Consider the following 72,089-nt stretch of genomic DNA (forward strand, 5'->3'; position numbering starts at 1 on the left):
TTAGTTCCCTGCAATTATTATTATTACTCACATTTCACAGTTCTCTGAAACGCAATATCCGACCACCACCTGTCACGTGTTTGCTGATGTTAAAAATTCATTAAGAAGCACAACGTAATCCATCAGATATTGTCATACAACTAACGATTTTTTTGTGTCATTCATTCACCCGAGGGAAATATGTTTGCACGCGGGATGAAACAGCATCCTGCAGTCAAAAACAATAAAAAAAATTGGTGTGATGAATTTTGCTCCCCTATAACTCGCGGTGTATTTTCACAGGTGGCAAGAAGCAACAGGAGTGAAAAAATATAACATCATTGGACGGTCGGTGCGAGAAAAAACAGACCAGAAGCGCAACATAATGGAATACGTTGTGATGAATTGCCTCACAGCGCGTTTCTATCTGCACTAAAACTTTATCGCAGGTTCCTGGTAGCCTAATCCGGATGATGTTATACTGACAATGCAGATACTACGAGCTTAAAAGCTCAAAATAGATAGTTATTAAGGTGTAGATCATATAACTGGAAACATTGAGGAATAGGACGCTACCTCCGATAGTGTTTTGTTCTCTGAACTTCTTTATCATTTTTTTTTTAAATTTGGTATCCACTCTCTCTATTCTCTATTTCAATAATTTCTATTCAAATCCGCTAAAATACGCATTAAAAAAAGGCTATTTTCGGATGGCGATGAAAAAAAAAATACAAAAAATGATTCAATGGAACAAATTTTCCTCAAATTTTACGTTTTAAGTCTCCTACAAAAATGTTTCGACATCCATTTGCTGTAGCTATGACGAAAACAGTCAAGCAGTTTCGCTATCAATGCTTTCCCAGCAAACATTAAATCGCATAACAAGCGTATATATATACATATATATAACATCATATGCCCTAAAATTTGGTTGGCATAGAATGCGCCTAACTGGCATATGCATGCAAAAGTGGAGGCTATATACATACATGGCAAATGCTTACCGAATTTGTTTGGATGAATATGCAACTTTGACCGGCTATAATAGCGATTATGTTGAATTGAATTGCGATCTAATGTGAATATATTCATGATTTGTCAAATCACCAAATACGACTTTTGTCATACTCATATACGATTTATTACAGACATAGAAAAAAAACAAATGGCGCAAGATATTTTCGTGAAATGTTTATTATAGGCCTCACGAATCGCCATTTTTATATATGAGTATTTATGTTTGTAGAAATAATAATTGTTTGATTGACTTGTGTTGGGAGTGGAATATGAATGTTTAAATGGCACAGATTTATGTTTGGTGAAAAATGCTGCGATGTGGGTTCAAACTCCGGTCGTTTGGATTATCATCCACCAGCTATCTCGCGCGGCTTTCTGAAATTTAATTCAACAGCAGTTAAAACTTTCGAGTGCATCAGCATTTCATTGACATTTCAATATGATGTAATATGTTCTTTATTAGGATCTAATATGATTTACTGTTTCATGATTTTCTTCAGCATGCATCACGATTTACTACAGTACTGAATCGATTTAAATTATACGCTTATACGACAGACAAACTGCATCAGTGTAATATACGCATATGATGCGGATTAAATATATTTTACGACAATGTACATCATAAAATTGATGTTTATTATACCGAATTGCGACTTAATTTGATAATGGTATATAAAATCGAGTTTTTACATTTTATGCGATTTCAAATATACACGATACATACTTTGATTGATATTTTATGCGATTATGATTTATTCGGATTTCTTGTAAGACTTGACACGTGCAAAATTATACGATTTAATGTTTGCTGGGTTGTTACTACTGAGAATTCCATCACGGAGCGAAACAGCTGGACATTGTGAGACACCTCGGGACTGCTGAATATAGCCGATCCAGTTGAAACAGCACCCTCTTCTCTCTGGTGCTTATGGTTGTGGCTAGAATTCGGTCGCCAATAAGTTCGTCATTTTATTGAAACACGTAGTCGAATGATCTCAAATGCGCAAAGTGTTCGTTTTATTTTGAATCTACAGGGACTTTCAGATTAAACGCTCACGCAACAAATTTTAATAACTTCTACAAAAGTAAACCGAGTTTTGTTTTTAAAAAACGAAAATAAAGCTTATTTTAGGACATTTTCTATGCAAGCCTCAGCAAACGTCATAAACCGACTTGCATTAAATTGTTGCATACGTTTTGTTTTCAATTTACATCGGTTCGCAAGCGTGACTCATTTACAGCACTTTTTAATAGGTTTAAAATTAGATAAAAATTTTCCGGGGGCGCTGGCCCTTCGGGGCGCCAAAATCCAGGAATTTTGAATAGCATTTTTTCCTACAATTATATTTCTCAATTATAATATTTCATCTTTTAATTTAGGAAAAAACATCCATCATGAGTAATTGCTTCTGTTCGTATATAAACAAAACCAATAACCACTCTCTGATTCTCACAAAAATTGAAACACCTAACACCACATTACATCAATACCCTTTGCACCACTTTTCCAAGAAGATAACATGCATTTGAATTGTATTTTTGATGGTTCTGTCACATTTCTTCAATTTGCCTTTGATATTGTCCAATATCTCTCGAAAATCCGTACAATTTGCTGTATTGATAGTTTTTTCAATGAAGTCGATTTTGTTTTCCTTATACCACTTGATGCCATCCCGGCTGAAATGGCAGCTTGTCAAGTCAGGCCAGTACTTAACTGGACCATTGTATGGTAGAATGAATGGCAAAATCCTGTTCTGAAGACACTCCTCCTTGTAATTGCTGCCCCAGTGATGACAACCATTGTCGTCGTTCCACAACTACAGATTCCTTGCCAAATCATCAACTTACGGGCAAATTTATCTGCGTAAACAAATTTGAACCTACCCTACGCTTGACAAGGTAAAATTTGTTACCGACTTTTTGTCTAAAACTCCATTTTTACGTACCCTATGATCAGAAAGTACCGGGATTTTTTAAATAAAACAAAATAGAGTTAAATTTCAGGCAATTTTTTTCAAAATACGATTCATCTGAAGCAACACACACGTGTCAACGCTTGACCCAGTCTTCCATGCATCTCTGGTAGGCCAACGAAAGGATGATTTTTAGTTCCCTCGTAACATTCTCTTTGATCTCATCGATTGACTGAAATCATTTTCCACGAAGTGGCAACTTCAGCTAGGAAAAACAAAAAAAAGTCGCACGGGCCATCATGCTTACTCGGTGGTTTTTACTTGATGTTTGGTCAAATAATTCAGTACAATTCTGGCTCGTTGTGATGGCGCGTTATCATCATGCAAAATCCAAGAATTGTCGGCCCACATTTCTGGTCGTTGGCGACGAACAGCATCTTTTAAACGCTTCAAAACGGATAAATAATATTCTTTGTTGACTGTCTAGCCCGGTGGAAGGTGCACTACGCGTTGACAATCGAAGAAAACAGTCAGCATCACCTTCACTTTTGAGTGATTTGACGCGGTTTTTCTTCTTCTTCGATGCGCTACTCGGATGATTCTTGCTTCGTTTCTATGTCAAATTCATAGACCCATGTCTCGTCCCCCGTGTTACCATTGACGGAGCGAAAAAAAAAATATAAGGAGCTATTCAATATTTTGCGTGAGCGTTTAATATGAAAGACCCTGTATAACACTCCGAATCTACACAGACATTTTGAACAGAAATATAACCGAAGTTAACGATTAATGCGCAAAAAATGGTATCGCAATCAATCAGAGGAAATGTAAACATGCCATTCCATGTCAAACAGATATAGTGGTTCTCAGATTTTCATAGAAATAGGTAGTTTTGTTCCTTATCTGAACAACATCCTGTGATACCATAGAGACCACGTATGCGAAACAAAAACATGTCAAAAACGCCACCAAATGAAGTATATTTTTGAGAATTTTCACAGAACTTTATTTTAGTGCTCAATCTTTTGAAATGAAAATAATAATGAGAAGAAATCAGGATCGTTATAGAAAATTGCCAATGTGAAAATAGCAATACGTAGCGGAAAAGCGGAAAAGTTTTTGACGTAGGACTACGTCTAACCGGAAGATATAGGGGGTGAAATGAAAATCTAGGCACTGAACAAGTAGGAAAAAATGCAAGATTTGGAACGCTTATAACTCGAGCATTTCTCAATAGATCGCAAAGGTGTTTGCATCAATTGATAGGAAATATATCTACGCATCTATCATAACGAATAACATTTAATTTTTCTTGAGATAAACAATTGAATAATTGTGAAATATCAAGCATTGTCCAAATTCACTATGTGCCCATTTTTGATTGGTCCATTTTGTGCTCCTCAAATCGTCCCGACCAAAACGGACAACCAGAGCAGCAGCGAAATCCAATGAACCACGATTGGAAAGGAAAAAGAAAAAAATGAACGAAACATTGGTCGCAGTCTCACACATGCGTAATTCACGAGCGAGCCAGACGATCATTCTCATCCAAACCGTACACCACATCGTTTCGCATCACATCACATCAACAAACCAACCCAAGCACCCATGTCTGGACATGGTAAAGGAGGAAAAGTGAAGGGAAAGGCAAAATCCCGCTCGAACCGTGTTGATATGGAGTTCCCCGCAAGGGTAGCTAGGCCGAGCGCGTTAGTACCAGTGCACCAGTCCACCTAGCCGGCGTTATATAGTTTCGGCCGCCGAAGTGATCAAGTTAGCTGGCAAAGCTGCTCGCGACGATAAGAAAACCCGCATTCGGAACAGAATACATTCGGTTCGGTGGACATTAAGACAACAGGCAGTTGCAGCGAGTGGCGAGTGGCGAGTGGCAAACGCAATCGCAAAACGGCAGCTGGTAGCAGAAGAAAAAAGTTTGTTCTTTATACAAACTGCTTTGGTGACAAATCCAGAACAAGGCGGCATCGAGGGCGTTCGAAATGTTTTTTTTTCAAAACCACGAGTACTAAGTTTTCTAAATTGGAACCATCCCATGAAACACGGCGCTTATCAGGGCCATTAAACCTGTCAAAAAAGAGTTTACGAAATACAGTTCAATGCTTTCTAAAACAATATCCAAAAATAATAATAAAACACAAATTGATTTTTTCATAATTTGTTTGCCAGGATCTGATGAGTATGTGAATTTGGCAGTTGTTCTGAGCTTATTGATAGTTGGGGATTTTCCTGACTATTCAATTTTCACCAATTCTTAAATTGTTTCCAGATTGGAAGTACAGTAATTTACAATTAGTTCGTTCGACATTTAGCTAATTGGACGGTCATGTAATGCGACCTATTTAGTTGGACATTTTTGTAAACATAGAGTGCAGGTTCCAAATTATGACCCACATTGAGAGTCGACACTGTACCACTGTCATCGCAAATGTTCAATTACAGGTTAAAATTGCCTCCAATCCGACACTGAGTGGTGGTGATAAATGTAATTTACTGTACAACATGTCACAAGCTGGATGGGAAGAAATTTTCCAACTGTGAAAGCTGTGGCGAGTGGTTAACGCAATCGCTAAACAGGAAGGTTTAGCCGAACAAGATGGGGATATCGAGTGATAACAAAACATTAAACTCATTACATTAAACATTAAACATTAAACCTAATAGTGGTTATAGAATTTCGGCCGCCGGAGTGCTCAAGTTGGCTTGCAAAGCTGCTCACGACAATAAGAAAACCCACCTACAGAACAGAGCACATTCGGTTCGGTGGCAACAACTAGTTTCAGCGAGTGGCAAACGCAATCTCAAAACGGCAGCAGGTAGAAGAAGGAAAAAGTTTGTTTATACAGACTGCTTTGGTGGCAAAACCAGCCACCGTGAAACACGGCGCTTTTCAGGGCCATTAAACCTTTCAAAGAAGATTTATGAAAAGTTTTTCACAATACCAATTCATTCTAAAGTGACATAATATGACATATAATATAAACTGATTTATTTTGTTTATGCTTGTTCTTGAACTTATTGGTGGTTGGGGTCTTTTAAATTGATCATTCAGTTTTTACAAACCCATGCATGGTTTCCGAATTAAAAGTGGCTTCAAATTACAACACATTGTATAGTCCTACGTCACTCCGGTTATGTCCCCGACATTACCCACCCGTCTTTTTTTTGGTCTAGACGACATAACGATGTTTTATGGAATCAAGAATTTATCTAAGATGATCACGCTAAAAAACCAAGTTATTCAAAAAATCATGTTTCAGCCAATTGTTCAAAAACTTCTGATTTGAGCTTCTACGTAGATACTGAATCTTATGACGGAATCAAACACAATTGGTATTTGAATTCATCCTTTTTCAACACTAGAAGCAACCCGTATGATTTGTTATGTGGAATTTTGAAAACAAAGGCCTGGTATAGTGCATCGGTGCGATTATTCATTTTTCCATGGCACTTCCACGCTATAGCGTATTCTCACTGGATTTCAACTTACGAGCTTGGTTATACAGAGATCTATATCCTCCAAGACTCGAAAACAAAGTTTTGCTCCGAAATAAAAAGTCAAGATATCTTCGATGTATGAAAATAAAGACTTGGGTATTTCTGAGCAGGGGTAAATCAAAACTGAGTAATGTGTGAATTGGATTTTCAACTTTGCACGGAAGGTTTCCCCAGACTCCGTTCATGCACAAAACGTCGTACGCGACATTCCACTTCAAAGCGATTATGAGAATTTTTCGATGGTGAAATTCTCAATTGCCCTTCTCTCATGTAACAATTCAGCTCCGGGGTCGGACAAGATTAAATTCAACTTGTTGAAGAATCTTCCCGACTTGGCAAAACAGCGTTTGCTGAACTTGTTCAACAAGTTTCTGGAGCTGAATATGAGAGTGATAGCCATACACAAACCCAACAAGCCGGCTTGCGATCACAATTCGTATAGGCCGATTGCAATGTTATCCTGTATTCGTAAATTGTTAGAGAAAAAGATTCTACTTCCTTTGGACAAGTGGGTCGAAACGAACAATTTGCTGTCAAATACGCAGTTTGGCTTCCGCCGGGGTAAAGGGACGAATGATTGTCTCGCGCTGCTATCTTCTGAAATCTAAATCGCATTTCTAGAGACGAATGAACTGCAAAAGTTTAAAGTCTCTATAATTCAAGACCTTCCTAAATCGCATTTGCTCGCAAACAACAAATGGCTTCCGTTTTTCTCGATATCAAAGGGGCATTTGATTCAGTTCCCATGGAAATTCTCTCAGAGAAGCTTCATAATCGTGGACTTTCACCAATTCTCAATAATTTCCTGTACAATTTTATGTCAGAAAAGCACATGATTTTCTCTCATGACAGCTCGAAATCTTCTCGTTACAGTTTTATGGGCCTATCGCAAGGCTCCTGCCTAAGCCCCCTCTTGTACAGTTTCTACGTCAATGATATGGATGATATGGATGATTGTCACCTATCCGGTAAAACGATCATGCACTCTAAGTTTTTCAAATACCTCGGTGTATACTTTGATTCTAAATGTACCTGGGGAAGACACATTGCGTATCTGAAACAGAAATGTCAGCAAAGAATCAATTTTCTCCAAACAATTACCGGAACATGGTGGGGTGCCCATCCAGGAGACCTCATTAAGTTGTACAAAACAACGATATTATCAGTGTTGGAATATGGCAGTTTTTGTTTCCGATCAGCTGCCAGGATTCATATTCTCAAGCTGGAGAGGATACAATATCGTTGCTTGCGTACAGCCATGGGGTGTTTGCATTCGACACATACGATGAGTCTCGAAGTCTTGGCAGGAGTACCCCCGCTTACTCTTCGGTTCACAGAATTATCCTACAGATTTCTCATCCGTTGCAAGATCATGAATCCATTGGTGATTGATAACTTCAAAAATCTACTCCAACTGACTCCTCAGTCAAGTTTTATGTCTTTATACCATGAGTATCTTACTCACGACGTGCACCCTTCACCAGGCATCTCCAACCAAGTTTGCTTCCCATACTTTTGCAATTCTTCTGTCATTTTTGATCTGTCCATGCGACAAAAAATCCATGGAATCCCAGATCACTCACGCTCCGATTCTATTCCGCCGATATTTTCGGCAGAATATGGGAAAGTTAGATCTGGTAAAATGTTCTTTACTGACGATTCATACATAAACCACTGGCTTCGGCATCTTCAATGAAAATTCCAGTGCCTCTTTCAAACTCAAAGATCCGTGTTCCGTTATGTCGCTGAACTGGGTGCGATATACTACGCACTAGGGATCATTGAAACATTGCCCATCGACCATTATTTTATTTTTTCAGACAGTCTCAGCTCAATAGAGGCAATCCGCTCAATGGAAGTTGATAAACGCTCATCTTATTTCCTAACAAAAATAAGACATCTATTGAGTGTTTTGATCGAAAAATTATTCAAGATTACCTTAGCATGGGTTCCCTCTCATTGCTCGATACCTGGGAATGAGAAAGCGGACTCGCTAGCTAAGGTGGGTGCTTCAGAAGGCACACTTTTTGAAAGGCAAATTACTTACAATGATTTTTCCACATTCGTCGTCAGCACACGCTCGTAAGTTGGCAGCGCATGTGGAGTAAAGATGAGTTCGGTCGTTGGTTACACACGATTATCCCTAAGGTCTCGACGAGTGCATGGTTCAAGGGATTGAATGTAGGTCGTGATTTCATTCGCGTGATATCTCGGCTTATGTCCAATCACTACAACCTAAACGCGTATCTTTATCGCATTGGGCTCGCAGAAAGCAATCTATGTGATTGTGGCGATGGCTACCACGACATTGAGCATGTTGTCTGGTCGTGTATCCGGTTCCATGTTGCCCGCTCTCAGCTCTCCAGAGCATTGAGGGCGCAAGGCAGACAATCGGATATCCCCGTCCGGGATATCTTAGGTAGCCGTGATCCTGATCTTCTGCTCCATCTATACCTGTTCCTCAGAAACGCCGATGTCAACGTTTAATGATGTTTCCTTCGTTGTGTCCCTGTTTCATATCCCTCCTATCCGATCTATAAACTTTTACTTAGTCGCGGCAATACATACACACACTCTTTACAGATACACGGGCCAAAGGTTGTACAGTCCACTGATGATTCAACAAGAGTCAAAGGTTGTACCGCTCATGACAACTCTACACGAGCTGATAATTGCGCCGGCTAGTGACCATTCTATCCTGGATTCCTCGAGTCGAGAAGACGCACCACGCTAGATATGGGGTACAGACTAGGGGGCGTTGCTGATTAATGGTCAGCTGCATCCCAATAGGAAGTATCCCATGTCGGGTACACGTACAGAGCACTGAAGACTGCAACATCCCAATTACGAGAACACTTGTAATACTAACCTCGAGCCAACCGCGAGTAATCGGTTACATATTACTAACATAGTTGTAAGCAAACATTGTCAAAATATTGAACTCCCGGCCCCGTTAGGCTGACGCCATATGAGCCTTAATAAAAATATATATTTTGGATAAAAAAAAATGTGAATAATTAGGTGATTCATAGCAACTGCATATTCTTGTTTTGCTGAAACGTAAGTTTTTTCGATGTTTATTCGCGATATTCGCGCAAAAGAAAAATTAAAATTTCTCGAGCTTTTGTTCTGATAATATTCGTCTCCGAAAATTCCATAAAATTCTCTACAAGTTTATTGTTTACGTTTAGTCACTAAGAGTTACCGAGACGAAAGAATTTTTATTTTCACTATACACATTCAATAGAAAGTAAAATATTATTTATTTTATGTAATACAAGTTATACAGTGTCAAAACATTAAGTAGAACAAAATTTTGAAATACATATCATGCGCTGTATAAATTTCATTTGTTACAATTTGTGCACTTGTTCCTATCAGAACACTATCCTAGAAAATCCTATCGAAGCCAGAAGAGAGCCAAACGATACTTTTTTGCACCGCGGTAACAAACAGCATTGGGATTCGATGGCTACAGTATTCAACTGAAATGGTCTCTTGAGACTTTTTTCTATCTGTTGAAAGTAGGCGTCTCAAATTGTTTTTAAAATGAAAAAAAGATCATTATTCTGTAACGAAGTTTTCCATACAAACAGGTTTCAACCTATGGAAATACATAACAAAATGATTATTGTTTTGGATTCAGAGTTAATTATTCCCATTGCATTTCGGAGTACCAGCGTGACTTCATATCCAAGCGTTCGACGACTACCAGTTTAGTAAAGTTCTTCGGCTCCGGTCAAATACACTTGGAATTGTTGGACCCTGTTGGTCCCTCACTAACCAATTACGGATGTAACGAGCCTATGTGACAAATGCGCCGAATCTTCAAAGATGCTATGATGTGTTTGACTTCAATGTTTCTCGTTATATAAATATATGTAGTTTTCGTAGAGTGTAGATATGTGTAGGGCTAGTTGATTTCTTTTTGCCATTAGGGTGAATATTTAACCTGTTGACCAAACATGAATGAATGTAGGAGTGCTTCCAAAATGGCTACAAACTATAGGACTGTAAATTTTCTTACAGATTTCCTCCCATTGTCAATTGAATAGCGAGTAGCTGAAATTGAACTTAAAAAGACTCAAAATTTTAAAATTATTATCGAATCCGCGAGTGTTGGATATGATAACACTATATGATACCCACTTTGCTGGAAACAGTTTGCAATTTGTCATAAACACCGATCCACTTATTTTAAGCGAAAACCCGGATTTATGATAAAAAATCACCCGATGGATGACGAACCGCTATAAAATACATCGTTAGGTAAACATTTTGTTTAGTTATACTCATCGCCAGCGTTGCTCTATTTTAAAATTTAAATAAAATGAACACGGCTTCCTGCTGCATGGTTCCACTGCCTGTCATAAATTTAGTTGGCACTTCCGGAAGCATGAAACCCGTAAGGGCACACGAGGCATAGTTTATTTGCTCGCTCCTCAATTCCTATTTCCATTATCAATTTCCATTATCAAACCACAGTTGTGGAATTTGTGTCCAAAGGCATGACTGGGATGAAGGAATGCAGCGGGATTGGTTGCAACCCGTTTCAAATGCTGAGTGTCTGTACACAAACTGGTTGATGAAATTTCTATGCCGATACTAATGGTTTCCGGGCATCAATTTCGCCAGGACTTCAGGTTGAGAAATTATATCGTGAAATTGCTTTCGGTAGTGACACAGTTAGATCAATAAAACAGGCATGTTGGAAAATACGTTTTTTTTTCCAACATATAAATTTTTATCAAGGCTTTATATGGCGTTAGCCTGATGGGGCCGGAGTTCAATATTTTGACAGTTTTTCTTATTATCTATGTTAGTAATATGTAACCGATTACTCGCGGTCGGCTCGAGGTTAGTATTACAAGTGTTCTCGTAATTGGGATGTTGCTGTCTCCAATGCTCTGTACGTGTACCCGACACGAGATACTTCCTATTGGGATGCAGCTGACCATTAATCAGCAACGCCCCCCTAGTCTGTACCCCATATCTAGCGTGGTGTGGATGCGATCTGGCGTAGTGGTAACATCCATGCCTCTCACGCTAAAGGTCACGAGTTCTCACGAGTTCTCTCAATTCTCACTCCCGACATTCTTCCAAAAATGGAAGTAAAAAGTGACGAACCAGCCAAATGAGTTGAAAATCACTATAATACAGATAAAAAAAAAAAAAATCTAGCGTGGTGCGTCTTTCTCGACTCGAGGAATCCAGGATAGAATGGTCACTAGCCGGCGCAATCATCAGCTCGTGTCATGAGCGGTACAACCTTTGGCTCTTGTTGAATCATCAGTGGACTGCACAACCTTTGGCCCGTGTATCTGTAAAGAGTGTGTGTATGTATTGCCGCGACTAAGTAAAAGTTTATCATTGGATAAGAGGGATATGAAACGGGGACACAACGAAGGAAACATCATTATACGTTGACATCGGCGTTTCTGAGGAACAGGTATAGATGAAGCAGAAGATCAGGATCACGGCTACCTAAGATATCCCGGACGGGGATATCCGATTGTCTGCCTTTTGCTCTCAGTGCTCTAGAGAGCTGAGAGCGAGCAGCATGGAACCGGATACACGACCAGACAACATGCTCGATGTCGTGGTAGCCATCGCCACAATCACAAAGATTGTTTGCTGCGAGCCCAATGCGATAGAGATGCGCGTTTAGGTTGTAGTGATTGGACATGAGCCGAGATATCACGCGAATGAAATCACGACCTACATTCAATCCCTTAAACCAAGCTTTCGTCGAAACCTTAGGGATAATCGTGTGTAACCAACGACCGAACTCATCTTCACTCCACATGCGCTGCCAATTAACGAGTGTGTCCTGACGAGGAATATGAAAAAATTCATTATAGGCAATTTGCCTTTCAAAAAGTGTGCCTTCTGATGCGCCCACCTTAGCTAGCGAGTCCGCTTTCTCATTCCCCGGAATCGAGCAATGAGAGGGAACCCATGCTAAGGTAATCTTGAATAATTTTTCGACCAAAACACTCAATAGATGTCTTATTCTTGTAAGGAAATAAGATGAGCGTTTATCAACTTTCATTGAGCGGATTGCCTCTATTGAGCTGAGACTGTCTGAAAAAATAAAATAATGGTCGATGGGCAGTGTTTCAATGATCCCTAGAGCATAGTATATGGCACCCATTTCTGCGACATACACGGAACAAGGATCTTTGAGTTTGAAAGAGGCACTGGAATTTTCATTAAAGATGCCGAAGCCAGTGGACCCGTTTATGTATGAACCGTCAGTAAAGAACATTTTATCAGATCCAACTTTCCCATATTTTTCCGAAAATATCGACGGAATAACATTGGAGCGTAGGTGATCTGGTATTCCATGGATTTTTTGTCGCATGGACTTGGAAAATACTAAATGTAAATTAATTTTCCCATGAAAGCTGCTGTAAAATTTAAAAACAATAACTGAAAAATACTGTGCTGATTTTAATTTCAGATGACGTGAATGGGAATAAGTTAACACGAAGAAAGTTACTATTAGTAATACCTTGACAAATATTGCGAATATTTTTGAAAGCTGTGAGCAGTTTAATAGGACACATATTTTCCCTACTTCCAATGCATAATACTTAACTGTAGTACAAATAGTTATTATTTAATAATTCTTAAAAGTTTGATGTATAGATAGCCATTGAATAACACCCCAGAAAAATCTCATGCCCAGCATTCTACAGAACTACTATAATGTTAAATATACTGGAGTCGCTTTTTACGCGGGGGATATGTTCCGCATAAACAATAAACCGCGTAAATTCGGAAATACGCGTAAAAAAACGTGTAAATTCCGAAATCCGCGTAAAAAAACCGCGTAGTTTCAAATGCAATCCATACGAGGGTCACTATTTATATTTCGGGAATTTGCAACACTGATGTCATGTGAGTCCATCTGACGGTTCCATCGTAAAGTTTGACATTTTTAAAGATATACGTACTCAGAACATTTTGTCATACGGACGCTATTTGTTTATTTTATATTTAGTTGAAAGTTTGGTCTCGGCTAAAAAATGGAACTGAATCGTGAACATTTTCGTGCGATGATTTTTTACGACTTTCGACGTGGATTATCACAACAAGAGTGCGTCAATCAACTTAATTTGGCTTTTGGCGATGAAGCTCCATCAAAGACCACTGTGTATCGCTGGTATAGTGAATTCAATCGTGGTCGTAGTTCGCTGTCCGACGAGTTTCGTGAAGGTCGTCCAAAATCGACTGTAGTGCCAGAAAACATCGATGCTGTGCACGAAATGATTAAGCAAGATCGTCATGTAACCTATTGTGAGATTGAGGCATCCCTAAGCATTAGTTCCACCAGCATATATGCGATTTTACATGAACACTTAGTTGTGTGAAAATTATGTTCACGTTGGATCCCACATAATTTGACAATCGCTCAAAAAAAAGGTTCGTGTCGATTGGAATAAATGCTTTGAAAATTGGTTTAAGCGCAAAAGTGTATCGATCATCGTGGCGAGTACTTTGAAAAACAATAAAAATATTTTCGCAGCTTAACTATTTGTTTTTGTTCCTATTCCCGAAACATAAATAGTGACCCTCGTATTCTAACAATGGATTTACTGATATTTTTTGCATGCTACAATCATTTTTTTTCTCTCTGTTATAGTGACTTTCAACACATTTCGACTGGTTCGTCACTTTTACTTCTATTTTTGGAAGAAGAGGTATGGATGTTACCACTACGCCAGATTGCCTCTTGCTACAATCATGATATCTGTATCTCCTTTTATTTCTCAGCTACTAATCAGTGATACAATACAAACTTATTTGATGAAAAGTCACATCAATTGGCATATTGATTTTTTTCGCGGTTGATACGTGCCGCGTAAATTCCGAAATCCGCGTAAACAAAAGCCGCATAAATTTCGAGATCCGCGTAAAAATAAACCGCGTAAGAACAGCGATGTAAAATAAAACTATAAACTAAAATGAAATTATTACACTGTGGCCACGCGTATTCTAGAGCTTGCCACTCTAGAGCACATTCAAGGCGTGTTATTCGACATAGAAATCTCTACCATGTACTTCTAATAATAATGACGCTAGTAGTAATGCTATGTTGAGAAGGCAAAAGTTCCACTGGAACGTTAGTGCCATCCAAGAAGAAGAAGGGGGTGAGAATGGGTCAAGCACAAAATTGCACATATACAACTAAGTTGCAATGTACATGAAAAAATACACCAACACACTCACAATTAGTAGTAATTGTCCAAAATCAACACTTGACTTTTTTCGGACCTATGAAGGACCAAAATTTCAAATTCGCAAATTCTTCGCACGTATAAGGAGAAAAACATTTCCTTAGCGATAACTTTGCAGAAGCCAGCAATCCATAAGGATTGCTGAAGCCGCTAATTGAAAGCCTTTAGAACAATCAAAAGAGCATTTATCGGATTACTGTTAAGTCACTACTAAAAAGCATCTCACATGTTCCAAGTTCACAAAAAAATAAGGACATTTTTGAGGAATTCCTCAATTAGAAAAGAGAGATAGTTAATGAGAGCGATACACTGAAATGACTATTTATTTATTTTGGCTCAATGTTTTTACAACATGGCCTGACTCACAATGTCTTGTGTATCATACATTGCTTGGTGTTTTTTTGCGGTGCGGCTTGCAAGGCTTGCGACCAACCGCAATATCTCGTAGGAGGACCATCGTGATACTGTGATACCTGATACGTCCCGAGTATCACCTGAACTGGGCAAAGACGCTTATAGCGACATCAATTCGCTGTTTACGGGTTTTTGTAGCTTATCTTGGAGACCGGCAATGGTCATTTGCTCTTCCCATCACACCCTAGACAGTGTTCACCGACCTTTGTCGAAAGAATGTCTGAGCCGAAACGGGAATCGAACCCGAAGCCCCGGCTTCAGATCACGACAGAAGACATCGTCGACGGCAGATTTAAGAAAAATCTTCATACAGTGACTCAAATCCGTAATCGTACTCCACAATGCAGATGTCTTATCCCTTCTTTTGAAAGTCGAAAACATTCTTTCGGAACATTCTATTTAGATATTTAATGTTATAGTGTCAAATGAGAGTAAAAAGGTTTGCTATCTGTTTTCAGAATAATGGTTTTTATATCTCGGAAAATGGCGAATGTATGTGCCAATGTATGAACATTGACTCAAATTCATAATCGTACGCTGGTTGAAATCTCTACTTGATTTCGAAGGCGTTGCAAAGGCAAAATGTGATGGAATCGAGGATTCAAGTTTTGCTAAGACAATGACCCAGAGCTAAAGACATATAAAGTTTGCACATGCTTACATTACAATTACTCAAAAGTTATTGATATCCCTCCATAACCTTCTGACATCAATCCCAGTATAGAACTGAAGAAGTTATATGTGCAGGATATTTAGAAACCATGAAATTTCTTAAAATAACGATAAAAACCACTTGATGAAAAAACTGATAAATATTTCTTTCGAATACACCAAAAAACTCGTAGATAAGGCCAAAGACAGCTAAAGATAGTTGCAATGAACAAGAGATACCATACTAATGATGGAATTCAGAAATTGGCCAACGCCTTCGAAATCGAGTAGAGATTTCAACCAGCGTACGATTATGAGTTTGAGTCAATTTTCATACATTAGCACATACATTCGCCATTTTCAGAGATATAAAAACCATTATTCTGAAAACAGATAGCAAACTTTTTAACTCTCATATGACAGTATAACTTTATCTAAATATAATGTTCCGAAAGCTTGTTTTCAACTTTCAAAAAAAGGGAAAAGAGTTCTGCATGGTGGAATACGATTACGGATTTGACTCACTGTATATAAACATTTCCATCGCATTTCTACACTATTTTTGTAACTTGAATAATCATTGAAGACACTTACATGTTGTCAAATTATCTTGAAATTATTGAGAAGTTGATTTCTAAACATAAATCCTAATGGAAAGTAATATCCACTACCTTGACCCATTGCCACCTCTTATAAGGGGTGAGATTGGGTCAACTTTTATTTAATTGCAGTTCAGTGAAAAATTGTTATTATTCAACAATTCCCTGAACACTCGTAAGTTGATCATTAGAGAACATATCTACGTAATAGAAATTGCGTTTTATTCTAATTTACGAAAGTTATTCTACAATAAGTACCTTTTTAGACCCATTCTTACCCATCGACGGTATATATAGTTAAACGAATTTATTAGCTATTCTTAGTTAATAGGTATATGTGAATATAGCGTGCTAAGCATCTCAAGATCTACGCACATTTTTTTATTATCTTATATGTCATAGAGGAACTGGTACAAATTCGGTACCCCATTTTGTTTTTTTGGACATAGCTCTTGACCAATGCTCGGAATTTCTTCATATTACGTCAGCTTATGAAGGGATCTATTGCGGACATTTACCCGCAAATAGATTTAAAAAATCTTGATCTGGCTCGGAGCTATGAGTATAGAAGTGAAACAACTCTAATTCGAGTACCCGAGATACCTGGGTATAAATTTGGCACCCCATTTTTCTCCTTTTTTTCAAATTAAAAGAATCGTCCTGAAATCACTGAAAAATGTATTTTTTGACATTTTCATACAAAATAGAAGTGAAGTACACTATCTTACGTAAATTAACTCAACTTTGACGAAAAGGCATGCAATTTTACAAAACAAAGAGGAACAAAAAAACGATTTTTTCTAGAAAAAGTGAACAAATTTCATCTCGATTTATTTCTAACTAGAAAAGTCACAGGAGGGTTGTGTCCGAGACACGACCGCATAGTTGACGTAGGATTCCGTTAGGCTATCTGTTGATTTTGGATATGTTTGAAGAATTACATTGTTGAACTCTTTGATAATGATTTGGTGGCTATGAGAAGGGCCGTATTGTTTGGTTGTTGAGTATTGTTTGTTCACTACACCAGTGTTGACCGAGTGATGATGACAGAAGGATGGTAATCAGTCGTTGGATGGTGCGTATCAGATAAAAGATACCGAAGTGGAACGAAATATGATGAAAACCACCTCCTAGACGAGATGCCTCCTGTGTTATGTATGGACGAACAAAAGGAACAAAAAAAACTCACCAATGTATTATAAGAATATTATCAATACCGAACACAATTATCAATTTTTCTCATCAGTAAAAACATGTTACTTTAATATAGAGAAAACATATTTGAAATGGAAAAGGTAATTTACTTTTATAGTTTTTACTTTCTGAGTATTTATTCAACCCAATGCGAATTTTAATTGGACTAACAACAACTATTACTATATGTAGAGCATATGGAAAATCACTTTTTCTAATATTTCTTCACTTTTCCAATTTTTCTCGCCGTATAAACTTTCCTTGAGTGAAAATGAACACAACGAAACAGACATCTTAAATCAAACGACCCGTTCTCGAGCGGGAACACACCTTGGTTTTTATTTATGAAAATTGAAAAAAAAATCGTTTCATATATCAAGTCATTTTTAACACAACTGCTACCATATACAATTTTACACTTACACTTGTGCTAATTTTTTCACAATACACGATCGGTAATTGATATGAAATTTCACGAAGCAATCAACATTGAAGTTCCAAATTTAAATTTTATTTGCTAGAATTAATCATATCACTCACCTTACTTGCAAAATAAAAATGCCCCCGACTTGCATATATTTGCAATGCCGATTTCCCCTAGGCACCTTGGTTTGATGTCTCTGTTAGGGAACACATTTCGATAGGAACAAAAGTTCCCCCTACTTTCATATATTGACGTAGGACTACGTCTAACCGGAAGATATAGGGGGTGAAATGGAAATCTAGGCACTGAACAAGTAGGAAAAAATGCAAGATTTGGAACGCTTATAACTCGAGCATTTCTCAATAGATCGCAAAGGTTTTTGCATCAATTGATAGAAATATATCTACGCATCTATCATAATGAATAACATTTCATTTTTCTTGAGATAAATAATTGAATAATTGTGAAATATCAAGCATTCTCAAAATTCACTATGTGCCCATTTTGTGCTCCTCAAATCGTACCGACCAAAACGGGCAACCAGAGCAGCAGCGAAATAGAATGAAGCACGATTGGAAAGGAAAAAGAAAAAAATGAACGAAACATTGGTCGCAGTCTCACACATGCGTAATTCTCGAGCCAGCCAGTCAGCTTAAAAATCCCCGCTCCGCTGCCGTAACGATCATTCTCATTCAAACCGTACACCACATCGGTTCGCATCACAACACATCAACAAACCAACCCAAGCACCCATGTCTGGACATGGTAAAGGAGGAAAAGTGAAGGGAAAGGCAAAATCCCGCTCGAACCGTGTTGATATGGAGTTCCCCGCAAGGGTAGCTAGGCCGAGCGCGTTAGTACCAGTGCACCAGTCCACCTAGCTGCCGTTATATAGTTTCGGCCGCCGAAGTGATCGAGTTGGCTGGTAAAGCTGCTCGCGACGATAAGAAAAACCGCATTCAGAACAGAACACATTCGGTTCGGTGGACATCAAGACAACAGGCAGTTGCAGCGAGTGGCGAGTGGCAAACGCAATCGCAAAACGGCAGCAGGTAGCAGAAGAAAAAAGTTTGTTCTTTTTACAATCTGCTTTGGTGGCAAATCCAGAACAAGGCGGCATCGAGGGCGTTCGAAATGGTTTTTTTTTCAAAACCACGAGTACTAAGTTTTCTAAATTGGAACCATTCCATAAAACAAGGCGCTTTTCAGGGCCATTAGACCTTCCAAAAAAAGAGTTTAGGAAATAAAGTTCAATGCGTTCTAAAACATTATCCAAAATAATAATAAAACACAAATTGATGTTTTCATAATTTGTTTGCCAGGATCTGATGAGTATGTGAATTTGGCAGTAGTTCTGAGCTTATTGATAGTTGGGGACTTTCAAGATTATTCAATTTTCACCAACTCTTAAATTGTTTCCAGATTGAAAGTACAGTAATTTACAATTAGTTCGACATTTAGCTAATTGGACGGACATGTAATGCGACCTATTTAGTTGGACATTTTTATAAACATAGAGATCCAAATTATGACCGCACATTGAAAGTCGACACTGTACCACTGTCATCGCAAATGTTCAATTACAGGTTAAAATCGCCTCCTATGCGACACTGAGTGGCGCTTCGGTACGTTGCATTGAATGTAATTTACTGTAAAATATGTCACAAGCTGGATGGGAAGAAATTTTCCAACTGTTAAAGCTGAGGCGAGTGGCAAATGCAATCGCTAAACAGAAAGGTTTAGCCGAACAAGATGGGGATATCGAGTGACAACAAAACAATAAACTCTTTAGATTGAAGATAATTTTGTGATCCTTAAAAGGACCCTTTTTAGCCTGCATGTGAATCCAACGAGCGAACAAATCGTAATGAATGTATTTTTTTGCCATCGCTCCCTTTTAACGCTCATTCGTTCGTCTCGTTGGACTCGCCCCTCTGGCTGAGTCTGCCGATTTGTCTCTATCCTGTGAGTGTGTACCGCTAGAGTATAAAACACGTGGACCCCAAAAAAATATCTTATTTTCTTTCAAACCGTAAACCCGTGTGGTTGTACGGCATCGGCATCGTGGACGTAACAAAGGAGGACAAGTTAAGGGAAAGGTAAAGTCTCACTCGAACCGTGCAGGTCTCCAGTTCTCTGTTGGTCGCATTCACTGATTGCTCCGCAAGGGTAACTAGGCCGAACGGATTGGTGCCGGAGCACCAGTATACCTAACAGCGATTATAGAGTTTCGGTCGTCGGAGTGCTCGAGTTGGCTTGCAAAGCTACTCACGACAATCAGAAAACCCGCCTCAAGAACAGAGCAGCTTCGGTTCGGTGAGTGGCAAAGTGCTTCTCCGGCACGTCGCATTAAATGTAATTTACTGAACAATATGTCACAAGCTGGATACGAAGAAATTTTCCAACTGTGAAAGCTGTGGCGAGTGGCAAACGCAATAGCTAAACAGGAAGGTTTAACCGAACAAGATGGGAATATCGAGTGATAACAAAAACACAACACCAAAGGTTCTTTTCAACCCTCTACATATTCATAAAGAGTAAACAGTAAACTAATCCATTTTTCAGGTAGATAGGTAGGTATTCACGTAGGAGAAGAAAATAAAACAATATATTTAAAATATATATTTAACAAAAGCTGTCCCCTCCTACGTCACTCCGGTTATGTCCCCGACATTACCCACCCGTCTTTTTGTAATGCCGATTTCCCCTAGGCAGCTTAGTTTTGATGTCTTTGTTAAGGAACACATTCCGGTAGGAACAAAAGATTCCCCTTCTTTCATGTATTTGCAATGCCTATTTACCCCAGGCAGCTTGGTTATGATGTCTCTGTTAGGGAACCGCCGCATATGTCGTCAATTTCGACCAATCAGAAGTGGGTATTTCTGTTAGGATAGGGGTTAAGATTTTTCAATTGTTCGATAGTTAGTTTCATGACATATATTATTTTCTTCAATATAAAAAATTGTTATGGAGTACCGGAATCGATTGACGCAAAAATTTCATCAATCCATTATGAAATGGCTGAGCAATAAGCGTTTGAAATTGGACAATTTTCACGATGTGCTCGATTTTCGATTTTCAATTTGTACCCCAATATGTTCTCGAATAAAACGAATCAAAAGCCTTTACAATAGTCGCAAGCGTAATAATCAGTCTCGCAGTCGGTGCGATGGAATAGCATAGTGTATCATCAACACTATGTTTACATTGCACAATGGTCCAGGAGATGCATTTAAGTGGAAATTAGCATTTAAAGTTCGACGGTTACTCTCTAGACAAAAACTGTCTTCGACAAAGTTGTTACGTATGATAAAGCGCTCATTTTTATGTTATCAAAAATAGGGTGATCAAAATTGTCGATGAAATAAAAAATATAACTTTCTTATCTTTATAGATAGAGGTAAACATAGCTGAACAATGTTGTAGTCCTAGATATTTAAGACATCTTTGTAGAACAATGTTTTTTGCTATCTCTTGAAATAACCAATATAGCGCCTTTTCTCTAAGTTGGGTTTGGGTCCCCATGAAGAAAACAGTTTTTTTACTCTAACTATATTTCAAATTCTACATACAAACTGTGTTAGATTTTTAGAACATACTAGTACAAAAATTTTTTGATGCAGAACTTGTCTATATCTCAACTTTACTCAAAGTTATTGATATTTCTTCCCAAAAAAATACGCTCTCTTCAATTGCTTGCCATTCTTTCTGGGGCAAACACAAACATTGTTTGTTGACGGAAATTAAAAGAATAAAATTCACTCTATATACTATAATATGTGATTTTCGAAGATATGTTATGTTTGTTATTACTAGACGAAACTGGAAGAACCCCTCGCATCGTTGTATCGTTTTCCTGTAGGAGTCTACTGTGTACTAAATAAACAACAGCAGGCAGACAATCAAACATGGGCGAAATGGGTGAAACAGATAGAGGGGAAGAATAGATGTGATATATGATAGTGGTATTATTGCGAAGGCTTTTTTGGTAGATCAGATTTTTCATATATCCCGACCACCGAAGGCAAGAGGTTGCCATTATCTATGTATTGAGTCCAAAAAATTAAGTGTAGTCAAATATTGTATTTAGTTTAATAAATGTGAAATTGTAGTGTTCTTTGTTAATATAAAGTGATGTTTTCAAATAGTGTGTGTTTTTTAATGAAGTTGATGGAAAACCTTGGTTGCCAACTAAACTCACCAAACTAAATTCGGAGCCAGTTCCCCATCATATATTTTGGTCCTTCGAACCGGATCATAAGGATAGGAAGAAAACATTATCATTGATAAGGATTATTGCAACCAAGGGAACACATCTCATCGCCTTCAACTTGGAATTTCAAAGAGCAGGTCGCCATTGGAAGAATCATCGCTCATTTACTCCACTACAATACCAACAATCGTGAAAACACGAAGGCCTATTCACCTTTCCATCGCGAAGATTCATAATCGGGCGATCTGCCCTGGTTTGTCCAGGTAAAACCACAGATATATGTCCAGCCGTTGTTGGGCTATCTGTTTCCTACACCCACTATTTACTTTTGCATGTTGGAACACATAATTTGGAAGTAAAAAAGACCACATCATCACTACTACAACGACATTGCTGAGGATCAACATTAGACATAGACATCATCCATATACGGACAAACTGGTTTATGAGCACTGAGAATATCTGAGCACACACACCACCAACCCTCAACATTAAACATCCCGTTTCAACACAATCCAGGCAAGGTTTCCTGGTTAGTCCAGGTAAATTACACAATAGTCTATGTCCAGCCGTTGCTGGGAAAATACACATATCTACACATTTTCTATTGTTATTCATAATCCTACCATAACGAACCTCGAGCTGAGCTGCCGGCGCATCATAGCAGACGTAAACAAAACATACCCAACGTCACTATCCCTGGAACCAAAATAAACGATCCGATAAACACACTGCAACTTATCACCTTCTTTCGTCATATCATTATTGATTACCGGAATTGTTCACTGAGCCACAACAAGAATTCATCAGCACCGTTAATATTTCTCCAGGTAAAATATTATAAACAGTATATGTCCAGTCGAAGCTGGAGTTTGTTTGGTTCTACACATTTCACCTTTTCCTCATCGAACGCTTGTATTGGTGCAACACGCAACATTTGTTTTCATTTTGTGGTACATTGTAATACGAGGGGCCCACATATCTCGTTATTACAAACACCACTATTAAGTAGCAACAGCTTGTGAACACGAGAATTAACCGGCACACTGTTATTGGCAATTCAGTAGCATCAATTTTTTGTCAGGTCAGTTTGAACAGTATATGTCCAGCCGGAGCTGGATTCTACTTTTGGTACTACATAAGCTGTTTCATTTATATACATAACTACAAACGAGTATTCAAAATGCCACCAACAACAAGGAGTAATTCTCTGAAGGCGCTGCAAACGAGGTTGAAGTCCCTGCAAGAGATGTTCAACGATATCTGCCGTTTTTTGGACACTCTGGATGAGGAAACGATTGCGACTCGAGTTACAGTGCGGCTGGAAAAACTTGAGGAATTGTGGGAAAAGGTTAATGAGGCCATAATAGACATCGAAATGCACGACGACTATACCGCAGAAGATGATACCTATTCTAGACAACGTTCCGATTTTAGTAATAGATATTATGAGGCGAAATCCATGTTGCTAGAGAAGGTTAAGGACTTAGAGTGTGGGTCTGGTATGAATGCGACTACCCAAGGGCTGGACGTGACACAACAATCGACTATTGAACATGTTCGTCTCCCACAAATCAAACTGCAAACGCTTGACGGCAATATTGATGAGTGGTTAAGTTTCAGAGACCTATATCTGTTGTTAATACACCACAAGACCGATTTACTAGAAGTTGAGAAATTCAACTACTTGAAAGGTTGTTTAGCAGGAGAGGCAAAGGCTCTTGTAGATCCGCTCGCAATCACTAGGGGGAACTATCAGGTAGCATGGGAAACACTGATGAAAAGATACAACGATAGCAAACTGTTGATACGGAGACAAATTCAGGCATTGTTTAGAATGCCAACTCTAGTGGAAGAATCTGGCGCAGAATTACAAGCATTACTGGAACATTTTGAGCGTGCTATTCATACCTTAGATCAACTTGTAGAACCAGCAGAGTATAAAGATTTGTTGCTGTTGGATATATTAGGTTCCAGATTGGACCCAGCTACAAGAAGAGGCTGGGAGGAATATTCTGCATCCAAAGACCAAGATACCATCAAGGACATGGTTGATTTCTTGCAGCGACGGATTCGGGTACTTGACTCATTACCACCAAAGGGAACAGGAGCCCGGGTTGAGGTAGCACAACCGCCGAGAAGAAGACAACCACTTGCGCTAACGAATTATAATGCAGTGCAAACAGCTGGGCTTCGTTGTGTAGCTTGTTCAGATATGCATCTTCTGTATAAGTGTCCGCAGTTTAGACGCATGACGATATCGACTCGTGATAGGCTTCTCCGCAGTCATTCATTGTGTCGTAACTGTTTCAAAAGAGGTCACCAGGCAGTCGATTGTTTATCCCGTTTCGTTTGTCGTGTTTGTAAGGGAAAGCACCACACGTTAGTTTGTTTTCGCGAAGAGAACTCTCAAGGCAATAACGCAGCTGAAGGTTCACCGGTAAAATCAAGAGAATCTTCGCGATCCTCCAGTCCCAAGGAAGTGTCGGCTGTACTCGCTGCATCGACATCCAACACAGCATCGTATTGTGCGTCCTCGGTATTATTGGCTACCGCTATCGTTTTGCTGGAAGATGATAATGGTACCGTAGTTCCAGCCAGAGCACTGCTAGATTCAGGGTCAGAGTGCAATTTTATGACTGAAGGACTGAATCAGCGTTTGAAATGCAAGCGAAGACAAGCTGACGTGGCTGTCAGTGGCATTGGTCAAGAAACCACTCGGGTAAAACACACAGTATCTGCGACAGTCCGTTCACGATTTGGGAATTACACATGCAAAATGGATTTTATTTTGCTCCCAAGAGTTACAGCAAATCTTCCGACGAAAAATGTGGTTTTGATGACCTGGAAAATTCCGAAAGTCTTAGATTTGGCCGATCCAGCATTTACGGAATCTAAGTCAGTAGACATCATTTTGGGCATTCAACACTTCTTCACATTCTTCAAAAATGGAAATGAAATCCACTTGGGTGCAGAATTACCCTCGTTAACCCGATCAGTTTTTGGCTGGGTGGTAACGGAGACCGTTGGGAAACAGAATGCTAGTCCACGAATTACCTGTAACTCGGCTACGTCCATAGACTTAGATGCATTGATGAATCGGTTTTGGGCCTGTGAGGAAGTTGAAAAGTCTACTAATTACTCCCCCGAGGAACAGCGTTGTGAGGATCTGTATAAAAAATCGGTTAAAAGGGAGAGGAATGGCAGGTATACAGTCTCTTTACCTAAAATTGAAGACGTGCTGGAAAGGATGGGCGAGTCAAGGGACATTGCATTCCGTCGGCTCCAAGCCTTGGAGCGAAGGTTACAGAATGATCCTGCTATGCGTCTACAATACAACGATTTTATGCAGGAATATCTGCGATTGGGACACATGCGGAAAGTGGATATGGATAACGTTGATAAGGTTAAACGGTATTTTCTGCCCCATCATCCAGTAATCAAAGCAACTAGTACTACGACCAAGTTACGGGTAGTATTCGATGCGTCGTGTAAAACAGGAACAGGGATATCCTTGAACGATTCGCTGATGGTGGGCCCAGTTATACAGGAGGATTTGAGGAATTTAATTATACGATGCCGAACTCGTCAGATTATGCTGGTAGCAGATGTAGAGAAAATGTTCCGTCAAATTAACATGAATACCACAGACGTGCCGCTCCAAAGTATTTTATGGCGAACGGATCCATCGCAAGAGGTTGACGTTTATGAATTAACCACTGTAACTTATGGTACTAAGCCAGCTCCTTTTCTGGCCACGAGAACCCTGAAACAATTAGCTGAGAATGAAAGAAGTGAATTTTCCCTAGCAGCTGATTCGTTGATCCAAGACGTCTACATGGATGACATAATAGCAGGTGTTGACAACGTAAATATGGGAAGTGAATTGCGAAACCAGCTCGATTCCTTATTGCAGAAAGGTGGATTCAGGTTGAGGAAGTGGGCTTCCAATTGCCCACAGGTTTTAGAAGGTGTGCCTCCGGAAAACCTAGCATTATCCACTACCGAGGTTCAACTTGACCCTGATCCAGCTGTGAGAACACTGGGACTGATTTGGATACCTGGATTGGAATTCCAATTTAAAATTCCTCCAGTTGATATCAGGGAAGAACTAAACTAAACGGAAGATATTGGCCATGATCGCCAGGCTTTTCGATCCTTTAGGGTTGATTGGAGCTGTTATTACAACGGCAAAAATTTTCATGCAGCGTCTATGGTGTTTGGAAGATTGAAATGGGAACAAATACGACTGGGATGATCCGTTGCCTTCAAGATTGATAGGAGAATGGCAAGAATTTCAAAGACAGCTACCAATTCTCAATGAAATTTCGATCGACCGATGTGTTATAATACCGCAATCAATTTCGACAGAATTGCATATTTTTTCGGATGCCTCTGAAAAGGCATAGGGGCATGTGCATATGTGAGGAGTTGTGATTCATCAGGAACTGTTCGAGTGATTCTTCTAGCATCGAAATCCAAGGTGGCACCATTGAAGTGCCAATCATTGCCAAGGCTGGAATTATGTGGGGCACTGATGGCAGCGCAATTGTCGGAGCTAATTATGAAATCAATAAAACAAGAAATAGACGTATATTTTTGGACCGATTCCACGTGTGTGTTGCAGTGGCTTAAAGCAGTGCCGACTTCATGGGTAACGTTTGTCGCCAATCGAGTAGCGAAGATACAGGCGATTACAGAAAACCGACTATGGCAACATATTCCTGGAGCTGATAACCCCGCAGATTTGATTTCCCGGAGAATAACACCAAACCAGCTGATGAACAGATTTTGGTGGGAAGGACCATCTTGACTAAAGCAAACGCAAGGTTCCTGGCCTTATCAAACATCCTTGTTGCAGACACGAGAAGCTGAGATAGAAATTCGCCAAACTACGACACATAATGCAGTTCAACAAGGAGAGCCCTTCAGTAGCTTGTATATCAAACATTTTTCGGACTTCTGTCGTCTATTGAGAAGTACAGCATATTGGTTGCGTTTATTTGCGGTATTACGGCATAAGGTTGATAAAAAGAATGTAGTTATCCCACTTACTGCTAGGGAACTAAAGGACGCTGAGTTCATTTTGATCCGTCACATACAACGAGAGGAGTTTGAGCACGAATGGAAGACTCTCAATAAAATGGAACCAGTTTCCCGAAGTTCACCACTTCGCTGGTACAATCCTCGAATTTCAAAAGAAAATGTAATCTGTGTTGGAGGACGATTGGAAAACTCATCGGAAAACCAAGAAACCAAACATCCCGTAGTTCTACCATCAAAACATGCATTAACTAGAATGATTTTTGAACATTTTCACAAACAATTGCTTCATGCTGGACCTCAACTGCTGTTAGCATCGGTACGTCTCAAGTATTGGCCGTTGGGAGGTCGTAATTTAGCCCGTATTGTGGTTCATCAATGTCAACGTTGTATTCGAGTTAAACCCACTACAATACAACAGTTCATGGGAGAGCTTCCAGCGGCCAGTGTTAAAATAGCACGACCATTTTTGAGAAGCGGTGTCGATCATTTTGGACCAGTTTATGTTCGTCCAGGACCTCGGCGTACAGCAGTCAAGGCTTACGTATGTCTATTTGTATGTCTCTGCACAAAGGCCGTGCACTTAGAACTTGTCGCTGATCTATCCACTGATCGATTCCTGCAAGCGCTACGGAGGTTTTTCGCGAGAAGAGGTCACAGCTCAGATATTTATTCAGATAATGGAACCAATTTCAAAGAAGCCCGCAATCAACTCCAAAATCTATTCAAGCTTCTGAAAAGTAAGGAGCATAACCATCAAATATCGAAGGAATGTGTCATGAAAGGAGTACGATGGCATTTTAATCCTCCTAGTGCCCCTCATTTTGGAGGGATTTGGGAGGCTGCTGTTCGTTCTGCAAAATATCACCTTTTAAGAATTCTGGGTACGAATATTGTTAGCCTCGAGGATATGAACACGTTACTGGTGCAGGTTGAAGCTTGCCTTAATTCTCGACCAATAACAGCTTTGTCAGATGACCCGAATGATTTTGAACCACTGACGCCAGGACACTTTTTGATTGGCTCCTCACTGCAGCAACTTCCCGATCCAGATTATACAATGGTTCCTATGAATAGACTTAAACATTGGCAAGCAATTCAAAAAAATTTGCAGGATTTCTGGAAGAGATGGCGAACTGAGTACCTAGCACAATTGCAGGGAAGAAATAAGAGGTGGAAACCACCAGTCCCAATAGGCATTGGACAGTTGGTAGTCATCAAAGATGAGAACATCCCCCCAATGAAATGGAAAATGGGTCGTATAGATCAGGTCCACCCAGGAGTTGATGGAGTTATTCGAGTCGTAACATTGAAGACAGCTTCTGGAATGCTGAAAAGACCTGTAGAGAAAATTTGCGTTTTGCCGTTTCTGAATAATGATGTACTTGCTCAATCCACATCAAAATAAAATTAATGTTGTAGGATGTCACCCACATGTTGTTCGCGAGGAATGTTTTTCGTTTGATTTCAGAAATTCGTAGAATTCCAGGGTGGGGGAGGATGTTTGTTATTACTAGACGAAACTGGAAGAACCCCTCGCATCGTTGTATCGTTTTCCTGTAGGAGTCTACTGTGTACTAAATAAACAACAGCAGGCAGGCAATCAAACATGGGCGAAATGGGTGAAACAGATAGAGGGGAAGAATAGAGCAAGACGGGTCTATGGTACTAGGTGAGGCCGTTTCGTCACTAAGTTGGTAAGGGGAGCGGTATATGAAAACAGTACGGAAGAAAGCAGAAGGGGAATTATTTGCTTGTAGCGTGGAAGAGACAGACTGATCACGAGCGAGCTTCGGCACTAGCGTATTGTGTTTTGTTTACAAACAAAACACAGTAGACTTCCAAGATGGCTGAAGAGTGGTTTTAGCAAGTTGGCCCACCTTAGGATATACTTCTAGGCGCCTTGGAATAGAGGTGGTATATGATAGTGTTATTATTGCGAAGGCTTTTTTGGTAGATCAGATTTTTCATATATCCCGACCACCGAAGGCAAAAGGTTGCCATTATCTATGTATTGAGTCCAAAAAATTAAGTGTAGTCAAATATTGTATTTAGTTTAATAAATGTGAAATTGTAGTGTTCTTTGTTAATATAAAGTGATGTTTTCAAATAGTGTGTGTTTTTTAATGAAGTTGATGGAAAACCTTGGTTGCCAACTAAACTCACCAAACTAAATTCGGAGCCAGGTCCCCATCATGTTATTTTTTGTTTTGAAATCATTGAAATCATGAGTTTTTGGGTGAAACCCCATCAACTTTGAACTTTGAGCAGTATTAAGATATTGAAAAATTCTGCATCGAAAAATTTTGCTATTGATAATCTCTAAAAGTCGTACGAAGACAATTTGGATGTAAAACTTTAAATATAAAAGTTAGAGTAAAAAAAAAACGTTTTGTTCATGGTTACCCTAATGCAATTTAGTTAAAAAACAACTTTGTGGCAGATATTTATTCTTTAGGCAAAAACTGTCTTCGTCAAGTTGTTACATATCATAGAGCGCTCATTTTTGTGTTATCAAAAATAGGGTGACCAAAACTGTCGATGAAATAAAAAATCTAACTTTATAGATATATTTATAGATAGATATAAACATAGTTCGACAATGTTGTAGCCCCAATTATTTAAATAAAACTTTGTAGAACAAATCATTTTTCTATCTTTTAATATAATAGATTTAGCGCTTTTTTCCTAACTTGCATTAGGTTGGTCATGAAAAAACGGTTTTTTTGCTCTAACTTTTATATTTCAAATTTTACATCAAAAGTGTCTTCATACGACTTTTAGAGCTTACCAAGACCAACATTTTGCGATTCAGAACTTGTTAATATCGTAATCCTACTCAAAGTTATTGATGGTTTTTTATCCAAAAACTCATGATTTCAATTTTAATTTACTCAAACACGAAAAAATAACATAGTTTTCTAAATCATACATCAAGTAGAGTGAACTATGTTCTTTCAAATACCGAAAATAAACTTTGTTTATGTTTGCCTCAGAAAGAATGACAAGAAATTGAAGAGAGCGTATTTTTTGGGAAGAAATATCAATAATTTTGAGTGAAATTGAGATATTGACAAGTTCTGCATCGCAAAATGTTTGTATCAGTATGTTCTAAAAATCTTTCGAAGACAGTTTGTATGTAGATATTTCAAGAGATACAAAAAAATTTAATCTACAAAAATGTATTAAATAACTGGAACTACAACATTGTCGAACTATGTTTATCTCTATCTATAGAGATAAGAAAGTTAGATATCTTATTTCGTCGAAAATGTTGGTCACCCTATTTTTGACAACATAAAAATGAGCGCTTCATCATACGTAACAACTTTGTCCAAGACAGCTTTTGTCTAGAGAATAACTGTCGAGCTCTAAATGCTATTTTCCCCTTAAATGCATCTCCTGGACCATTGTGCATTGGCACTCTAATATGTATATAGCGTACTAAGCATCTCAAGAACTACGCACATTATTTTTATTATCTAGATGGCATATACATTATGTCGGATATGACGGGAATTTCAATAGGGACGCTACAAAAGTAGAACGATAGAGACAGCAAACGACGTCATATTTTTTTCCGCTCTCTTGACATTTCTCTTCAGTAAGGTTTGCCATTTCATAATGGAAAGATATACGATCCAACAACGAGTCGAGATTATTAAAGTTTACTGCCGAAATTCGGAGTCAATGGCCTCAACTTTAAGAGCGCTACGTCCAATTTATGGTCGTCATAATCGTCCTGCCAGATCAACAATTGAGCGTCTAGTGAAAAAAATTGAATCCACAGGCACAGTACAAAATGCGAGATGTGCCAGTGAGACAAAAAGGTTCCCGTAGTGTCGAGAATATTGCTGCCACTAGCGCATCATTTGAGGAAAAACCAAATCAGTCTCTCACACGTGATTTCAATAGGATGGCGCCACAAGCCATACAGCGAATTTAAAAACCGATTTATTGAAAACCAAGTTTGGTGAGCGTGTTATCTCACGCAATAGCCAAGTCAATTGGCCGCCTCGGACGTGCGATTTGACGCCGATAGACTATTTCCTTTGGGGCTACGTCAAGTCTATGGACTATGCCAACAAGCCAGCGACGATTGATGAACTTCGTACGAATATCGAACGTGAAATTGCAGCAGTATCGGCTGATTTATTTATGCTTGAAAACCGTCGAAAATTGGGTTGAGCGTCTGGACTTCTGCAAGCGTGCCCGTGGTGGCCTTGCAAAAGAAATCGAGTACCATACATAATGGCATCAAATGTACTTTCACATAATAAATTAAATTTAATTAAAAAAAAAAATGCGCTGTACCGTGATGCAATCGATACATGAACACCCCCACTTCACTCAACTCACTTCAAAGACGTAACTCTGTTTTCCGCAAAAAAAAAGTCACAGGAGGGTTGTGTCCGAGACACGACCGCATAGTTGACGTAGGATTCCGTTAGGCTATCTGTTGATTTTGGATATGTTTGAAGAATTACATCGTTAAACTCTTTGATAATGATTTGGTGACCAAACGACCCGTTCTCGAGCGGGAATACACCTTAGTTTTTATTTATGAAAATTGAAATAAATCGTTTCATATATCAAGTAATTTTCAACACAACTGCTACCATATATTTTACACTTACACTTGTGATAAATTTTTCAGAATACACGATCAGTCATTGATATGCAATTCCCCGAAGCAACATTTCGGTGGGAGCAAAAGCTCCCCCTACTATCATGTATTTGCAAAGCCGATTTCCCCCAGGCAGCTTGGTTTTGATGTCTCTGTTAGGGACCCGCCGCACGTGTCGTAAATTTCGACCAATCAGATGTGCTTATTTCCGTTAGGATAGGGGTTGAAATGTTTCAATAGTTCGATAGTTAGTTTCATGACATATATTATTATCTTCAATATAAAAAATTGTTTTGGAGTGGCGAAATCGATTGACGCAAAAATTTCATCGATCCATCATGAAATGACTGAGCAATATGCGTTTGAAATTGGACAATTTTCACGATATGCTCGATTTTCGATTTTCAATTTATACCCCAACATGTTCCCGAAAGACGTAATCCTACGTCAAAAAAAATAAATACATTTTTTTTATTAAATCGTTTATTTTTACAGGCTCAGTTACATAAGTTTAAAGGAGCCAAACTCCTATCTGTATAGTTACAAGTATATATAAACATTTTTTATTAATTCTAATGTTAATGAAGTAGAGAACCGATTACTAGCGGTTTGCTCGAGTTTAGAAGGGTGACCATTTTTTTCAGGAAAAGGAAGGGATATAAGGATATGTTGACACTGTTCACACTCACATTCGCACTCACATTCATCATACTCAATTCTTAAGCCTATCTTATATCTAATATGTATTTACATTTCACCTTATTCTATTGTTAGTAAGAAGGGATTTGATTTCTCGCGAAGGAAAAGGAGAATATAAGGATATAAGGACAACACACGAAGATCGATAACTATTAAAAAGACATATATTTGGGACATGTAATCAAGGTCTAACCGAGCCAACACATCTCTCACCGGTACATTGGGCTGTCTTCCTTTGGCCCGAAGAGAGTTTTCTAAATTCGATCTGGCAACAAGATACACCTCGCACGACCAAACAACGTGTTCGATGTCGTGGTAACCTTGGCCACAATCACAGATATTGCCATCGGCAAGATTAAAACGAAAGAGTAGCGCGTCTAACGAACAGTGATTGGACATGAGTCGAGAAAAGGTGCGAATAAAGTCCCGTTCCAAGTCCAGACTTTTGAACCACGGTTTGAGGCTAACCTTAGGGATAATCGAATGAAGCCACCGACCCAATTCATCTTCGTTCCACTTACGTTGCCAGTTAGCGATGGTATTTTTACGGACTAAAGAATAAAATTCATGGAAGGCGATTTGACGCTGATAAATATCGCTTCCAATTGCAACTACCTTTGCTAATGAGTCAGCCCTCTCATTACCCGGAATTGAGCATTGTGAAGGGACCCAGACAAAGGTAATGACATAACAGCGTATGGATAAAGCACTCAAAATTTCTCGTATTCTCTCAAGGAAGTACGGCGAGTGCTTTACCGGCCTCACTGAACGGATAGCTTCGACAGAGCTAAGACTATCCGTTACAATGTAATAGTGTTCGACGCTGTCCAGCGCCCAATCGTGAGGCGACGCTGTCGTGAGGTGACGCTGTCCAGCGCCCAATGAATTGCTGCCAATTCAGCAATATACACTGAGCAAGGATTCTGAAGACTGTGGGAGGTGCTAAAAAATTCGTTGAACACTCCAAATCCTGTGGACTCATTCATAGAGGACCCATCAGTAAAGTACATATTATCACAATTGATACGCCCATACGCATTGAAGATCGTTGGAACGATCCCCGATCGATGGTAATCTGGAATTCCATGGATTTTATCCTTCATGAACAGATCAAAATGTACAGAGGAATTGATGTAGTCAGGAAAACAAACACGGTTGGGAATATACGAAGAAGGATCAACCTGCATGGAGATGAATTCATGATATGAAGTCATAAATCCAGAATGAAAATTTAGCCCGATCAGCTGCTCAAAATTTCCGATCACCAATGGGTTCATAACCTTACACCGGATGAGGAACCGAAGGGATAATAAATTGAAGCGATCTTTTGTGGGAGTACGCCTGCCAAAACCTCGAGACTCATGGTATGCGTTGAGGGCATACATCCCAACGCGATAAGGAGACAAAGATACTGAATTCGCTCGAGTTTAATAAGGTGTGTTTTGGCAGCTGATTAAAAACAGAAACTGCCATACTCCATCACTGAGAGAATAGTTGTTCGATACAACATTATAAGATCTTCGGGATGGGCTCCCCACCAGGTGCGGTTATTGTACGGAGAAAGTTTATTCTTTGTTGGCATTTTTTACTCAGATACCTAATATGGGCCCCCCAAGTACATTTGGAGTCGAACCATACCCCAAGATACTTGAATGACATAGCATGAGTGATCGGTTTACCCAAAAGTTGAAGCTTTGGTTTTGCTGGTCTATGCATCCTAGAAAAAACCACCGTCTCTGTTTTCTTCGTGGAGAATTCGATCCCTAGCCCAATGGCCCAGGTTGAAAATTTGTTCAAAGTATCTTGTAAGGGTTCTTGCAGGTCGGATTCTTTTGATCCTACGACAGACACTACTCCATCATCTGCAAGTTGTCTTAAGCTGCAATTTTGTGTAAGGCAATTGTCAATGTCGCTTACATAGAAGTTGTACAAAAGGGGGCTTAAACAGGAGCCCTGAGGGTATAAATACATTTAAATTTTATCAATTCAAAACTGCCTTCGGGCCTGCTAGTTCGATGGGAGATTAATCTGCCTTCCTAAATGAATATTGCTCATGGCGTCGCTTGGTGCCGCCGATGCGACGCTGATGCTTTCCTTGACTTTGGCGCCATCGGCTTCTGTGCGTCGATTTGCGAGGGTTTGATTGGCACAACCACGACGAGCTAAACGACGGATAGCGGGTGTGATACGATGCGATGCAATGCACTTCGCTCCTCTGCCTCCTTTGCCGCATCCAACTGTTGATGTGAAGAGGAGCGCACCAGCAATGCAGATTTAATTCGATGCTCTCCGCTGCTTCCTCTTCTTTGCTCCCTTACCGCACCGCATCAATCGTTGGTTGCTGATGGTTTCCTCTCCTTTGCCGCACCGTATGGTGTTGATTGATTTGTAGAACACTGCACACTAGAAGCCCAGATGTTTGCCGATCTGAGCGTTTAACGAGAATGAGAAATCCAGGTATCAGGTATTGAATTAAAGAGACTTTAAACTCTGAGAGTTCATTCGTCTCTTGCCCATGAGGGCGGGAAATTTATCTGAAAAGAAAACTAAGAAAAACTACTGCAAAATTCATTATTCTCGCTCGACCCAGTCCTAGTAACCGCCATGGATGTATGTCGTTTTGCCGCACCCTACACGGCTCTGGGGCCAAAAACACAACCAAACAAATGGAGCAGGGAAAAAGCCCCTTTTAGTGTGCTTGAGGAGCTCGCTTCTAAAAAGGGCGTAAAAAACCTGCTCATCTTTTGCTGAAAGTAGAAGAGAAAACAAACAAAATTTTATCAGTATAGGTAAATGTAGTAATTAAACATTAGATCTGTTCAAATAAACGTGTATCCTTTAGGAAATCGATGGTCCTTTTTTCCTCGACGGTAGTGCTGTCCTTATGGTGTCTGCAACCTGAAACTTTATTCTAGAAGCATTAAATTTAGAGCATGTGATTAATATGTGTTCCACCGTGAGTCTTACATTGCACGACTCACATAGTGTTGGTTCCGATCCACACATGATGAATTTGTGTGTTAAATATGTATGCCCGATACGTAAACGTGTCAGACATACTTGATTAGATCGGAGAATACTATCCTTCCAGGGAAGGGTAGTATTCTTGATCCTTCTTAAGAAGAGGTCACGGGAAAAATACCAACTGCTCTCCCAGCTCAATCTGAGGGATTGACTGACCCATCTGATGGTGTCTGTTGCGGGGAGTTCGGAGAGCCTACCTTCCTTGGCGAGACGATCAGCCTGTTCGTTACCCTGGATTCCGCAGTGCTCTGGGACCCAGCAGAAAGTGATGTCCTTCCCTGTAATTTTTTCCTCAATGCTTTGTATCCAAGGGTGTTTACTATTGCCACTTTGTAGTGCCCGTAATGCACTATAGGAATCAGAGAAGATCACCACTTTACTGTCGTTATCACAGAGTGATGTCGCGACAAGGAGAGCGGCAATTTCGGCGGAGTATACCAAACATATGGAAGGCAGTTGGAATTTTAGCTCCGTGTTATTAGCAAAAACTCCAAACCCTGTTAGGTTTCCATCAAAAGACCCATCTGTGAAGATTTTGTGGTGGGTGTGATACTTGTTATGGAGGTGGTTATTTAAACAGGCCGTAACAATGCTGCTTGCTTCCCCAGCCCTAACAGCATTTTTGATTGACCAGTCTATCTTTGGCGGATGTGCAAGCCATGGGCGTTGACCGACTCTGCTTAATGGGGCAATAGTCGGGAGGGTGACTTGGCTAATATTTTGCAGCCAAATGTTGGCTCTGGTGTAAATGGATAGAAGATCCGGGTATTTCTCGGACGTCCGGATGGCTTTAGTGTTTAGCATATATGTGAGGAAGTGTTCGAACGGAACTACGCCAGCCTCCACAAGCAGAGCGTTTATTGGGCTGGTCTGAAAGGCTCCTGATGCATGTCTAATCACACTATGGTAGACAGGCCTTAAGTGATTCAAGTGAGCCCAAGAGGCACGGCTGAAAAGTTCGATGCCGTCACGAATTCTAGAGAAGATAATGCTTTTGCCTATGTTGCAGATGGTTTTACGAGAACTCAAGCGGCATCGGCCACCTAAAGCTTTCACCAGCCGCAGGCGGCACTTCATATTAGCTTTAGCATTTCTGAGGTGTTGTCCGAAAGATAGTTTACTGTCAACTAGCACTCCGAGAATTCGGACTGAGCTGACTCTTTTAATAGGCCTGCCATTGATTAGACATGTTCTAAACCTTTTCCTATGAAAAATGCCGAAAACTTAAACCCAATGGAATTTGCCTAGTTACTAACAGCCGAGATTCCTTCCTGCAGTCTTCTGCGGGCCATTTCTGGGAAAGGATTTCTTGCCATCAGCAGTAGATCGTCTGCATAGGCCAGTACCTCGGTGTTTTTAGGGATAACCTCTAGAACCGACTGCATAGCAACGAGGAAGAGGGAAACTGATAGAACCGAACCTTGTGGTACTCCGTTTTCTAGGCAACGGTGATCCGAAAGTACTCCTCCGAAGTAGACTTGAAAGCTTCGATTGGTGAGGAAACAGCGAAGAATGTTGAAGAGGGATCCTTCAAAACCCCATCGGTGGAGTTGATCGATAATGTTATGGCGCCATGTGGTATCGTAGGCTTTGGCTAGATCGAGTGAAGCAATTTCGCTGTGGTGGCCCTTTTCGATAGTTTCTTGAAAGAAATGGTCGAGTTAACCGAAGTAGGTGCCCGTACCTTTACCTCGGCGGAAGCCATGCTGTCTGGGTTCTAATAGTTGGCATTCTTCAAGGGCCGTCCTAAGTCTTCGATTGATCATTCTTTCGAAGACTCTCCCTAAGCAGTTGAGGAGGGTTATGGGACGGAAGTTATTCGCGGCCCGTTTACTCTCCTTTACTTTTGGGATAGGTATTACCAAGCCCGTTTTCCATGCATCTGGGAAATAGCTGTTAGCCCAACATTCGTTGTATATCTGAAGGAGTAGAATTTTTGCATGAAGAGGTAGATGCTTGATCATCGGATATTCGATTCCATATGGGCCAGCTGATTTGCTTTTGGATATTTTTATTGCTCATAACAACTCGTCCAAAGAGAACTTATTGTTGTATTTGTGGACCTGTTCCGAAGCAGGAGGAAAAACTTTAAGTTCCGCCTCCGCTATTAAGGCCATGAATTCGTTAGTGTAGTTGGAGGTGGCTGAAATAGTGGCAAAGTGGTCGGCTAGATGGTCGGCTATGATGCCTGGATCTTCGGTGAAGGTGCCAATCAATTTCGAGGGAATAGCAGTTTGAAGCTTTCTTGCCACTAAGAGAGTTTACCTTGTTCCAAAGTTCAGATGTCGAAGTATTAGGGTTGATGCCATCAAGAAATTCCATCCAACTGTTTTTCTTGGCTTCGGCTATTACCTTCCTGGCTAGAGCTCTAGCCGTTTGGAAGTTTGTTAGGGCAATCGTTTTGCAAGCGCTTCCATCAGGAAGGCGTCGTAGGATACGGAGGGAATTTCTTCTCCTTTTGATGGACTGGGCAACTGCATCGTTCCACCATGCGACAGCCTTTCGGCCGGGTTTCCCACTGGTACGGTGGATATTTTGTTCAGCCGCTAAAATAATGGCGTTTGTAAATTCTTCCACAGAGCAGCTTTCATGTTCAGAAAGTAAGCTGTTGATTGTGGATTCGAAGCCTTCCCAGTCAGCCGACAAATCGATCATGTTATGCTGTTCAGTTCGATGCACTGCTCTGAAATAATATTCTCGGAAAGGATTTTACCCGACAAGTTGGCGGATGGTTGACGTGAATGAAAACGAATCCCTCCGAATAAGCTCCATTTCTGGAATACGTTTCTCCGGATTGATGTTTCACTTTTCGATACTAACAGATTAGCAGGATATCATGATTCTGTTCCCGAACAAGCATTTCCGGGAAAGCTTAAGTGAAATATCCTTCGTGGCAGCATCAAAGGGCCTATTGAGTTACAGAAGCATCGAGAGAGACAGCCCTCGCGATTTTGAATGAATGGAGGAGTGACAATTGATTACTGATGATTGGGGGGAATTTGAAAATTGTTTCGCAAGGTGACGGAGTGAAAATGGAGAACAACGGGTGGAAGGAGTGAGTGACGTAATTCGATTTGGGCTTAATGATATTAGATCCAGCGTAATCCTACTGATAATGCTGTTCATAGATTTCACTAACCATAGATCAAAGATTTCACCTAACACTATACATACTTAATCCTACAAGCTAATTCTACATACAAATTCCCACGGACGGTGGTTGGAGTCGCTTTAAGAGAGGGGAAAAAATTAAACAATTGCAATCGTATTGGCTTTATATAATGGTAAACAGTAATTTGTTTACGCGTAATTTTCGTCGCGCGGATAATGAACTGACGCCACGGGCCACGTTGAAACCCGAGCTTATTTTTTATATTCACGGTACTGGAGTTCATGTCAGTAGAAAAATTAAAATTGGTCAGCGACACTGGCTGACGAATAAAACTGTAATCTATGTCTGTCTGTCTGATTCTTATGGACTCAGAAACTACTGAACCGATCAACATGAAAATTGGTATGTAGGGGTTTTTGGGGCCGGGAAGGTTTTCATGATAGTTTGAGACCCCTCCCCCTCTCTAAGGGGGTGCTGCCATACAAATGAAACACAAATTTCTACATTACTCGAGAATTAATTAACCAAATGAGCGAAATTTGGCATGTGAAGGTTTTAGGGTGCAATAAATGATTCTATGGTGGTTAGATACTCCTCCCCCCTCGCTAAGGGGGGCTGCCATACAAATGAAACACAAATTTCTGCATTACTCGAGAATTAATCACGCAAATGAACCAAATTTGGCATGTGGAAGTTTTAGGGTGCAATAAATGTTCTTACGGTGATTAGATACTCTTCCCTCTTCTCTAAGGGGGGGCTTCCATACAAATGAAACACAAATTTCTACATTACTCGAGAATTAATCAAGCAAATGAAACCAAATTGAGCATATTGAGGTTCTAGGGCGTAATAAATGTTTCTATGATGACTAGACTTTCCACCTCCCTCTCTAAGGGGGGTGCTGCCATACAAATGAAACACAAATTTCTGAATTACTCGAGAATTATTCAAGCAAACGAAACCGAATGTGGAGGTTTGAGGATGCAATAAATGATTCTATGGTGGTTAGATACTCCTCCCCCCTCGCTAATACTCCTCCCCCCTCGCCATACAAATGAAACACAAATTTCTGCATTACTCGAGAATTAATCACGCAAATGAAACCAAATTTGGCATGTGGAAGTTTTAGGGTGCAATAAATGTTTTTACGGTGGTTAGATACTCTTCCCTCTTCTCTAAGGGGGGGCTGCCATACAAATGAAACACAAATTTCTGAATTACTCGAGAATTATTCAAGCAAACGAAACCAAATGTGGAGGTTTTAGCATGCAATAAATATTTCTATAGTGGTTAGACACTCCTTCCGCTCTCTAAGGGGAGGCTGTCATACAAATGAAACCCAAATTTCTACATAACTCGAGAACTAATCAAGCACATTTTGGGATGTGAGGGTTTTTAGGTATGAGAAATGTTTCTATAATGGTATGACACCCCTCCCTCCTCTGGAATGGAGAATGAAGAAAATATTACACATAAATATTTCAACCAAAAATATTCCAACCACACATGACAATTGAAAATTTTAGGAAAACTCTGAAGGAAAATGGGAAAATTCGAAAAATTTAATTCCCATATGTTCTACAATTACATAGTGGCAAGTGCTGTTAGTCTAATTGATGTTTGCGCTAGCGAAATTGATCTTTGTTCGAAACTGGAAATGGATTTTAATGTGATGAAACGCACTCCTATATCTTCTTCTATCTATACCAAAAAAAAAAGGATCGCCGGATGTGTTGATAAGAGCAGAAATCGAGGAAGGAATTGCCCAATTTAGGGCTGTCTTTATTCTATCATGTTTTCTGTATAAAACATTCATTCCATGTATCGGAGAAACATGTTATTTGCAAGTGGTTGAAAAATCTTGAACAAGAATTGTGTCTGAAAATAATTTGATATTATAATGATGAGTTTTCTTAGAAATACTAGGAACTTCATAGTAAAAGGCTTTGACGGGGTCGAATAGAAGATCAATCAATTAACAGTTCTGCGATTGGTCCCATGTTCGGGCAGTGAGCAATAGTGAATCTTGTTGTGTGAGCACAATTGAGCAAATTAGAATTATTCAACCAAACAGCAACAAAAGTTCCAGATGAACTTTGATGAGATGGAAATAGCGGAAGTCGGTTTTGTGTGGCTATGACAGAATTAATATTAATTTTTCTTCAAATCTCGAGAACAACGATCTAATCACAGTATAAAATTATCTTACAACGACATTCCACTAGAATTTCAAAAACTCATAACACATTAAGGCCACGTTATCTTCAAAGCCCCTTGTTCTTTTCCGGAAGCTATATTCAGAAAGATAGCTCGAGTACAGTTGTTTAAATTTTAATCTAGGAACGCTTCATATGCCCTTGATAAGGCAACCTTTGTCACAGCCTAGCAATTGTGAATCTGTGCTCCTCCGTCTCCCTTTCTTCCATAGTTCGGTCCAAGACGTGAGGTTATCATACTTGTGATACGCGTTGTCGGAGCGTCGTGCTAATTCAACTATTCCATGTGTTTCTATGTAGAATATCAAACTAGAAGAAAAAATTTCTCTCGGAAGGCAATGCTGAAAGTCTCCTGTTTCGGAACTTCCGGCTGCTTCAAAAACAATCCTACCGCACTTTGAGTACTTTTGGGGGCAACTCTCCGTAATGACTTGCCGTTTTACGATTCCCCGAAGATGTCGCACCTTCTCCGTCTAGTTTAATGGAAGTGTGCACTATTCTGCGTATAAGTAGAGAAAAAGCAGAGAAAGGCACTGTTTCCCACAAATAGATTGTTCTGCCGAAAATTGTCACCAAACGCCCAATGGAAAGTAACGAATGGATTCAAAAGTAGATTCGTGACAGTTCCGACGTTTTCATGACTCATAAGGTAGATGATGGTAGCTTAATGACAATGGTTGGTACATTTTGTTGAGATGATGTAGATCCTTTCCATGAAGGTATGCATCAAAAACCTATACTTTAGAGCAGGGGTTTTCAACTGGTGCTCCGCAGGAAATTTGTGCTCCGCGAAGTTGGAAAAAAAACATCCTTTAATTCGATTTCACTGGACATAAAGTGATTTATCTTGTTTATTCCGGGTCAGATGTACTTTATCTACGAGGTGCAACCGAAAAAGAGTTGTTCCCAGTTGAGTAACGTCATTGCAAACAGGATTTGTTTTATTGATTAAAAAAATGCAGGTGCTCCGTCAAATATTTTTGCTATAAAAAGTGCTCTGCCATAAAAAATCTGAAAACCGCTACTTTAGAGCATGAATAATTCTTTGTTTGGATCCTAGAAAAGGGAAGGGAGATCTCGGAATAAAATGAGCAGTATTCAGGAAAGCAACTAACATAAAAATTAGTGTATAGCTTTCTACAATACGATATAATTCATGTTGAATATCCTTTTTTATTATTTTGTTACGTGACAACGCTTGTGAATCCTATTTTTCGCACAAAGTGTGTTGTCACGTCACAAAATTCATGTTGACATTTGCAAGTTTTCTGGAAAACCGAACATACACATTTTAAGAAGGTATTATATATTCAATAATTTATGTTAATTAACAAAACTCTTCAAAAAAAAAATCATTTCTCTTTGTTTATTTATTATTTTGGATCGCGTGTCCCGTTTTTGTTTCTGAGCCAGCCTAGCCAGCCTAATTGTTGACAAATCATAGAACAAAGTTCATTCGTATGTTGAAAGGTATGTTGAAACGGAACTGATAACAAAATACTGATGTTTAAGAATCGGAAACTGCAAAAAAGTCAAGTGTTGTCACGTCACAAAAGTATATGTCTGGTATTCGTTTGAAATTTCTTCTATTTATTTTCGTTGCATCTCATTTTCAATTTCGTTTACTTAACATTAGTATAAACGACTTGTGTGAAGAGTTTTTCTTCTAGAAACTTTAAACTGTTTGTTGTGTCATATGAAGTATCCATTATTTTTCTTACTGGATAAAGTGTTTTGATAAATGATAAGCGTACCCTCGGAATGAACGATTCATAACTTTTGTTTGATGATTCAACAAGAGCCAAAGGTTGTACCGCTCTTGACAACTCTACACCAGCTGATGATTGCGCCGGCTAGTGATCATTCCTGGATTCCTCGAGTCGAGAAAGATGCACCACGCTCGATATGGGGTGCAGACTAGGGGGGCGTTTCTGATTAATGGTCAGCTGCATCCCAATAGGAAGTATCCCATGTCGGGCACACGTACAGAGCACTGAAGACTGTGACAGAAAACAAATTGTTGAGTGATTTGAAAACATTAATTTGATTGAAAGAAACAATTAAGTTCAATTTGAATTTTTGGGATAAAATTAATAATCACACATTAAAAATACATAGCCTTGAAATATAGGGTTGGGGAAAAAGAAATGTCGTATTTCTGATCGAAATTTGACGCTTTATTTAGCATACTTTAAACTATCCAATTTAAGTCAAATATATGTTTAAGTGTTGCCATATATTGACAATATACGACATTTCTTTTCCCCCAACCCAATATGTGATTCGATTATATGCAATTTTGGATTCGATTATGTTCAAAAATGTAACCTTTGAACGTTAAGGTGGAATTTAAGTGGCTATTATATGTACAGCGGGGTTAAAATCGTGATTTTTGAAGATTTTGCTTGAATTTTCCAGTAATCGTTTATATCGATATTGCAGCGAAATTATGAAAGATAGAAGTTGGGTGTCAAAGAACAAATTGCAGAGTGATTTGAAAACATTAATTTGATTGATAGAAACAATTAAGTTCAATATGAATTTTTGGGATAAAATTGATAATTACACATTAAAAATTACTAGCTTTGAAATTTTCACTTCCAAAACAGTTATATAAATCCACTAATTTCGATGTTTCACTACTATCACTACTATACTAAATTTTCTCATCTTTCAGATGGAGGCAACAGATTTGGCTTACGCAGCGTACTTTTTAGTGTAGAACCAGTTTGAGGCAACAGAGTCCGAAACAGAACAAAAAGTTCAGTAACTCTGTCATTGTTGAAATTCGAACATATGCATAGAAATATTTTTTTCATCAAATATGATCATCTATCATCTTCTGAGAGATTCTGGAAAAAAAATTCCACGTGAAAAAGGTGTTTTATGACTTTAAGGGGATGAATCAACAATTAAATTGTTTTTTTTATTTTCCACAAACGAAAAATAAATGCATAAAAACGAGTAAACAATTTTTTTTTTGACTCGATGATATACAGTGAAAAGAAATCGGAAACTGTGTAAAATCGAGTCCGCGCTGTATAGTCAATCGAGTTCAAAATATCTCTGTATTGAAAGATCCTACAGAAACGTTACAAGTATCAAATGAAAGCTAGTTGGTAAGGTTAAATGGATTTGCTATTGACTTAGTTGATTGTGTTAATCCACAAGATCTTTGAAAGAATAGAAACGAATCGACAAAACTTGAAAGTTTGAGCTTTAATATGATGTTTATTCCATCTTCATGCATTGATTTTCCACGAAACTACAGCATTTCAAAAAACCCCTAAAAATGTCGAAATCCCTCTAATTTTTTTGTCGAGTGTATAACGAAATTCTAGAGCATATCATTCAACAAAGAAGGTCAACATTTAATGTGTGATCTTTAATCCCTACAAGCGAACAGTTAGAAGCAATCAATTGCGTGAATCAACTTACGTCTCATTCCTTTCTCTGTATTATTGGATAAATCCACTTCGCTCTGTAATGCCAATGTCGAATATTGAATCTACTTATGTTAAGACAGTTTCTCTTTGTTTGCTTTTTTCTTCTTTGCCTCAGAAGCGGTCCCATGGTGGTTGTTATTACGAGAATACATATATGCGTATAATGCCTGAGGTTAAATATGTAGCTCAAAATGTAGCATATAATTGGATCGGGATTACTGTCTCCACGAACAACATTCAATGCTACCTATCCTTGTATCGATATCCCTGAAGCCATTCTATAATACTGAGATAAGCTTTGTTTTATGCACAGACTTTTTCGTGAATGAGAACGAGAAAAACTTTGATTTATTACGTAAAAACTCTTGTTAACGTTTATTCTAGTGACACTACAGAAAAAAATATTTTATGTGGTGTCAAATTTACGTTCTTGAGAACAAAAAATAATCCAAAGTATCACCAGCACTCTCTCGCATTCATTTCCGGCATAAACCATTTTTTTCCAAAGAAATCTCATCGCCATCTGCCCATTCGGCTGCGAAAATTTGGGATTAGGAAAGCTTTGTCATGTATCATTCACTGCCTCCCATTATCAGCAGAAGTGACGCGGAATTGAAATGACACTAGAACCGTTTGCATCATTCTGACATGTTTGTTTCTCCGCTATTTTCTTTCCCCCCCGGAGTGCAAAATGGCTTTTGTCTTCACAGGGATTTTCTCGGGTTTTGTTCTGTAAATAGCTCGACTTTAGAGCGGCTCATGATGGGGACACGTTGTCATCCGTCTCTCCAGGGCAATTGGTGGCCTGGAGCTGCTGGTGAGAATTTTTGGTTCTGTATTCGGACATCGTTAGGATCTGTCAAGAACGAGTGTTTATCCAGCGTTCGTTTTCCATCTATGTGGCTGATGTGTCACACTTTAACGCACGTCCCATGAGCTTGAATATGTTTGGGTATTGTGAGGTTCAGAATGAACACCGTTTCACTATGGTTCGATTAAACAAAGTTAAAATTGAATCTAATAGGATGTATCCCTTTTAAATCAATTCCTAATTCAATATCCTAAACAAACTAGACATTCTATTGAATCATAAATGTTAATGTGATACTATTCTGATGCCCATCGAAGATTTTCCGTTCAGAGTTAGAATAAACGAATGCAATGAAGTGGCATCATCATCAGTTGCCTTCCGGGCATAGTTTCCACTTTTGAGGAAACGTACGGCCCCTGTCTTGCATATATGTCGGTTGGGTAATTTCCGCCCGTTTCGATCCCAAACAAATACTCTTTTGATTGGATTTTATAACCGCAATTATGGCGCAGAACAAATCGCTTATCCTGCCCTCTGCTAACAGCCCAATTATTTGTCCGTCTCGCAGTGTGTATCCTCTGGCCATTCGCCAGGGTGGATCTCGTGTGACCCTGCGTCATTACTTCCTCCGATATCGGAGCATATAACATGGCGGGTCAAACATTTTACACATCCCTGCTCTACTGGCGTTCTGGCGTCTTCACATTTGTTATGATAACGTTACGTGCAGCGAGAAGAATGGCGAAATTAGTTTTCATTACCTCATAATATTTTATAGTGATTTCTATGGCATCTGAAAGACCACCACGGAAGATATAATATAAAGGGGCTCTGGTAGGACACAACCATTTACGCCGCGGCAGTAAGCAGCCACAACGCCACAGCCTGTGAAGAAAATTGCAAAATTTATAGCTGTTAAAGATGAAAAGATGCTGAAAGGATGGAAAAATCGGACTGGCGTGGATATTTTGCACGATATCTCAAGCACGAGCGAAGCGCGGAACTAGTTTTTTTTTTGTTTCATGGATGCTACAGTAGTTGGTTTGTTGACGTTAAGCTGCTTTTGGAAAAAAGAAATGTACATGACAGAATTAGCAAATAGGAATACATCGTAATAATAAATCGTAGTAGTTTTTTTGCTGAAGACAGCGGGAGTGAATTGGAAGGCTGTAAACCACAAAGAGGAAGAAAAATGAAAAGTTAAAGAAAAAACTATCGCTTATTTTTGTTGACGTAGGATTACGCCAATCGGGAACATATAGGGGTACAAATTGAAAAACGAAAATCGATCGCATCGTGAAAAATGTCCAATTTCAAACGCATATTGCTCAGTCATTGCATTATGGATTGATGAGATTTTTGCATCAAACGATTTCGGCACACTATAACAATTTTTCACCTTGAATAAAATAATATATATCATGTAACTAACTATCGAATAATTAAAAAATCTCAACTCCTATCCTAACGGAAATACCCACTTGTGATTGGTCAAAATTGACGACACATGCGGCGGGTCCATAACAGAGACATCAAAACCAAGCTGCTTAGGGGAAATCAGCATTGCAAATACACGAAAATAGGGGGAGCTTTCGTTCTCACTGAAAAGTGTTCCCTAACAGAGACATCTAAACCTAAGTGACCGAGGGAAATCGCAAATATATGCAAGTCGGGTAGAGATGGGCAAAACAGTTCACTTTGATGAACGGTTCAGTCACAAACCGTTCATCTGAATGAATCAGTTTTTTTGACCAGTTCTTTCGCTCTTTCGTTCAGCGGTATTCAGAACAACATAAAATATTAGCTGGAACCTAACATCTATAGACAGCTATTCATTGATATCGTTGGATTGGATAGTGTACGTATGGGATTTATATTTTTGAAATTTAGTGAGGAAAGATAGGGTGCTTCTTCTTTAAAAGTCGCAAACTGTATGTGAAAATATGTTTATCGGACGACAAAAGTATAAGTAATAATTTAATGCGAACAAAATATGTGCAATTTTTTTTCTGATAATCAGGAAGTATATGAATGTTTCGCGGAATTGAAGAAAATACATGAAATTGAAAATATACAGCTTCGCCTTTAAAACTACGAAAATCTAATTTAATTTTTAACCCAAAATTGAGTATACATCAACAAAATAAACCTTGCGTTACATGCATTTTGCTCGTAAATAACAATATCGTTTTATTTTTCTTACATGCATTCTCGTTCTATTTATCCATTCCGTCCAGCGCAAATCAGTTCAGCTGCACTCTTTCGTTCGCAAACAATTTGCCCGCAAACACTTCGTTCTCGAACAGTTCGTTCTCAAACAGTTCACTCTCAATCAGTTCTTTCCCATACAGTTCACTCGCAAACAGTTCGTTCACAAACAGTCCACTCTCAATCAGTTCACTCTCAAACAGTTCACTCACAAACCGTTCTTTCGGAATCAGTTCGTTCACAAACCGTTCGTTCGCAATCAGTTCGTGGGGAGAACTACCGTTCTTTGAAAAAGAACGACCGTTCGTTCAATCTTTTCGGCGAACTAGTTCTTTCGTACCGTTCGTGAACGGTTTGCCCATCTCTAAAGTCGGGGGCAATTTTAAATTGCAGGTAAGGTGAGTGATACGATTAATTATAGCAAATAAAATTTTAATTTGGAACTTCAATGTTGGTTGCTTCGTGATGTTTTATGTCAAAGACCGATCGTGTATTGTAAACAATTTACCACAAGTGTAAGTGTAAAATTGTATGTGGTAGCAATTGTGTTAAAAATGACTTGAAATATGAGACGATTTATTTCAAATTTCATAAATAAAACCAACTTCTCGTTACTTCTCGAGCGGGAACACCGCTCGAGAAGTAACATGTTTTTATTGATGAGAAAAATTGATAATTGTGTTCGGTTTTGGTAATTATCTTATATTACATTGATGAGTTTTTTTCCTCTTTATTTCACCCATACATAACACAGGAGGCATCTCGTCTAGGATCACTGAGGGCGGTTTTCATCATATCTCGTTCCACTTCGGTATCTTTTATCTGATACGCACTATCCAACGACTGTTTACGATCCTTCTGTCATCTTCACTCGGTAAACACTGGTGAAGTGAATAAACAATATCCAACAACCAAACAAAACGGCACTTTTCAGGGCTACCGAATCATTATCGAAGAGTTTAACGATGTAATTATTCCAAAATATCCAAAATCAACTGATTGTCTAATGGAATCCTACGTCAATTATGCGGTCGTGTCTCGGACACAACCCTCCTGTGACTTTTCTTTTTACTAAGTTGAATCAACGGTTTAATTTTGTGTTTTTATCCGCTACCGTCTTCAACTTCCGCGTTAAGTACTATCGGCTGCCAAATGCGTTGACAATAATAGTTTTAAAGGAAGCTCTAAAGTTGTACTTTGATTGGAAAAAGGTATCCATTGATTTACAAAGTCTGTGGCAGCGGCACTCAACCTTTTTTCCACACGTGTTAGTCATGGTACCGCGGGCCGCAGAAAAAAAGGTAATCGAAGAAGGATGACGTTTCAGACACGACTGCACTGTTAACATAGAACTACGAAATTATTGCCGGCGAGCACAAACACTGAATAAATTTAATAGTAAAATTCTTTCATACAAATATTTGATAGCTATGACAAGCGCCAACAATTGAACGCTTTCCATGAGTGAGGAGCGCGAACACTTCGCGAAGCAGTTTGAGTAGATTGTTAAATTAATTCTAAGCATCAACTTGTACTGTCGATTGCTCGCTGTCTAGAGCACTTAAACTGGAATACTGAACTTCTTGGATATTTAAGTAGTTTTTCAATATCTCCTAGTAAAGTGACATCTCCGACGCAGAACGAAACATCTCAGCAGACACAGTATTGTAACAGGAAATCTGAACCGAAACTATTATGTGGTGGCTGCGAAGGCGAAAGCAAAACCATCGAAACAAAATTTCAACATCAGAAGAACACAATTCTGAACGTTGGAAAATACCTTACGTTACTTTCAATTCGAAAACAATGAAATCACCAAAGTTGAATGATCGATTGAAAAAATCACAAATTAGTCATGCACGATTTATCAGTCATCCAAGCAGCAAGGCTCTCAAAATAGTATTTCTCAAGGCCGGGTTGTTAATTTTATATTTCAAATTGGTATTTTTAAATACTAGAAGCGAATAAACTGAGAAGGCCTAAACCTTCTACAGTTCGATACAACATCATTACACCAATAAATCCAAACACACTCATGAATTAGCAGAAGCTCTCTTCAGGTGTTTGGTGTGTTTGTTTTGTATACGCAGCTGAAAATGGTTGATTCTTGTTCTTGAACAGTACACGCATTCAGAACCAGTGTTGTCACACGTTCAGATTTATATCCTATTTAATATTTCTCTTCTGCTTTGATTCTGCTCTACACTATGCTTGCTTCATGCATATTCTGAAGATGCATTCTGTGGCAAAAAAAAGTTCAACGCAGTAGGAAAGTAGGAACTGAGATTGACTTGCGTTGATAGCCTTCAACATATTTTTGGGTCAATTCGTGAACAGCGTTACTCATACACCTTTTATCTTTCGAATGATGTGATTGACATACCATTTTGTATTACTGACAAAGAGGTGTTAACGTTCGAAACTTCGCACTCCAAACGTGACTTGTTTCAGAAATTTTAAACTTACATCCTAGTACAGATTCAAAAAAATACAGAGGTGCCTCCACCGAAAAATTGCACCATACAATGCGATATCTATCATTCATTCTTCCTTAGAAACGAGCAAAACCATTGTGTGTGACGTCGGCATTGAGAAAGACTGCTGTTTGATGGCTGGAGCGAGACGACTTGAATGATGAAGATGATGATGATGATGAAGTTTTTTTTTAAATCAATAGGCTTTCAAATTCATAATTTCATTCGCCTCTAGCCTTGAAAAAGACTAATTTGGAACTCTCAACTGAACACTCGGCGTTGATACAAGTTATTCGAAATTGTGTGAATTGTGAATACTGTGACTGATGAGTTGTGAAATCGCGAATGGCTTGTTTATATTCAATGAATAGAGTACGGGGAAGCTTACATTGCAATACTATCTCTATCCACATTGTCCGTGGAACGAATTGCATTTCGAGCGACCAGTAAAACTATTTCATAGAAAACCGTGACCAGTAATGTGTTAAACTCCATTATTCTCATCTCATGTTTCCCTAATAATTTCTTAAGTTTTCGTGATTGTTACACATACAAAATGATAACGGGCTTGGTGGGCCCACCAGTATAGTATAGCTGGCCTATGGTGAGTCTGGTTCTACTGAAAAATTTTGTGAAGAATTGTTTCAAAGGTGATATTTTCCAATTCCCAAACTATCCCAAGATAAGCCATAATCTCGAGATGGAATTCAAAAATTGCTCATGTGATGGAAAAGTGGTAGCCTTCGATGGAAAATACCTCCTGATACACTAAAAATAAATATTTAGTACTTTTTTTGACATTCTCATATATTAATTTAAATGAGCTTGAAAGTACCATTAAAAGCACTATCCGCCCATACTGGTACAGTATTTACTCGAGCGAGAGACAAGTTTGAGTATAATGTGTATGCCATAGCGAAGTAAGTGATACTGAATAAGGAACCATCCATAGGATTCACGTGAAAAATCAGTTGTTTACGCTCTCCGTTTTACTTTCAGAAAACATGTTCTGTGTATACTTATAAGATCCAATTTAATTTTAAAATGTGGTGTAGTGTTCTCGTCATTTATACAACAGCACCAGTGGTTGTGTGAAACAACCTTAAAACCCAGCCGACTTTGGTTTAATCCCTGCTTGGCGTTGTTTGGGATTTTTGACGTAGAACTACGTCGTTCAGTAAGGGTGCCAAATAAAAAAAAAACGTTTTTATGAAATAGAGTTAACTATTTTCATGAAGTTAACATATTTTGCATACCAATCGAATCAGAAATTCTCTAAGATTTGTTTGATTTGTTATACATTACAATTGCCTATTCCCTAAACGGTTTATATTGATGAAAACTGGAAGCATTCCCATTTTTCTATTTATACATTTTTTTCTGACGATTTGTTTGCTTACCTTCCCGTACCGTCAATAACGAGCAACTAATACATTCGTTTCTATTCGTTTTCAGCTTATTTCGTACACATGAGCCATCCGCGATTTGAAACCACCGCTACATATCTCCATATCACCATACATATCTCGTTTGGAGGTCATCAAAGCAACGTCGTTGCCGGCGATCGTCGAGCTGGAGTGGATTGTCTTTCTCAAGACAGAAGGAGGAGTATGGAGCCGGGTTACCATATCTGCAGAATAATCTGCATTTATACAGATTTTTCAGACTTTTGAAACCAAGAATCTGTAGATACAGATTACAGATTTTTTTGGTTTTCATACAGATTTACAGATTTTTCAAAATAATTATTCAATATTAGTTATGGCTTGATCTCAATATTTTTACCAACTCACCAATTTTATTTATATAGAATTCAAATCAGTCAGCATGAGAGTAATTCTAGCGTTCATCTGTGGCGTGTAGCTCAATCTAAGGCGAAAAGAAGCAAAAGTTTGCGTCCTCGGCCAGCTTTACAAACAATAGATAACACTGTTTCTCTTTTGCCTACTAAAGCACAGTGAATGCGATTTTTTACGTAGATAGCATCAACATTGTCAAATTCATAATAACTTTGCCAATCAATGATGCTAAAGCTAAGATTATGCTTCAAAATTGAACTGAATTCAACCCTTTGCGGTCGTGTTAAATCTCGACACACGTTATTGAATTATTTTTACTTGAACAGGCAGTAGTGTATAACTTTGTGAGATTATGAAAGATGAACGAGATTTCTTAATTTTTTGTAAACTGTTGATAAAAATTTACTAAACATTGTTTTATGTTTACGTTTAAAATAAAATCGCTATAATTTTTCTTCGTGTGATATCTTCCACATGTATTACAAAAATAATTAGATTGACGTATTTCGCCTTTTATCTTTCTGTTTGAACATACAGAACAATGCTCTTTACATTTACACAGTGCCACAATACATCCATTAACCCTTTCCTCAAGCAAAATTAGTCTTGAAAAAGTGTGAACTGATACATTGTCGCATAAATTATAATATTTGTATACTTATTTGCTGTGGTGGCTGAGAGCAGACAAACGACCGCAAATGATTAACACAGATTTTCTGAGAAAAAACACAGATAAAAAGATTTTTTGAGGCCAAAAACACAGATTTTATTATGGTAAACCTGGTATGGAGTAGAGTTTATTTTCACAAGAACTCTTCCTAGAGGAAAATAAACTGAAGAAGCTTGAAGCCTCATAAAACAAAAATGGAATGGAATGATACCACAGTTGCGAGCGAGCTAGCAAGCACAACACAACGAGCTGACATCATTCATGCCTGATGCTGATTGCTGAATGTCGATTCATGACAAACAAATTTCGAGGTAACAGTAGATCTCAACGTTTCATGCAATTTTAAAACATTTGGCATCATTTTTTTTTTCGAAAACACCATTTTCATGTACGTATGTAAAATAATGGAACTTTTTTTTCCGTAACTTGCAATCAAGATGTCTGATTAAAATATGACAAATGACAAAGTTATCGGAAAATCATTTAAATATTTAGTAAAAATAATATTTTAAATACACTGTTAAAAATATTTCTCAAACAAAAAATTAATTTAATGATAGAAACATTTGTATCTTAAAAGACCCACCCTTCGATATTTTTGGGTATATTTTTATTAGAAAACTAATGCAATTCAATAAATTTTGACATATAGTGGTGCGGTGACGAGCTCTCTAAAATGGAGATATGCATTTTTAAATTTTATGAATTTCAATACTTTGAAAAATTGTAACAATTCAAGAAAAGTAATATGAAAAATGAAATCTACATATGATTATACCTGATAAACAATATATAACGTTTTATCTTAGAACTAACTTCTCGAGATATGATTAATTTTATATAATGAAGATCATGTTCATGAAATAATAGAAAATGGATACTGCCGTTGGACATTACGATTGAGGTTCCAACACTATATAGAAATTTAACAAACATTGTTTTTATTATGTGAAATTGGTCATATCTCGTGAAACGGTTAGTCATGGGATAAAACGTTGAGCTTACGAAAATATACTAAAAATATCGAAGAATGAGTCTTTTGAGATACACATGTCTTTAACATAAAATCAAACTTTTGAGTAATATTTTTCAATAGTGTATTAAAAATATTATTTTTCGTAAATAAACAATGGGGTTTTCAACAATTCTACTGAATAGAAACTACTTATACTACTTATATATATATATATATATATATATATATATATATATATATATATACATTGAAGTTTTTTATTATATTAATTTAAAATTCAATTTCTGATTCTATCTCACTATCAAACCTCCAATTTGAGATATTTTGCAGTAGTTTTATTGTAGTTGGTGATAGCAATTGGACCTTTTTCGATTTCCATTTTCGCAAACTGCTTATCAGAGGGTCGAATGTCATAAGCAATCTTACAGAAACATCCTGATGGCTGGCCTCTCGGAAAGTTGAGTTTTGAAGGTTTAGAATATGTTTATACGCCTTTTCAAGATATGTTTGGTTTTTTTCAGAATTATAGCAGTGTTCCGCCGTACAAAAATATATATGTTTATTAAATTTTGATATTTTTTTTTTAGAATTTTGAGGCTCAGTACTGTTTTAATTTATATTTAAATATGTTCGTATGTGCTTCTAATATTTGTGAATTGAACCAGTACTAAGTCCCAAAATTTAAAAAAAAATATAAAAATTTTATAAACATATATATTTTATATCTAGAAAAGACGTATAAACACATTCTGAACCTTCAAAACTCAACTTGCATAGAGATCAGCAATCAGGATGTTTTTGTAAGATTGCTTATGACATCCGACACTTTGATAGACAGCTTGCGAAAACGAAAATAGAAAAAGTCCAATAGCTATCACCAACTGCAATGAAACTACTGCAAAATAAATAAAATTTGAGGTCTGATAGTGAGATAGAATCAGAAATTGATTTATAAACTAATATAATTCAAATAAACATCAATAGTAGATAAAGTATGAAGAAAACAGATCAAAAATAATTGCGCTGTAAAAATAGGTAAAAAAGATGTTCCCGAGTTCGATTAGTAGTTTGCCGTATACTCTAAGCCCTGACGAAAAAAATGACGTTGAGTATTGATGCACAGATGTGCACATTTTTGAAGAATTTAATGAATAAAAGTGACATATTTTTGCTTTGTAACCACTGTACTTCGCAATGGTGTCATTTAACACTAATAGTGTCTTCAGCAAAGTTATGTATTTTAATGTTATCTAAAACATTGTGGAACATGTTGAGCTGATATAATGTATTTTAGGCATAACTTAAATTAAAAAACTAGTTTTATAATAGTCTCCCCAAACTAACAGTTATATCTCTGAAGGACTGATAGATAGATATTATGTATCTTCAGTAAAGTTCCATAAAATTTATAGCTCTACAATATTGCTGATAACATAACTCAACTATCTCGTACGTATGAAAAGATAGTTTTTTAAATTTTTACTGCAACTTAGAGAGAATTTAAATGAAACCGTCAAATTATCCGAATCAACATTCTGAACAACTTTTCTGAAGACACCAAATCTCCAAAATGTAAGGTAAGACGAGAAATGATTTTTAACCGTCTTTCTTCAGAACGGCTCCACTGTGTGCCGGTACTCTGATTATCCTTCGAAGCATTGATCATTTTTTTTCGCAGTTTCCTTAATCAAGCTGAGGTACAAACAAACGGGAAGGCCATGAAAGAAAGAAAAACTGGAGCCCCTGATGTGCAATCAGGCTCCCGACACCAGCGGCTGTTCTTAATTTCCATCGGCTTAGCGCAAAATTTTTGATTGGCAAAAAATCAATAGAACCATTCCGAAGTGTTGATACCGTTTTCCTATTCGTAATCCGCTACTCTTTCATCAGGAGCGCCCCTTTTCGATATGATCTACACGAATTGCGAAATTGATTCTCCCCCAGAATTTGGCAGGTACTTGGACTGTGTTTCTTCTCCGAGCGTGTCTTACGAGGAAGCTAAACACCCTTGACTTTGGCAAAGACCAGATTCCGCGCCAGATGGTTGCAAGGAATCCGGCAAAAGTGGAAAAATAAAGCACGTAGATGTAAATAAAATAAATCGCTTCGACTCTTATCACTCGGCACAAATCTTTCATCTCGTCATTTTCAAGAGGGCCTCGAATTCGTTCGGCATCTATGCGTGGAATGGTTGTTCTGCAGCTGTTTTTTTTCTTTTGCCGAAGATCACTAGACTACCTGTTGAAAATAGATATGAAGCTCACCGTCTGGCCATGTGAGCAATTTAATTTGCTGGTTTACTCTTGTAGCGTTGCCTGAACGGTCTTGGCTTTCTTTCATACAACTAAAACTCGACCAATCGTTTTAGCGTGCAACTGTCGACTCTCTTATATTTCCGAAATTAATTCTACAAACTAATTCTTCTACCTTCGAATTTCTGGGGAGGCGCTTGGAGTTACCCCGCTATATCTGCCGATAAATAATTATGCGCCGAGTCCCGTGTGTGTTGAACTGCCACGAACCGAATGGAAACTTGAGATTTGTTTCACTCGCACAAAAATAACAAAATTGATGTACGTAAAAAAGAAGTAGACTCGGTAACAACATAATGTAATTAGAGAAGTGTTCGATTTTCGACAAGGGTGATGCACTTTTGGATCTTGACGACAAAGCGCAAGTGTGCTTCAATGAAATATCAAAAAATGGAGCGAAGCATTCTCCAAGCGTCTCTACATACATATATGTAGGAATTAGGGTCGCTTCATCCCCCCTTACTTACACAGCTTGTAATAATCTTGAAGAGGTTATTGCAAGCAGATTATACAATAATCTAAATATTAGATAAATGTATTTGATTTTTGATTTTTACTTTTCAGTCATAGGAACTTAAATGATTTTTTTTTCGGTTGTAATTAAAATAAAACATACTCCCTCAACTCTGTAATTCCCCAATTTAAAATGGAAACAAAAATGGTCATATCTCCTTAAAGCTTCCCCGAAATTCTTATCGATCATTGTTGATGAGCTTGTACAGCTTCATTTAAAAATTTCTTGGTGCAATATGTTTATTTTCATCATTCTTGCTGAATATATCTCCCTCTCATTAATTCTTTAATCTTTCATATTCTTTTAATCTTTAATCTTTCATCTTCTTCAATATTTAGTTTTCTTCATTTCAATCTTTATTGTTGAAAGTAAATTCATCTCCCATGATTCTTCTTCGCTTTTATAGCGCTACTTTGTTTACATTTTTATTCTCGATAATCCCACATTTCAGTTACTCATGAACTGTTAAGTAAGTATTGGGGCATACATGTCCTTACAGGAATTCATTCCTGGTTTTCCAGCCCTTCGGTACATTCAAAAGCTATTATTGCGATTGATGGACACATTTTTGTTATAAATTGGCTGTAGACAAATATGCCTCAACATTTTACATTTTGTTATAATCCCACTTCAAAGTGTGTATGTAAAGTTTAGAATCACACCTATTCAAATTATCGATAAGTACATTTCCCCATTTTCCCTGTCCATACAATTAAAGTACGGGAGATATGATTGTATCTTTCTAAACAGAATAAGCAGTCTTCCCAGAATTGACGGAATATTGTTAAATAATAATTATCCCTTCTTTGATTCATATTTTGATGCCGGGTTCAAATTTCTCTGCTAAATTAATTCAGTCTGTGTATTACATTCTTGAAGCATTAGAAGAATTAGATCGTACAACTTTCTTCTAGGTGAATAGTTTCCTTTCACACGCATTTTATCGCTCTTATTCTAAAAATCTCCTAATTTATTTAAAAATTGATTATCCTTCCAACAGTTGATTTGAATTGATTAGGAAAAAGCTTTTTCTTTTCACTTTTTTAAAATTTGGTTGTTTTGAGAGGAAAAAAAATAATTGGTCCTTTTCACTTTCTCACTGCTGTCCTAATTTGTTACAATGAAATAGTTTGCAGTCGCCAACAATTGTTTTTTCGTTTATAGTAGTCTAGCTTTTATATAAATTTTTCATATATTACATCTGTTTTTTTTTACACTTTGAACCAACGATTTGCAAGGTTTAAATCGGTCTCACATTATTTGTTTTACATAATTTACTAGAATTCTTTATCTGGTTTCCACACATGGTTGCTATTCTATTTATTTTAGTGTTGGATTCTCAGTACATAATAAAAGATCATGGAACGCGGAATCCGATTTAGATACTTCATGTTAACTTTGAATATTTTCCAAATATGACAATCGTCTAAATATTGACACAAAAATAACTGCCTCGCATCTAATACGATTATTTCCCTTGATGAATTAATTGGCTTTTAATTTTATTTTGATATTTTTTTTAACTTTAATGCTTTATGGGAAAGTTGATGGAATATCATATAGCTCATATATGGAGGAATTAGGGTCGCTTCACTCTCGTTCGGAAATCCTTTCGTGCGACAACATCAAGGGTATTTGGCGCGGCGCGAATAATTTATTAACTTTCAGAAAGAAACCCATATTAAAATGAAATATCCAGATATGAATTTGCGCGTAAACTGAAGTAGCAGTAAACAGAATGCCTAATCAAAAAGAAAATCCGTTCAAGGCGTGGGATTGCAGAAGTTATGAGTTATGATGGGACCAAAGCACCCAAACCGATTTTTTCCACGTGTGAATGTGAAAGTTTTATTTCTTATTGTCGCGCCACAGTCACACGTGCAGGGTGTGGGAGTATTCATACAATATTTATACTGTGTTGAATGGATACGTCTCAGACAAATCGTGTCTAGACAAAACTTTGTATGAATTTAGCATATTAGGAAGGAAGGAGGAATAAGAAATCCATTATTTTCCGGAGGATGGGTGTTGTAATCGATTTCTCGCGTTTTATAAGTGCGATCCGGCTACGCTCGATGGTATTAGAAAGATATGATCTCACACTGAACACTCATATCTTAGCTCAGTTTCATAAGGACAACGATAGTGACTCGCCAGAAGTACCGGGAGCTTGGTTGAGAGATTCCTACGGACTCTTATTTCCGGAGAGAACAGAAGTTAGTAACATTTTTTATCTTTAGTGAATTATTTTTCTGATAGAAATTATATTTTATAAGTATAAGAAAATAATTTCCCATGCTATAATCCATACATTTCATTTAATAAAAATTGTATAAAAAAAAACAAGTAGAATTTCTATTGGTTTTGAGGTAGCAACACCAGAGAGATCATCAAAGCAAAAATCATATTAAAACTTTCCTGTTTAACTCATATTTATAGCATTTGTCGGCATAGTACGACAATTCCAGCGTGACATGTTTTGACTCACTAAAAACTCGTTTTCATGTATAAATTACACGATTTCCAAATAGTAAACGATATTAAAGTAAAATAGAGAAAATTTCCTACAACAATCTTCAGTTGGAGGATATTTTACAGTTCAATTCGCTTGTTGCCAGCCCAATACTTTTGACAACAATACCTGTCTTTTTACGGTTTCCGACTTTTGAACATTAATGTTGTATTTTCAGTTCCGTTTCAAAACATACAAATAAACTTTGTTCCATGAGTTGTCAACAAAAGATGAATGGTGATTCCTGTACATTCATTTTTTAAAAATACTCGCAAGAACATTGTCAAAATCGGCATTCATTTTGTGACGTGACAACGCGCTCTGTTCGAATAAAATAAGTAAAAAAAAACTTTTTTAAGTTGAACGGTTTTGTTGTGATTAAACATAATAATGTACTAAAAGCTAGAAAATAATTAGGCAAGCAGCAGTTAGCAGTTCTCACATCTCTCCTTCATTAGTCTAGGGCATTGATAACACTAAAATAAAATCGTGGGACATATGATGAAGTCGCTAATTGTGGATAATGGAAATCCAACGTGCCCCACGATTTTATTTTAGTCTTATTTTAGACAATTAAACCGATTAACTAAAAAAAGTTTTTTTACTTATTTTATTTTCTAGTTTCTAGTACATTATCTGTTTCATTAGAATATTTCTCTACAATAAAATCATTGTACTGTATTCTATCAGTCAAATAATTTCATTTGATACCGATATTGAGTGGAATGCAGAAAATACATAGTGTGTTCTCCAAGTCGAGTTCGTTCGTTTGATACACATATCTCCATCAAACTTTGTTTTTGAGATGATATGAAATCAGCTATTTTGTAGCGACGGCCAAATTGGATTTTTCAAGGTAAGCAATTTCAAAATGACAGCAGAGATAAAGGTTTTTTATAAATTCGGTCAGTTCTCATTGGTCAATTAATTCTATTAATTTGGGACAACCCTATAGACATACAAACATACATACAAACAATTCAAGCTAAATAAAATCGTTTAGTAAAGTAATTTGCTATTTTGTGATTGCAGCCATCTTGGATTTGGATTTTTCGTGATCTACTGTGATCTACTATTCAAGTCTTTTCATTTGATAACCATATTAATCGGGTTTTGAGAAAATATGTAGCCCGCCATTTGGTAGTGGCAGCCATCTTGGATCTGCATTTTTCATAAATAACTGTGTTCTAGTAGGCAAGCCCTTACATTTGATATCCATATTCATGAGTTTTTGACAAAATACGTAGTCCACCGTTTTGTAGTGGCAGCCATCTTGGATTTACATTTTTCATGAATAACTGCGTTCTACTAGTGAACTAGTTTGATACCCATATTGATGGTGTTTTGGAAAACCCATATTGTTGTGGTAGTGGCCGCCATCTTGGATTTTCAAGATCATGAAATACGCAGTTTTATAATGACTTCAGAGAAAAAGGTGTGTTCCAAAATTCAGATCAACCAGTCAACAGAAACGGATTCGAATTTCTATTAATAAGGGTCAGCGCTTCAGACAGACATGTTACAAACATACAAACATACAAACAGATTACAGGGCAAGCTAAATAAAACCGTTTAAAAACAGTCTTCACGAAGCGTTGTCACGTCACGCAATCAATGAGTTTTATTAAATAAAAATTTCACCGTATCTCAGCAAGCTATATACTATTGTTTATGTTTTTTATTACTCTGAATACATCTCACTTTTCTCTGAGATCTCCCCTTCCCCTTTCAAAGGTCCATCCTATAGAGGAATGTAGTCCTAACGCGACCGGTGATCCTGATCCTACCCCTCTTTGTATCTTAGGAACGGTACTTCCAACCGAATTTTCAGTAGTGTCAAATGAAAGGTGTCATAACGCTGACAATTTGATAACACGATGTCTTTTTTCTGTCTCTCTTCATTCTAGCGTTTTGCGCCATATTGCGTTTTCATTCATTCCAACAGAGAAGAAGTATTTTTGACATGTATGCAAAATGAGTTCAAATTTCTTACAGATTGTGAAACATTGCGAAACAGAGCAATTGTAATTGCTTATGGTATGTTCATCAAAATAAACTGTATAAATAGAATCTTCCTGTTACCTGCAGTACACGGCATGCCGTTGTTTGGGAAAATTAGGGGTGGTCCTAAACTGAACATCAATTTTTACATCGTGATTGTTTAACGCGTTCACTCTGGCGCTTTATAAATGACATCAATGGCTAGCACAATCCTGGTTCATCGAATGGCGCTCACTACAGGGGAAAATCATTTGATTTTTCTATCAGAAATTTTTCACGATCGTATTGTAGAATTTTCGATCCATTTTCGATCTTTTAGATTCGTTTTTAACGAACCGGAAGTCACCGTCCTCGATTTTAAAACGACATCGAAATACTACTTGCGCTGGTAAGAAATACCCACATAGTACGGGGTTTCTATATTTTTTGTCATTCAATACTATTACCAGCAAACCGGTAGTCGAAACCCGAATAAATTCTATATTTTGGAATCCACGTTCACAATACGCACAAATCATAGAAGAAAGTTCATTTGTATGTTTCAGTTCGTTTTCAAACATTAATGTTCAACAGTCCAAAACAAAGTCAGGTGTTGTTTCGTCACAAAAGTGTTTGACAAATAACAAGCCAACCTATCCATAAAACATTCTCCAACTGATGATTCTTGTAGTAAATTCTCTCAATTTCACTAAAACATCGTTTAATTTGGTGTGTTCCATACATAAAAAAGCCTAAAAAATGTTTGAATTCAGTCAAAATATTACCACGTCACGCTGGAATCATCATATACTTTGCGTGACGTGATAAAGACTTCTTTGGACAGTTGATACTCCTCTATTCGTGGACCGATCTTAACCAAATTTTGTGGGTTGTTAACTCTCATCGTTTGCTCAAAGAAACCCAGGTATAAAAAGGTTTGAACTTAGATTCAGCTGATAAATTAAAAAAAAGCTCTATATTTGTGACGTGACAACGCTTCAAAATACCTGTTTTTCAAATGCTTGTTTCTCATAAATTACAAAATGAAATCTAGATATACCAGCGGCTCTTCAAACAAGTATTTAATTATCCATTCAATGGTATATAGACATTAAATTTTGGTTAAGCAAGGTCAGAGATATCTCAAGAAACATGAAAATACATTTAAAATATAATTATGTAGTTTTTTAAACTCGCCTCTCTCAAAGGTTGGCACATAAAAATCAAATTCGTTTCCAGGAATTTATGATATAACTAGTGCTTATTCAAATTTCGTTTTCAATTGTTTCCTAAAACTAAATTTGAAATTTGGTTCATTGGTGCATAACCTCATGGAATGGGTCAATAATAGAAAAAATACTCTGTACTCAGCTTACTCCAACTCAACCGATCATTTACTTCTCAAGTTGTAATAATTGCCAGATAAAGCAGCTGAATTAATTCTCAGCTCTCAGCTCTCCATGCTTCTAAACACAGTCGATAAGCTCCTATAAACATCCATTTCAAGGAGTTCCCCTCAAAATATATATTTTATTAAGGCACATGTGGCGTTAGCCTGACGGGGCCGGGAGTCCAATATTTTGACAATTTTTGTCTTACAACTATGTTAGTAATATGTAACCGATTACTCGCGGTTGGCTCGAGGTTAGTATTACAAGTGTTCTCATAATTGGTATGTTGCAGTCTGTTGCAGGATACTTCCTATTGGGATGCAGCTGACCATTAATCAGCAACGCCCTCCTAGTCTGTACCCCATATCTAGCGTGGTGCGTCTTTCTCGACTCGAGGAATCCAGGATAGAATGGTCACTAGCCGGCGCAATCATCAGCTCGTGTAGAGTTGTCATGAGCGGTACAACCTTTGGCTCTTGTTGAATGATCAGTGGACTGCACAACCTTCGGCCCGTGCATCTGTAAAGAGTGTGTGTATGTATTGCCGCGACTAAGTAAAAGTTTATAGATCGGATAGGAGGGATATGAAACAGGGACACAACGAAGGAAACATCATTAAACGTTGACATCGGCGTTTCTGAGGAACAGGTATAGATGAAGCAGAAGATCAGGATCACGGCTACCTAAGATATCCCGGACGGGGATCTCCGATTGTCTGCCTTGTGCTCTCAGTGCTCTAGAGAGCTGAGAGCGAGCAGCATGGAACCGGATACACGACCAGACAATATGCTCGATGTCGTGGTAGCCATCGCCACAATCACAAAGATTGTTTGCTGCGAGCCCAATGCGATAAAGTTGCGCGTTTAGGTTGTAGTGATTGGACATAAGCCGAGATATCAAGCGAATGAAATCACGACCTACATTCAATCCCTTGAACCATGCACTCGTCGAGACCTTAGGGATAATCGTGTGTAACCAACGACCGAACTCATCACCACTTCACATGCGCTGCCAACTTACGAGCGTATACTGACGAGGAATGTGGAAAAATTCATTATAAGCAATTTGCCTTTCAAAAAGTGTGCCTTCTAAAGCGCCCACCTTAGCTAGCGAGTCCGCTTTCTCATTCCCCGGAATCGAGCAATGAGAGGAATATAGCTGGGCAACTTTCAAGGAGTTGCATATAATCATTCAAAAGATATACTTTCACTGTTTAGTTGATAATCATGAAAAAGAAAGTGCGAAACAAGTATTACAAGTGTTCTCATAATTGGTATGTTGCAGTCTGTTGCAGGATACTTCCTATTGGGATGCAGCTGACCATTAATCAGCAACGCCCTCCTAGTCTGTACCCCATATCTAACGTGGTGCGTCTTCTCGACTCGAGTAATCCAGGATAGAATGGTCACTAGCCGGCGCAATCATCAGCTCGTGTAGAGTTGTCATGAGCGGTGCAACCTTTGGCTCTTGTTGAACCGCTGTAAAAAATCTATTGTACTCCCTTTATCCTTCAATGCTCGACATTTCATTTCACAGTTACAGACTTCCAGAGGATAGATATGTCCCTTAGCTCTGTGCTCAGGAAGTACTCAAGTGTCGAAAATGATTCTCGTAAAAGTGCATTAACATACTGCCATGTACAACTGCGTAACGGCTGCCAAGATAGTTATGTATAACACACCATCGGGGGCAAATGAAAAATTCTACCGATTGCATACATACACCCCCACACCCTGCTACATCACCAGTACGACAGTAATAGGACGACACTTTACACGACGGCACAGTGGTAGGAAAACGACAGTGAAAGTAGAAATGGAACCGACATCCGTCTTCTCTTAGAAGTGTGGTTTGTTGTCACGGTGGATGGATTCCGAAATGGGGGTTTGGTGAAAACTTTGTTGCTAGGAGCATGTTGCTGGTACGCCGTGCAAAAATTAAACAGGGTTCGTTCCATTTTTGTTGGGACAACTGAGTTGATTTTAGACTGGATTATTTATCTTAAGAATCTTTCGCACGAAGACCAAGTAATTAAACATAATATTCAGTTCATATCAAAAGTGTGAAAACGAAAATAAATGTGATATCTTAAGACAAATCAAGTTGGCACGAGTGTTCTCTCCATCACAATTTTTTTTATCCCATTTATTTATTTATTAGGCTCATTAGCATTTAGCTGTAACAGAGCCGGGTTTAATCGTGTATATGTACATATGTTTATGTTTCCATAAATTGTGAATTACACAGTAGTTAGTAGTAGCCATTTAGGCGTAAGGGTATTCTTTCTGTTCTTCCATTGTTCAGCAGACCGGACAGCGGAGACAGTTGATATTGATCATTGTTGGGTTATTAATAGAACAGCAGGCCGATGTTTCCTGCTGAGCAGAGCAGTTGTTAGATGAATCGATCTTTGTTCCACCGAGGATCGATTTCCATCGCTGATGATGGTTGCGTGGACGTAGTTATTCTATAACAACACAAAGATGATCAATTGAGGGCCCTGAGTTTGAACTCACGATCGATCGCTTGGTAAGCGAACGCGTAACCAAGTGGCTACGAAGACCCCCATCCATCACTATTATCACAAGCATTGTGTGTTTCGTGAAAAATTCTGGGAAATCCCCGATTTGTTCACTGCCAACGAACGCATGGAGAAATTAAATGAAAATTAATCGATGCTGGAAATTTATTAGCTTGCATATCATTCATACTAAAATATAAAATCAAATCCGAAGAGAATGATATTAAATAACAAGACTGACACAGCCACAAAACAAACATTACCGCATTTTTACAAAAAATCTGTCGTCTTTGATGGAGATTTGTAAGCAGAATAGATGACCATCTTTGGAACTTAAGTAAATTTGTAGGCTTTATCTTTGCATTTACCCAGAGAAAAATTTGACTGATAAAAAATATATTCCGAGAACCAACATATTTTCTTGGTTTCAATTATTCAAAACGAAATTCACAGTTATCATAGTAAACATATGCGATAACACGTTAGGTGTAGATCTTGGCTTCGACACTTATCCATAAAGTGTTTTGCAGCCTCAAACACTCTCAAATTATCATATGGTTCGAAACAATATCTCGAACAAGATTACGCCTTATTGAGCACTGATCAAATGGATCCGCTACATCACTCAGGAAAAAAACAGCCATTCGAACGGAAATACAAAACCTAATAAGCGCTTGCTTTATCCACTCCATTACGGACTGTAATTCGTACACGCTTTGCATATCAATGATTTCAATAGAACTTCACGCCATTCCTTCGCAAGTGCTAGCCATACAAAATCAACAGCAACCAAACCGATACGGATCAGCCAATATAATTACGATTTGACAACCGGCCCATAAAACTCGGCTTCCTAAAAAAAAATCACTCAACGCTCCGTAATAGTCGATAAAAGTTTCCCTCTTTCTGCGTCTACGTTTTATGGTTCTTCAAGTTTGGATACGTTGGTTCTGGTAAAAGTATATCCATTTCAGCGAGAGTATACCGAGATCTCAATACCAATATGTGTATATTGTTTTATCAATAAACAAGATAATCAGCGATCGCCAGTAACATGAGATGAACAACGAATCATTACAAAAATGCCATGAACTGTTGCCAGTGATAGCATCGTTGCCGCCAGGAGCAATTTAAACGTAGAATCTAAATTGTAGATGAATGAGCCCACAAACAGCAAGCCGGAGGTATCTCCCCCGCGTGTGGGTGTTTTCTGGACCAGAACCCAAAACGTTTGGTTTCGCTGGGCAACTCGGCAAACGAGAATGAGCATTCCCTAGCAATGTCTGAAACGGCACAAATGCTGGCACGTTATTCAAATTTCAATTTGTATACCATTTCTGATACGGGGAATTTTTTGTCCGCATTTCTCGCTAAAAACGGCACGCTTTCTCGTTACCAGATTGGTAATGCCTTTTCATTGTTACTGATTTCAAACGATGCGATACGTATTGGTTTTCCAGCATGTTGGACGAATGATGACCAGCAACAATCGTTCTATTACATCTTTTGACGTAGGACTACGTCTAACCGGAAGATATAGGGGGTGAAATGGAAATCTAGGCACTGAACAAGTAGGAAAAAATGCAAGATTTGGAACGCTTATAACTCGAGCATTTCTCAATAGATCGCAATGGTTTTTGCATCAATTGATAGGAAATATATCTACGCATCTATCATAACGAATAACATTTCATTTTTCTTGAGATAAATAATTGAATAATTGTGAAATATCAAGCATTGTCAAAATGCACTATGGGCCCATTTTTGATTGGTCCATTTTGTGCTCCTCAAATCGTACCGACCAAAACGGGCAACCAGAGCAGCACGAAATAGAATGAAGCACGATTGGAAAGGAAAAAGAAAAAAACGAACGAAACATTGTTCGCAGTCTCACACATGCGTAATTCTCGAGCCAGCCAGTCAGCTTAAAAATCCCCGCTCCGCTGCCGTAACGATCATTCTCATTCAAACCGTACACCACATCGGTTCGCATCACAACACATCAACAAACCAACCCAAGCAGCCATGTCTGGACATGGTAAAGGAGGAAAAGTGAAGGGAAAGGCAAAATCCCGCTCGAACCGTGTTGATCTGGAGTTCCCCGCAAGGGTAGCTAGGCCGAGCGCGTTAGTACCAGTGCACCAGTCCACCTAGCCGCCGTTATATAGTTTCGGCCGCCGAAGTGATCGAGTTAGCTGGCAAAGCTGCTCACGACAATAAGAAAACCCGCCTACAGAACAGAGCACATTCGGTTCGGTGGCAACAACTAGTTTCAGCGAGTGGCAAACGCAATCGCAAAACGGCAGCAGGTAGAAGAAGGAAAAAGTTTGTTTATACTGACTGTTTTGGTGGCAAAACCAGCCACCGTAAAACACGGCGCTTTTCAGGGCCATTAAACCTTCCAAAGAAGAGTTATTAAAACTTTTTCACAATACCAATGCATTCTAAAGTGACATAATATGACATATAATATAAACTGATTTATTTTGTTTATGCTTGTTCTTGAACTTATTGGTTTGGGGTCTTTTAAATTGATCATTCAGTTTTCACAAACCCATGCATGGTTTCCGAATTAAAAGCGGCTTCAAATTACAACACATTGTATGCAGGATGGCATTAACAAATTTTCTCGGTACCAAGAACTGCTTTCTTTGGTTGATAACTGATGTTGAAAATTGACTGACGTTACATCTGCATTGTATAGAAACATAACTAAGGAGCAACATGATGAGCTATGTATTTCCTGCTGCTTTTGAAGGACTTTAATCCTGTGTTAATTTACTGTTGGTTTTTCAGAACGCTTATATCTCGTTTAATTCTCGACAGATCGTAGAGTTCGTCTCCAAAACCTCAGTTCTTTTTCATTTCTATTTACTTTGTTTGCGGAGATACAAATCTTACAATTCATTCGTCTCCGAAACCACAGTTTAAGGTACGGTAATGTGCTCAATAGTGAAATATATGATAGTGAATGAGCTGATGACCACCTATGCATTCCCTATCACAGCCATCATTTTGATTGTACGATATGTGCATACGCCAAAAGATGCCCGGCATTGAACATTTAATAAGTACAAAGCCTTCAGAAAAAAAAATCAAGAATCAACTATGAGATAGTGAGAAAAAATTGAGAAAGTTTGTAAAAAAAAAGCAAAAACACAACACAAAAGGTTCTTTTTAGAACCCCCAACATGTTCATAAAGAGTAAACAGTAAACTAATCCATTTTTCAGGTAGATAGGTAGGTATTCACGTAGGAGAAGAAAATAAAACAATATATTTAAAATATATATTTAGCAAAAGCTGTCCCCTTTGTATAGTCCTACGTCACTCCGGTTATGTCCCCGACATTACCCACCCGTCTTTTTTTTTAATCCTACGTATATTAATCCTTTGCGTTCGTATGCCAGCTCTCAGCCACCACAGCAAGGATCCATACTCATCTTATACTTTATTCAATAATGTATCAGTTCACACCTTTTCTGAACAAATCTTAATGTCTAATGAGCCTGCTAACGAATTAAAACGGTGCTCTTATGAATAAAAAATAAATATAATCATTGAAAGAGCTGGCTGCACGGTCCAACTCTTTTCCGGCTAAATGGAGCAGTATAATAATCACTCCATCCGAAAGATAAAATGTCAACGAGTTATATGATTGTCACTTTTCAGTCCAAAAAATCGTTTCAATAGATTAAAAATTGCTTTGAAAGCAAGCTATTGAAATCATCATTGCTCATTGATGATGATTGGTTATCGCAATGTGTTCCCGAACACGGACGCAAAATCTAGGCACCTGGAGAAACACAGGCAACGCGTGAGTACTTTAACTCGCATCAGTTTCTGTTCTGTTTTCGCATGAAACAGTCATGAAAAATTGTTTGCGTGTGAATGCGTCCAAGCGAAGGAATATTCACATTTACGCATTCGATTTGGTGTTCCCGTGATGCAATCCAATTGACGAATTTACGCAAAGCTGAATCAGCTCATACAACACCTGCATTAGAATTCAGAATCACAAAAGTGATGATGTTTGTTTATTCTACGCACTGAAAAGCAAGATTCGGTCGTGATTATGCATTTTATTTATATTTGGATTCATTTCAACCATTAAATGACTTCAGTATATGGTAAGAAAGTTAGTTATATTTACGACGATTTCAACACGCGATTGGACCAAAATCATTGATCTTCGAAAATTTTGTGTTTGATAATGCATACAGGTTATGTATACTGTTGATAATGGTGATGAATTCGATATCATATTAAGTTGGATTATATCATTGATAATGTAAGGGCCGATACAAGAAGGAGTTGCAGTAGTTTAGCGCAACACATGCTACTCATCGTTTATCTAGTTGAAAAAAAAAAGTTGCAATACTTGTACCAAGCCATTTTTCAAAATATACATACCACATTGTAAAATAGCGATTTTCTAACCTTTTTAGTAGTATAGAAAGAATACGTGAAATCGAAGATAAATTAATAAAAGATAAATTCTGATTTTTCTAAAAAATTTGAATAAAACATCATCATTTTACTCGCTGTGCCATCTGGTTGTAAATCTAAGGGTGGGTTTAGACTAGTGATGTATCCGTGTGAAGAAATATGATGGGATTTACAGAAATCGCATCAACCGTTTACACTAGCGCGAACTTATATAATGAATACATTCATATTTTTGGTGGTTTTTTATTCACCTGAAGTAGAACTGCATCCAACTTCAGTGATTTCTCACCAGTGAGAAATTCATCAGCATTTACATATGCATGAATTTATTCTATTCATCCTATACATTTATACCTCGGAGAAATGTATAGTATATATTCTCACCCGTTTACATCTATTTTCGGGTGAATAAATCCATCTATAGCTATAGATCTCCCTAATGTAAACCCGCCATAACGTAAATTCGTCAATAGCATCAGTTTCTGTTCTTCTGCTTTCGCATGGAACAATCATGAAAAATTGCCACATCACGATAAAAACGAAATGAATTTTATGCAAGGTTATACAGACTTTATTTCGTTTTCACCGTGTAGTGACGCCCTCAGTTTCTATTCGGCGCATCTCGTGTTATTCTCACGAAAACAAAAATGAATCATGTATCAAACATCTTCAGTTGCTTTTACAAGGCCACTCAAATTCCATCGGTTCGTTTCGGGACCACCAACAAGTTCGAAAGAGTTGAATTTTATGTTAATAACTATTCCATACTTATACTCATAAAACCACACACTAACAAGAAAAACTTTCAGCAATCTTTCAAAATATTCATTCATTCATTCATTCATTTAGAATTGATTCAGATGCAATTTCAAATAAATGATTACCGAGCCAACGGTAGTACTACGTTTACCTTGCGGTTATATCACAGATATAACCCACTTTTTGTTTTTTCTTGTATTGCATGCAGATCGTGTATATACATGAGTGTGTAAGTTTGGTCAAATAGCGGTGAATCAAGTTTCTGTTTTTGATGAATCCATTTCATGTTTTATATTGTATGTTGGGCATTTTATTTTTTGTTGTTTGGCAGAGATTGAAAATATAACGGCTTCTTTGCAATATCACTGATACTAACCAAACCAATTCATGCTTCGAAACAGATATAGCTTAACAGAACTTGCTTTTTAAAGCTATACGTCTTCTACCATAATGATTACGTTACCATAAAACAAAGCCAATACTAGAACCGGTTAAAGGAAATGTAGTCTTTCAGTTATAAAATCGTAGATTGACAGCATACAGTAGTTCCAGAATATTTTATTTTATTAAAATCTCAATTTAAGCTAGATAGCATTGAAAATGAGTGCTTTGCATATTTAATATCTTTGTGCGTAGTACATGAAAGGTGTAGAAAATTCCATGAATGATTTCAGATCGTTTGTGTCTGTAAATTGTAAAATTCTTAATTTAATTCGCTCGTTTATACCTATACTAGCTGATCCGGCAAACTTCGTCCCGCCCAATTTTTTTTTGTTATCAATACCTTCAAACATTCACGTTTTCCTACTAAGCGCAAGTTCATGGGTCCAATCGCAGAACTGTTCATTGATTGATTTTCTAATCGACCCCGTTGAATTTACCTTTTACTAAAAAATTGCTAGTACTTCTACCAAAACTCTTAAAACTTATAATATCAGATTATTTTCAGACACAATTCTCGTTCAAGATTTTTCAACCACTTTCAAATAACATATTTCTCCGTTACATGGATTAATCTCAATATACCTAATATGGTTTCATTCACGCGGACAACACGGACAGTAATTTCGACGAATAGTACGAATAGTACGATAAATAATAGAATATAAAGATTTTTTTCGGTTACCTTTTCAGGTTTCCCCACGCCGTCATCGCGAATGGAATTTATATACAAACTACTTGCGATAAATACTAGAGATATGTATTGTAGATCCTTCTTATCGTAGAGGGGTTTCTTGGTGACATTCTCAGGTTTCTGATAGATAACCTCCGTTGTCAGGTGTCGAAATCATATATAATCATATATAATCATATCAAATTCATTGTTACAATATTCTAGAAAGTATAGAATCGTACGTCCGACAGTGTGTTACCTTAAATACCTTCGATTTTTGAGATTTCTTTTCTTCGAGCAGTTTAGAGTTAGCGTTTACAGAATCACATCACTTACCGCAGTGAATCCTGATTTTTAACCTATCCCACTAACAAATATCCCTTCCATGATAAACGCTAGAGAACCACGCTATATAGGCGACCCTTCTGGCCTTCGGGCGGCAAATATAATACTAACATTCCTTCCCTTCTCCTGGTGACTAAAAGGACGTGGCCGGCGTCGTTATTGACCATTCAAAGCTTGAACCACCGAAAATTGCACAACGAGAATGATTTGCTTGTCCCAAGCGTCGTTCTGTGTGTTCTTTTTGCAATTTGGTTGGTTCAGGTCAATCACGGAGAGCAACTACGAATTGTACAGTCTACCCAAGCTCAAAGAAAAAAAGAAATAAAAGATATCACCCATGCTCGAGGAAAGTCTTAATGGAAAACACTATGCATTTTTGCAATGCGTAGATGTGAAAAGCGCCTAAGTTTGTTGCGACAAAAACGAAACTTTTCATCAGTATTTGCTCAATTAATCGATACTTGTAAACAATGACAATAGAAAATGAAAATATGAATGAAAAAATATACCGCCTTCTGGAAAAAAAACTTGAATGCGCTGCGTAGGTCAGATGTGTTGGTTGTTATTCAACAGAACAAAAATTTTCCTTATGAATATTTTTTTAAAAGTCAATAAATAGTCGTAACACTTCATTTTATCCCTTATTTTTTACTGTAGGAGGTTTAATCGAATGGTTGTTTTCTCACAACACAATGGTCATTTGACATTTTACCTAATTGTAAATGCTCTGAACTAGAACAATGACAATTTTGAAGCAAAATAATTTCCTGTACTCGTTTGAACTCTGTTCTAGATCCGATAATAAGAGAAATCACGTCATACAAAATTTTCTCGATGGAAAAATAAGATAAACATCCAAATTTGTATGTTATTTTTCAAATGACTCCGTGATAAATGAATATTGATGAAATATACATAATTTCAA

At 38.0% G+C, this 72,089-nt stretch overlaps 2 protein-coding genes across 2 annotated transcripts; one reads left to right on the top strand and one right to left on the bottom strand.

The window, feature by feature from the left end:
* Window positions 1–23,346: 23,346 nt before the first annotated feature.
* Window positions 23,347–26,283, top strand: LOC129773556 (uncharacterized). The gene has a single exon (XM_055777169.1). It carries the CDS (start codon window positions 23,347–23,349, stop codon window positions 26,281–26,283), a length of 2,937 nt encoding a protein of 978 aa, XP_055633144.1.
* Window positions 26,284–36,800: 10,517 nt separating this feature from the next.
* LOC129773557 (uncharacterized) lies at window positions 36,801–37,261 on the bottom strand. Its single transcript, XM_055777170.1, has 2 exons — window positions 37,247–37,261; window positions 36,801–37,184 (listed from the first exon to the last, which is right to left on the bottom strand). Exons 1-2 carry the CDS (start codon window positions 37,259–37,261, stop codon window positions 36,801–36,803), a joined length of 399 nt encoding a protein of 132 aa, XP_055633145.1.
* Window positions 37,262–72,089: the final 34,828 nt, after the last annotated feature.

The sequence above is a fragment of the Toxorhynchites rutilus genome, chromosome 3, assembly GCF_029784135.1.
Source record: "Toxorhynchites rutilus septentrionalis strain SRP chromosome 3, ASM2978413v1, whole genome shotgun sequence".
NCBI lineage: Eukaryota > Metazoa > Arthropoda > Insecta > Diptera > Culicidae > Toxorhynchites > Toxorhynchites rutilus.

What these genes read in the sequence shown, in the direction of transcription:
- LOC129773556 (XM_055777169.1), top strand. Translation starts at nt 23,347, where the DNA reads ATGCCACCAACAACAAGGAGTAATTCTCTGAAGGCGCTGCAAACGAGG.